This window comes from Ahaetulla prasina, chromosome 2, assembly GCF_028640845.1.
Source record: "Ahaetulla prasina isolate Xishuangbanna chromosome 2, ASM2864084v1, whole genome shotgun sequence".
Lineage (NCBI taxonomy): Eukaryota > Metazoa > Chordata > Lepidosauria > Squamata > Colubridae > Ahaetulla > Ahaetulla prasina.
Genome location: NC_080540.1, coordinates 181,790,664 through 181,862,752, shown reverse-complemented (window position 1 = coordinate 181,862,752; position 72,089 = coordinate 181,790,664). Strand labels below are relative to the sequence as shown.

General features: G+C 40.7%; 3 protein-coding genes across 11 annotated transcripts; 2 read left to right on the top strand and 1 right to left on the bottom strand.

The window, feature by feature from the left end:
* The first annotated feature begins 12,485 nt into the window (after positions 1-12,485).
* Positions 12,486-14,923, top strand: LOC131190646 (large ribosomal subunit protein mL64-like). Its single transcript, XM_058167995.1, is given in 3 exon segments — positions 12,486-13,078; positions 13,081-13,225; positions 14,842-14,923. Coding segments are annotated over 3 exon segments (402 nt in total). The 5' UTR covers positions 12,486-12,903.
* A 3,438-nt stretch (positions 14,924-18,361) lies between these two features.
* GADD45GIP1 (GADD45G interacting protein 1) lies at positions 18,362-20,818 on the top strand. Its single transcript, XM_058171956.1, has 2 exons — positions 18,362-18,745; positions 20,365-20,818. Exons 1-2 carry the CDS (start codon positions 18,423-18,425, stop codon positions 20,696-20,698), a joined length of 657 nt encoding a protein of 218 aa, XP_058027939.1. The 5' UTR covers positions 18,362-18,422; the 3' UTR covers positions 20,699-20,818.
* Positions 20,819-25,798: 4,980 nt separating this feature from the next.
* LOC131193570 (tetratricopeptide repeat protein 39A-like) lies at positions 25,799-68,613 on the bottom strand. Of its 9 annotated transcripts, XR_009153949.1 has the most exons (19): positions 64,223-64,879; positions 55,817-55,912; positions 53,003-53,134; positions 49,580-49,647; positions 48,413-48,480; positions 46,734-46,798; positions 43,656-43,755; positions 40,218-40,283; positions 39,413-39,521; positions 38,544-38,611; positions 37,443-37,502; positions 36,040-36,201; positions 34,519-34,610; positions 33,966-34,086; positions 32,138-32,249; positions 30,797-30,911; positions 30,497-30,613; positions 29,432-29,645; positions 25,799-26,412 (listed from the first exon to the last, which is right to left on the bottom strand). XR_009153949.1 is itself a non-coding variant. In XM_058173890.1 (18 exons), exons 2-18 carry the CDS (start codon positions 55,879-55,881, stop codon positions 29,528-29,530), a joined length of 1,638 nt encoding a protein of 545 aa, XP_058029873.1. In that variant the 5' UTR covers positions 55,882-55,912; positions 68,478-68,613; the 3' UTR covers positions 27,553-29,527. The 9 variants fall into 9 exon arrangements, 7 of the variants coding, with proteins under 7 accessions (XP_058029873.1, XP_058029869.1, XP_058029872.1 ...); XM_058173890.1 differs by lacking the exons at positions 25,799-26,412; positions 64,223-64,879 and adding an exon at positions 68,478-68,613 and having other exon boundaries at positions 27,553-29,645; XM_058173886.1 differs by lacking the exon at positions 25,799-26,412 and having other exon boundaries at positions 27,553-29,645.
* Between the last annotated feature and the right edge of the window lie 3,476 nt (positions 68,614-72,089).

Genomic DNA, 72,089 nt, shown 5'->3' with positions numbered 1-72,089 from the left:
CCATGAGAAAATTTTGGTGGTACGCAGAAAAATTATTTGCATTTTTTATATTGCACTAAATCAGGGGTCCTCAAACTATGCCCCCTGGGCTAAATACTGTACATGCAATGAACGTTTGTGTTGCTGCAGAAAGTCTCCCCCTTAGGGGTCTTTTTGTGCAGGTTGGAGGGGAGCAGAAATTCCAACTTGGGGTCTGCTTTGGCTTCCCTGGTGCAGGGCTTTGGGTGAAGGCTGGAGGAAAGAGCCACTGGTGGCGAAGAGCAGGAAGGCCTTGTTCCAGTGGGACTGCATCATGGCCTGGAACTGGCTGACCATCTCAGCACACTGAGCCTCCAGGCGCCGGTATCTGGCCTTGCACTCCCTCTGCTTGGAAAGCCTATGCTCGAAGTCCTAAGTGAGATGTTTCTGCTGAGCCTCCTTCTCGGTCAGATCCAATTTGAACTGAGCTGTTTTGCGAACTCTTTCTCGTGGTGGCTACTTAGCTCCAACAACTGCTTCCTGTTGTGGTCCTAAGGAGACTGGACGGGCAAGTGAGGAGTGGCTGGGAGGGGAGGGGTAAGTAGAGGCCGGTGAGGCACCCCTCAAAGTGAGGCACCAGCAAAGTAAAGCTGGTCATGCCCACCCAGTCACATGACCACCTAGCCACGCCCACCCAGCCAGTCATTAGGCAGATCATATTAGTGAGTCACGGGATTTAAAATTATGAATTTAGTGATCCCTGATTCCCAAAAGGTTGGGGACCCCTGATTTAACATACCTACTCTTTATAGATGAAACAGTGATTTATACTGTGTTAACCAAATAAGCTTTATTTAAAGTCCAATAAGGATGATTGTTTTGTTTTGTTTTTTATTTTTTTTAAAACAAACATACATAAAAACATAACATCTTCTTCAATTACAAATACAAACAGTGTGTCAGTTGATTACAAATCTTTTGTGCATTTTCACCATATTCATAGTTTGTAGTTCATCTAATTTCACGTTTTTATCAATCTGGTATATATCCAAATATTTTTGTCCTCATTAATCATTTAACTATGGGTATTTCTTCCCTCACTTCATATAAAACGTTCTAAATTTAAGTTAACTTATATTATACCAATCATTTCATCATCCTGAATCAATCCAATAATCATACATCTTTATGTTATATTTTGTATATTTCTACAATTCTTGTATTGTAAAGACATCTACCAAACTTCATTACCATATTTTTTATCTAACCATTGATAAAATAAGTCCCATATCTTATAATATTGTTTATCTTCCTGTTCTCTAATTTCAGATGTCAATTTGCTCATTTCAGCACATTCCATTATTTTCTTAATAACTTCATCTTGCGTTGGTATTTTCTCATTTTTTCAATTTTTAGCAAATACAATTCTAGCCGCTGTTACTATATTCATAATCAAATATGTCAATTCTCTGTTGTATGCTTCAGGTATGATCCCCAATTAAAAAAACCTCTGGTTTAAAGTCTATGTGTTTTTTTTATCATTTTTTCCAACCACGTGTGGATTTTAGTCCAATATCTTCTCACTTCTACGCACGTCCACCACATATGGTAATATGAGCCCGGTATCTGATGACATTTCCAACATTTTTTGGATTTATTCTTGAACATTCTGGCTATTCTCGTCAGAGGTAGATGCCACCTGTAAAACATACAGATTTTCTTTATATGCAGTTGACATTGTCATTTTATAATATTGCACCCACAATTTTTGCCATTTCTCTAAGTCAATCCCATGTCCAAAATTTTTCCATATCCATATAATTTTTTAATTACATTTTCATCAGTACCTGTTAAAATTTTATCTAAGTTAGTCAAAGTATCATAAAAATCTTCTGTCTTAAAATCTTTATTGTATCTAGAATGTATTTTTAATTTTTAATTGTATTTTACTGGGTATTTTATATGGTCAATTTGGACGGTTTTAATTTCGGCCTTTATGGAATAAGTTTTTTTAATTATTATTTTAGTGTGTATATAAATTGTTTTAATGCAGGCTGTACACCGCCCTGAGTCCTTCGGGAGAAGGGCGGTATAAAAGTTTAATTAAATAAATAAATAAATAATAAATAAAATAAATATTTGCAAGTAAGAAAACCAATTCATCTTTATACCTTTTATTTCTAATTCTTGAATAGATTTAAGTTCACCCTTCTCATTCAATAATTTACTATATCTAACAATTTGTTTCTTTCTAAATGTTATTGAATATGAGAATGCTTCAATAGTTGATAACCAGACTGGAATTTTTAAATAATGTAATCTCTTAATCTTCTCCCAATTTAATAACAAGGCCTCTCGTATAAAATGTCTTCTGAAATACCCTTGTTTTTGCTTCCTTGTACCATAAGAAGGCATGCCATCCCAACAACAAGTCATGTCCTTCTAAAGTCAATATTCTAGTATTTCTTAGCATTATCCATTCCTTGATCCACATCAAATTTGTTGCTTGGTAGTATAATTCCCAATTAAGCAATCCAAAACCTCCTCGTATTTTGGCATCTTGCAACAGTTTTAATTTTATCCTCACTTTTTTGCCCTGCCAAATATATTTCAACATTATTTTATTCAATTCTTCAAAATATCCTTTCCCCAACCTAATTGGAATTGTCTGGAACAAGTATAGAATTCTAGGCAATATATTCATCTTAATCATTGATATTCTCCCTATCAATGATAGTTGTAAATTCTCTCACTTTACCAAATCTATCAGGATGGTTGTTTCTTATGTTCTATAATCTAGGAACATTATGAACTTTAGAGAAAATATAAGCCATTATTATTATTACAACTATATTTACTATATTATTAAGCCACCTGTTTAACTTGGATTAGGACTATATTAGAATTGTGATTGGACAGCTATATTCATTGAAATAATAAAAAAATGGCTAGATAATTTCTGTGGATAGAACAAGACTCCCAAAAGGTTGGTGTAAGTATCTTTGATAAAAACAGAATAATCTATAAGAGATTATTCATTTATAAAAAAAACATACTATAAGTATGGGAAATACAGAAAAAGATTAAGACTAAATTATCATTCCTTGCTTCAATATTAAAAATCTGTTTTTATAGTGTACAAAAATTTGATCAATGGAAAAATAACAATTCATATAGCCCGCAAGACTATATTTACATATTTTATTGTTAAGGATTAAAACAAAGATGAAATCTCTGAAACAAAATCACTGAAATAAGCAGCTTAGTTAAAAAGAGATTACAAAACTAAAACTTAATATTTGGGTTTAAGCAAATTTGAAAAAAAAAGTTGTAATACAAAACTCAGAACATCAGCCTTATCCACAAGCTGTTACTGAAGTATGATTTCGAATCCAAATAAGTTAAAAACCGTATGATTGAATGGATGCAAAATCCAAACAGAACAATTTATATACCACAATGGGAATATCAATGGACAATAAATATTCAATTTACTGTTAATATTAGAGAAGACAAATACAGAACGTCTTGCTGTATATATTGTTTCATTGCTGTCAGCCTTACAGGTAGACAAGACCAAAAAACAGATGCCGTGCAGACCTAAAATTACTTTGATTCAGATTTACTGTAGTACAGAATCTTTTTTTTTTTATTGAAAAAGTTTTACAACAACAATTAATTTTTTTCCCTCCTCTCCCCCCTCCCCCACCTTCCCCCCTCCCTCCAAACCCCCCCCCCCGACTTCCCGGAGCAAACACAAGGTATAGTTCAATAAACAAACAGTCATACATTAAATTTTTAAAATCTAACACAATTATAATCCTTCTCTCTCACATAACCTAACTTCTTCCATTAAAATCAAAAACAACATCCTTCATTCAAAGGCAATCCGAAATTTCTTAATCTGATATCTATTTTGAATATAATCAATCCAGTTCTTCCATTCATTTAAATATTTCTCTTGAGTACTGTCTTTCAAGAAGGCTGAGATTTTAGCCATCTCAGCCAAATTGGAAACTTTCAATATCCATTCTTCTATTGTGGGTAATTCTTTTTTCTTCCAATATTGTCCAATCAACAGTCTTGCTGCTGTTATTAAGTTCAAAATCAACTTAGTCTCAATCACTGTACAGTCCGTTGTTATTCCCAAAAGGAAAAATTGCGGTAGGAACTTTATCTTCTTCTTCAGAACATTCTGCATAATCCACCAAATTCTTATCCAGAAAGACTTAATTTTCTTACAAGTCCACCATACATGAAAATATGTAGCATCATCACAATTACATCTCCAACATTTCGCTTGCATATCTGGATACATACATGATAATTTCTTAGGATCTAAATGCCATCTATAAAACATCTTATAAAAATTTTCCCTTAAATTCTGCGCTTGCGTAAATTTAACATTTCTAACCCAAATTTTTTCCCATGTTTCCAACATTATTGGTTCTTGAATATTCTGTGCCCATTTTATCATACAATCCTTTATTAAATCTCTTTCAGAATCTATTTCTATCAACACAGTATACAATCTCTTTATATGCCCCTGGGTTTGATTTCTAATTTGTTTAACCAAATTTTCTTCATTTTGAATAATACCAATTTTCTGATCATCTTTCCAACTAGCCTTTAACTGTCCATATTAAAACCAAGTATAATTCCTCCCTTCTTCTTTTAATGTATCCAAAGATTTTAGTTGTAGATTTCCCCTCTCATTATATAAAAGATCTTTATAAGTAATCATTTCTTGTTCCTGTTCTATATTTATATTCTCTACTGCGTGCCGAGGACTTGCCCATATAGGAATTTTATAATTTAACTTATAATAATATTTTTTCCAGACACGCAGAAGAGAAATTCTCAACACATGATTCTTAAAAGCTTTATCTACTTTCTTATCATACAATAAATATGCATGCCAACCATATAATAAATCATAACCTTCTATATTCAAAATCCTTTCCTCCATCAAATTAAACCAATCACTTATTACCGAAAGAACAACTGCTTCATAATACAGTTTTAAATTAGGCATTTTAATCCTCCTCTTTCCGTGTATCTTGCATTATTTTCATTTTGACTCTCGCTTTTTCCTTCCCATATAAATTTATTAATTCCAATCTGCCATTCTTCCAAATTTTGTCTTTCTTAATTATTGGTATCATCTGAAACAAGAACAAGAATTTAGGCAAAACATTCATTTTTATAGCTGCTATTCTCCCCAACAAAGATAATTGTAATTTTTTCCAAGTATTCATTTCCTTCTGAATTTTTTTCCATAACACATCATAATTATTCTTATACAATTTTACATTTGATGAAGTAAGAAAGACTCCTAAATATTTAACCTTTTTTACAATTTCAAATCCTGTTATTTCCTCTAGTTTTTCTTTCTGGTTCTTAATCATATTTTTGGTTAACACTTTTGTTTTATTTTGATTCACTTTAAACCCTGAGACCCTTCCATATTGATTAATTACTTCCAACAAATATACACTCGAATTTATAGGCTGAGTCAACATAACAACCAAATCATCTGCAAATGCTCTGACTTTATATTCATATCTTCTAATTCTAATACCCTCTATCTCCCTTAACTCTCTTATCTTATCCAATAAAGGTTCCAAAGACAAAATAAACAATAAAGGTGATAAAGGACACCCCTGCCTTGTTCCTTTCGCAATTTTAAAACTATCTGTCAAACTACCATTAATTATTATCTGAGCTGTTTGCTCTCCATAAATTGCCCTAAGTATTCGTATAAAACCATTTCCAAATTGCATTTTGTCTGTTAATTTAAATAAAAATTCCCAATGCAAACGATCAAAAGCTTTCTCTGCATCCAAGAATATAAACGCTGCCGGAATCTGATTTTTCTTTTCCAAATATTCCAATAAATTCACTATCTGCCTAACGTTGTTCCTCATTTGTCTCCCTTTTATAAAACCAGACTGGTCAGTGTGAATCCTTTGTTGTACAATTTCCATTAATCTATTTGCCATTATTTTTGCAAAAATCTTATAATCATTATTCAAGAGTGAAATCGGTCTATAATTCCCAGGCTTAGTACAATCCTGATCCTCTTTTGGTATCAATGAAATAAAAGTAGTCCTCCATGATGGTGGCACTCCTCCTCCCATCAGTATCTGATTAAATAACTCCATAAGTGGACCAACTATCTCATTCTGTAACTGTAGTACAGAATCTTAAGATCTGCATGTTTCCCCTTTCCTCTTTTATATATTATGTGAAGGGCCGCACGTGCCTGTCGAAGATGTTTGTAACCTTCCCCTCCCATCTGAGTTTAAGCTACATAAACATTGGTAACAAATCTTCCTCTCTCCATAAAAGTCACTCTCTGTATTTTCCACAACTTCTGATTGTCAAAATGGACAATTCATATTCCAGAAACTGCTGGAAACAGAATTAGTCCAGATCATTATTAAAGGTAAAGGTCCCCCTGCACATGCATGCTAGTCGTTTCCGGCTCTAGGGGGCGGTGCTCATCTGTTTCTAAACCAAGGAGCCAATGCTGTCCAAAGACATCTCCGTGATCATGTGGCCAGTATGACTAAACGCCGAACGCACACAGAGAACTGTTACCTTCCCACCAAAGTGGTCCTTATTTTTCTACTTGCATTTTTTTACGTGCTTTCAAACTGCTAAGTTGGCAGAAGCTGGGACTCACTCAGGAGCTCACTCTGTTACATGGCGTTAGGGATTCGAACCGCTGAACTACCAACCTAATCAACAAGCTCAGCATCTTAGCCACTGAGCCACCGCAGAAATAAGGAAGTTACTTATTTGAAAATTCAAATTTAATTTTGCATGTACCGTGTTTCCCCGAAAATAAGACCCTATCTTATGTTTTTTTTGAACCCTGAAATAAGGGCTTGGCCTTATTATTGGGGGGGGAGGAGTTGTTATTGTTTTGGGGGTCCAGGAGGCGCCAAGCATGGCCACCTCATGGCTGCTGCTGTATTGTGCTGCTGTGGCAGTGCAACACAGCCACTTGTCAGCTGTTCGCTGGGCCAACCAAAGATGGGAATCTCCCCGGCGTTCTTGGCACTCACCCGCCTCCCATCCATCCATCCCCCTCTCCTCCCGCCCCACTGCTGCCTCTCCGCCGGGTGACCCCCAGCAGCCCCAGATGCCCAAAGCCTGCACCCACCTGGCTCCCTTTTCCACAGCACCCAGCTCTTTATTGAGGGGGTGGCATGTGGGGCAGGGGAGAAACAAGACACACAGAGCCAGACAGGGCTCACTTCTCTTGCTGTCTCTTCTCCCCTCCTCACCAGGGGCCAGAGAGACATGAGATGCATATCTTACTTGCCGTGCAGCTCTGTTGCATGTCTCGCCGTTGTCTGCAGGCAAACATGTTGAAGTTCGAGAAGTTTGATTGAACTCGCAAGGTTTTTACCATACCTAAAGGGTATGTAGCAGCAGCTATCCACAATTTTTTAACCTGGTTTCATCCCTACCCATATAGCCCAGTATGGTCAGGATGAAACATGGGGTGCATCTCTTGGCCTCCTGCTGCAGAAGTGGCCACAATCCATGGCAAAAATAGCCATGCTTGCTGGAGGCACCGGCTGGAGCGGCACCCATGAGGCAGCTGTTCTGTGAACGGAACTGCCTGCTGTGACTGTCACCGTTAGGCAAGGAGAGTGTCAGGCGTGTGGGGTGTGTTGCTTGGCCTCCGGCTTCTTTTACAGCCACAATTGGCTGCAAAAGCAGCCGCGCTTTCTGGAGGTGGCAGCCTGAGTGGCATCCCCAAATCAGCTGTGAATGGCGGCCTGAGCCTAAGGGGCTAAAAAGCCCTGAGGTGACCAGGGAAGGGAAGGGCTGCTTTTCACCCTGTCACACCCACCCTGTCACTAGGGCTTATTTTCAGGGGAGGGCGTGTATTTATGCCCACCCCAAAAATCAGGCTTGGCCTTATTTTTGGGACATGTCCTATTTTCAGGGAAACACGGTATGTGTCTACATTTGTTTCAACTTGATTTTAAATATCAATTCCCAATTTGCTTTACTGAAATATAGGAATTTATTCTTTACCATTTTGCTGCCATAAAATGAACTTTTTTAACCATAAGAATATACATTGTGCAACACCCTCTCTGTTATTAGGCCTACCTTATTAATTATTTATTCTGACTGATAAGTCTTATTATTTATTTTATTAAATTTTATTTATTATATTATATATGTATAATTATATTTATTATATTGTCTTATGCTAATTACTAGACACTGACTTGATCAAGAATGTTTCTAAAATGCCAAACTGATTTGAAAAACTACCTGATAAGTAAAACGTTATCCCGAAATAAAAGAAAAACTAACTGGTAAAGAACTTAAAGAATAGAAACAAATGGCAAAAAACTAAGTAAGAATTTATTCAAAAGAAAGTTTTAAACAGATCGTGTATTTGGAATATTACAACTTTTGCTAAGATTTTTGTAGAATTGAGTAAAGAAAATAATTGTTCCACAGGAACATAAATTGTTTAGTCTATCAGGAAAGACATTACTGGCTGAAAGTTGAAAACAAAGCAACAAAGAAACTGAAACTTCCTGAATATAGAATTATGCCACTAGAGGGGACTCAAGTTCCAGGCAGGAAAAAGAAAAGCAAAATTTATAAAATAAGACATAAAAGTATGGCATTTCAAAGGTTTTTGAAGGATTGGGACAAGAAAATTATAACTAATCTGCCAACAATAATCTATGCACCTGTAAATGTATTTTTTTTAAAAAGATTATAAGAGATGAAAGATGTGACTGACAACAATGTGAAAAAATTTATGGACAAACAGGATGGTATCAAAGAATACCATAGACAGAAAACAACAAAAACAAACCTGAATAGATCCGTGATGGTGAATCTATGGCACGCTTGCTGGAAGTGGCACGCAAAGCCATCTCTCCAGGCATGCCAGCCATCGCCCATTGCTCTTCCAGGTTCCGGTGCGCATGCTGGTTGGCGTGCACGCGGGAGCGCAGGAAACCAAAATAGCAGCTCCCTGGTGGGCATGTGCGCTGAGCTTCCTGCCACCTGGTCTTCGTATGCATATGTGCCAGAAACTGGAAGACCAGGTGACTAGCGTGCATGTGCATGCGGGAAACCCTGCTTCCCAGCCCACGCATGCGCACCAGGGAACTGTCTTCTGGTTTCCAGAGCTCCTGCACATGCATGCCAGGGAGCTGCTCTTCCTGTTTCCGGCGCTCCCCCACACGTGTACAGTCCCATTTTGGCACTCGGTGCCGAAAAGGTTTGCCAACACTGAAATAGATCATCAAACAAATCAACCCAAAATCCTCACTTGAGACAGAAATGAACAGGCTCATGATATCATACCTCGGACACATTATACAAAGATCTCTAGCTCTCTAGGAAAGTCTATAATGATTGGAAAGGTGGAAAAAAACAGAAGAGGATGAGCAACAGTAAGGTAGATGGACTCAATTACAGTAGCAAGAAGTATACTATTTGAAGAGCTGAAGAACAAGGCTGGCAATAGAGAATGGAGAATGGAGAAAATATAGCTATGTCATCTAAGAGTCAAGACTGACTTGCTGGCACATAATCATATCCATCACTAACCTAATGTTCTTCTGAAAAAAATATTCAATTTTATATAGCATGTTTTTTAAGTTTTTCTGTCCTTTTTTTTACTTTTTTCTCTTATTATTTTTATAAGAATGTATTTCAAATATTTAATGAAAGAAAGAAAAAAAAAGAAAAAGGTGGGTTCTAAGCACTTAGAAAGGAACAGGAATTACTAGAAGATAAAAAAGTTTATACTAGACACCTTTTTTTGACAAATGACTAGAAGACCAAGGAACTTCTATTAATTAGATGTATGTAGTATACCTAGATTTCAGTGGAGGTGTTTAATAAATTTGACCACAGCCTCTTACTTGATAAAAGAGGACAATGATGAATGGATTCTGCTAATGGTCAGGTTTGCAGTTGATTTTAACAGTCATATCCACTGGCCCTTAATGCATCTAGGTGTGCATAGAGAGTGGGAGGGAGGAGGCACATACCTCAGGATATTGTTCTAGGTGAACTGCTCTCTTCAACATTTTCATAAATGATTTAGTGAGGGAAAAGAAAAAATGTTTAACAAAAATGCAGGTGATAATTGTGGATGCAGAATAGACTTAGCCTGTAATTCCAAAGACAACTAGATGTTGTTTTTCCTTGAAGACTTTTCACTTCTCATCCAAGCTTCTACAGTTCCGACTGAACAGTGGAAAATGGAAGAATTTATATTTCTTGAAGTCATCTGGTTGTTAGAACTCATTTCTGAGATTCATTGAGGCCACTTGGAGGTTTATCTGTGCCCTCAGGGTCTCCTGAAATAGTTCCACCCCACCCATTTGCACTATTTAGGTAACCCTAAGGGCATTTTCTGGATAGAAATTTAATTTACAACTGAAACTTCAGTTGTTGCTAAATTGAGTTTTAAAACTGTCCATTTCTCTAAGTCAGAAGACAGGGAAGGAAGTTTTAAAAGCAGGGGACACAATGTGTCAGAATACTGTTGATTTAAAGATTTCATCAAATTCCTCCCAAAGGGCCTCCTGTGTTTTTCACCTAACCGTTACTTTTTCTTTTAGAATAGAATAGAATAGAATAGAATTTTATTGGCCAAGTGTGATTGGACACACAAGGAATTTGTCTTGGTGCATATGCTCTCAGTGTACATAAAAGAAAAGATACGTTCATCAAGTATTTTAGTCCAGTAAGATGTAGGATGCTCAGAACTACTACCAAATTATTACTTGTTATATCCTAAAACTATTGATTACTTTTGTCCTAGAAGTGTACATTCATAGTCAGACTTATAGAAATGTACCTCACCATGGAGTTCTGGAATAAAATTGTAATCATACAGTAGTATCTTGGATACATGAAGTTAACGTATGGAAGTCATGGTCTATGATTGTGACTGAGCACTCATTAACAAATAGAATGATGCAATTGTGGGGCTTGACACAAATTATTTTTAATTTTTTCTTTTAATTAAAAGGTGGGAGTTTTTTTTACTTTATTCTCCTAGCCTTTTCCAGGTGATTGATAAAGGATACGATTTCTGATGGAGGATTAAATAATACATTTCATTAATGGAGATGATCAATATCAGAGAGATTATTGACATAAAAATACCAGAGATGTCAGAAAGTAACTGCCCATACCATTAGATATTCTTCACGGTAGTATCCTCCTATAAATGTACTGTATATACTTGTGTATAAAACTCATCTGTGGATGACTCTCAAATTTATAACCAAAATACCATAAAAATGCAATTAGCCGACATGCATTTTGCTAAATAATTTGAAGATTTACTTATACATGGATGGGCTTATATACAATTATATATATTCTATTATATGTGGGAAATATTTAAAAAATATTTAAAGAAACAATTATCACGATCCACTTTCTATTATTGTACTGTATTTTATTGTATTTCACTGTATACTGTATTTCGTTGTATTGTATTTCATTGTATTTATACTATATTTCATTGTCTTCATTTCTATGGCATCCTGCTTGTAATCCACAGCCCTACATTAACATTAAATTGTTAAATCTCCACGATGATGTTAAAAATGCTTTTGGTAACTTGCAATAAAATGGAACCACTTGTAACTTTAGGGACATTTAGGGAAAGCAGGATTGCAAACAAGGAAAGTCTGACGAAAAAACGTCTACAACAGATTGCACTGTTACGCTGCCCCATCCCATTTGCTAAATTTTTTTTTAAAAAAACACCCTCATCTGGTCCATTTCAAGACATTAGATTTTTTCATAGTGGTGGAATATATTACGCGCCAGTTCTCCCCAGAGGCCAAAATACCAGCATTACTCCAAGCTGCAGTTAAGGACAGAGCAGCCGTAAGAGGATAGAATAGAATAGAATAGAATTTTATTGGCCAAGTGTGATTGGACACACAAGGAATTTGTCTTGGTGCATATGCTCTCAGTGTACATAAAAGAAAAGATACCTTCATCAAGGTACAACATTTACAACACAATTGATGATCAATATATCAATATAAATCATAAGGATTGCCAGCAACAAGTTATAGTCATACAGTCATAAGTGGAAAGAGATTGGCGATGGGAATTATGAAACGATTACCCAAATATTTCACATCGAAAGCCAGATCTGGCCCTAGGTTCTGCCTCATCTTACTTTCCCAATGAGCAACGGAGTCGGAAGATCATTTAAAAGGAGTTTTATTAGGGTACCCTTATAAAATGGGATCTCTCTCTGACAAAGGAGGACATACCCCCCCGGGCCCACGTTTCACTTTTTATGGTTAACACAGCAAAGAAAATGCAGGATTTTACAAGAGAGAAAATAAATCTAATTAAAATACAAAGTAACTACGTTAGTTAACAAATTACAAAACCCATGTCATTTGCCTCTCACATGTATTAATTTCTCAGAGAAAAGCCCGTTTCCCAGACTTCAGTCGCCTTGCAATTGAGGAACCTTAGCAGGAGAGTCCAGAAAAATTACAGCTGTGCAAATTCCCATGTAAGCAAATCTCGTTCCTCTGAAGCCTTCCAAATCCTAAATTCGATTTAACGAAGCCATGTTGTGTCGGAAAGCACTTGCGTAAAGACGCACTGAAACTTTTAGGAACATAATGCAAAGGAAAAATATGACATCTGAATCAAGTTCAACTTTGTGTCACCACTTCACTGTTTCTATGATGAAATACCTTCACCGCCACCCACCAAACCTCCACGACCATTCGGAAAGCTCCAAAGATGGAGGCGCCCGAGGCGAAGAATAAACTTCAAAATGGCGGCCGCCATGCGCCGGCATCCAAGACGGCCCCGCCCACTGGAGGGGGAGGAGCTAATTCCAAGATGGCGCCCTCTATAGTTCCGGTCACCTGCTAAGTGCGTTGCAATATGGCGGCCCGCGGAAGCCGGCTGCTGCTGGGTGGCGTCCGGCTATATAACGCCAAGCCGCTTAAATTACAACTGAAGGGAATTTATCGGTCGGACCCTACCGATTCCAGCACTCCGGCCTGGCAGTTGACGCCCGAATATGAGGCCAAGCTGTTTGGGCGCCACGGGCAAGCCTCCGAGTGGACCTGAGCCGGTTGTGGCCGCCACTGGAGAAGCTGCAGGAAATGGAAGCTGAGGAGAGAGCGTGGTACCCCTCCTTGAAGGAGATGCAGCAGTTGCTGGATGCCAAAGAGCGCGAGGCCGAAGCCAAGCGGCGAGAGAAGTGAGGGAGGCAGAAGGAGGGAGGTTGCGGGTGGCAGCCACGGGGGGAAGCCTCTCCCTGGGCGAGCACCCTTCCAGCGTGGGCGGCCGCCGGGATGCAATTTCAGCCTTCGGGCTTTGCTGGGTCGTTTCAGAAGAGAAGAACTGTTCTTAACATAAATCTAATCCAGGATTTCTTAAATCTTTTGCTTCGGAAGCGCCTCAAAAGATCTTTTGCTTTTAAGGGTCATATTTCAACATAGGCTGGCAAATGATTTTGATTTGGTGGACCCCTGAGAAGGGCTTCAGGAACCTCCCAGACTCTGGAACCACACTTTAAGAAGCACTGGTCTAATCAAAGGAGCTGTGGAAGTGCTTGGTTCCAGGGGCTCATTTGCCACTGAGCCAACAAACCACACCACAAGGGAATGGCCCATGAGTTGGCCTTAGGCTTCTTCCTTGAGGCCCCATTGCCCACCCTTGGTTCGAAGCCCCATCAGAGGTTGTTGCAGAATAATGGGACTAAACAGAGGAAGGCTTCCTGCAGTAACACAAAGTGAAAAATATATACCTCTGATACTTTTGGTGTGGGAATAAGCATTTGTGAGTTGCAAAGGGTGGATTAGCAGATCTCCCACAGCAGAGCAGCATCCATAAATTCAGTGTCCATCTTTTGGGCAATTATTTCTGCACCAACAAATCCTTTTGTTTTGGTTTTTTCATTTTGCATGTTTAAATGAAGTTTGCTTTGTAGGTGTTTTTACTCTGGGTAATTTAAACAGTATTGAAGGATGCTGATTGAGCTATCCTCAGAAGCATTCTTTGGTGTACCATGAATGTACCCATTTGAAGCAAAACATCTAATAAAATTTTGAGCAAACAATCTTCATATTAATAAAAACTAAACAAAACTGAGATTGCCGTGCCATGGTTTAGTGTTGCTGCTCTTGCCTGGTAGATCAGTTCCAGAGCAATGTGCTGAGGATTGGTTTGCTCAGGCAACTTCTTTTCAGGTGCTGTCTGAGTTTTTATTCTTTCTTCCCTCTTATGAAGTGGTGGATGTGCCAAATGAATCAGGGCATAGTATAGTAATCTAGACAAAATGAAAGTACTATTGATAGATGACTTTTTTTGTAGAGCAGTGTTTCTCAACCTTAACAAACTTAAGTGTAGATTTTAAATCCCAGCTGACTAAGGACTTCTGAGACTTGAAATTCACACATCTTGTTGAAAGTTGATATGAAACTGCAGCTCTTTTAAGGAGCACATTTGCAATTCGAGTAACATGCTCATATTAGATGGCATTTATGTGAAGGTTCCACTGATTGTAACTTTGGGGTTTTTTTACATCACTTTGAGGACTCAATTGGCATAAAACGCAATTTGTAGATTATAAATTTAACAGGTTAAATTTAATGCCTCAACATTATAGATCAATGTCATGGTATCTCTATGAACATTATATAAAATGAATATTTTAAATTGTAATGCTATGGTAGACTTGGATGTTAGAATAACTATTTAGTATGAACCTATTCATCCATTAAAGTGAAAATGCTGAAAATAAACTGAAAACATACTTTCTATGTCTAGAGCTGTATAATGTTTTGTTTCATAGTTTTGTCTTTTGCTTTATAGAGAGGAGATAATTGCTGCCAAAATGGCCAAAATGCCACAGATGATAGAAAACTGGCAGATGGAAAAAAACAGAAGAGGATGAGCAACAGTAAGGTAGATGGACTCAATTACAGTAGCAAGAAGTATACTATTTGAAGAGCTGAAGAACAAGGCTGGCAATAGAGAATGGAGAATGGAGAAAATATAGCTATGTCATCTAAGAGTCAAGACTGACTTGCTGGCACATAATCATATCCATCACTAACCTAATGTTCTTCTGAAAAAAATATTCAATTTTATATAGCATGTTTTTTAAGTTTTTCTGTCCTTTTTTTTACTTTTTTCTGCTATTATTTTTATAAGAATGTATTTCAAATATTTAATGAAAGAAAGAAAAAGGTGGGTTCTAAGCACTTAGAAAGGAACAGGAATTACTAGAAGATAAAAAAGTTTATACTAGACACCTTTTTTTGACAAATGACTAGAAGACCAAGGAACTTCTATTAATTAGATGTATGTAGTATACCTAGATTTCAGTGGAGGTATTTAATAAATTTGACCACAGCCTCTTACTTGATAAAAGAGGACAATGATGAATGGATTCTGCTAATGGTCAGGTTTGCAGTTGATTTTAACAGTCATATCCACTGGCCCTTAATGCATCTAGGTGTGCATAGAGAGTGGGAGGGAGGAGGCACATACCTCAGGATATTGTTCTAGGTGAACTGCTCTCTTCAACATTTTCATAAATGATTTAGTGAGGGAAAAGAAAAAATGTTTAACAAAAATGCAGGTGATAATTGTGGATGCAGAATAGACTTAGCCTGTAATTCCAAAGACAACTAGATGTTGTTTTTCCTTAAAGACTTTTCACTTCTCATCCAAGCTTCTTCAGTTCCGACTGAACAGTGGAAAATGGAAGAATTTATATTTCTTGAAGTCATCTGGTTGTTAGAACTCATTTCTGAGATTCATTGAGGCCACTTGGAGGTTTATCTGTGCCCTCAGGGTCTCCTGAAATAGTTCCACCCCACCCATTTGCACTATTTAGGTAACCCTAAGGGCATTTTCTGGATAGAAATTTAATTTACAACTGAAACTTCAGTTGTTGCTAAATTGAGTTTTAAAACTGTCCATTTCTCTAAGTCAGAAGACAGGGAAGGAAGTTTTTAAAAAAGCAGGGGACACAATGTGTCAGAATACTGTTGATTTAAAGATTTCATCAAATTCCTCCCAAAGGGCCTCCTGTGTTTTTTCACCTAACCGTTACTTTTTCTTTTAGAATAGAATAGAATAGAATAGAATTTTATTGGCCAAGTGTGATTGGACACACAAGGAATTTGTCTTGGTGCATATGCTCTCAGTGTACATAAAAGAAAAGATACGTTCATCAAGTATTTTAGTCCAGTAAGATGTAGGATGCTCAGAACTACTACCAAATTATTACTTGTTATATCCTAAAACTATTGATTACTTTTGTCCTAGAAGTGTACATTCATAATCAGACTTATAGAAATGTACCTCACCATGGAGTTCTGGAATAAAATTGTAATCATACAGTAGTATCTTGGATACATGAAGTTAACGTATGGAAGTCATGGTCTATGATTGTGACTGAGCACTCATTAACAAATGGAATGATGCAATTGTGGGGCTTGACACAAATTATTTTTAATTTTTTCTTTTAATTAAAAGGTGGGAGTTTTTTTACTTTATTCTCCTAGCCTTTTCCAGGTGATTGATAAAGGATACGATTTCTGATGGAGGATTAAATAATACATTTCATTAATGGAGATGATCAATATCAGAGAGATTATTGACATAAAAATACCAGAGATGTCAGAAAGTAACTGCCCATACCATTAGATATTCTTCACGGTAGTATCCTCCTATAAATGTACTGTATATACTTGTGTATAAAACTCATCTGTGGATGACTCTCAAATTTATAACCAAAATACCATAAAAATGCAATTAGCCGACATGCATTTTGCTAAATAATTTGAAGATTTACTTATACATGGATGGGCTTATATACAATTATATATATTCTATTATATGTGGGAAATATTTAAAAAATATTTAAAGAAACAATTATCACGATCCACTTTCTATTATTGTACTGTATTTTATTGTATTTCACTGTATACTGTATTTCGTTGTATTGTATTTCATTGTATTTATACTGTATTTCATTGTCTTCATTTCTATGGCATCCTGCTTGTAATCCACAGCCCTACATTAACATTAAATTGTTAAATCTCCACGATGATGTTAAAAATGCTTTTGGTAACTTGCAATAAAATGGAACCACTTGTAACTTTAGGGACATTTAGGGAAAGCAGGATTGAAAACAAGGAAAGTCTGACGAAAAAACGTCTACAACAGATTGCACTGTTACGCTGCCCCATCCCATTTGCTAAAATTTTTTTTAAAAAAACACCCTCATCTGGTCCATTTCAAGACATTAGATTTTTTCATAGTGGCGGAATATATTACGCGCCAGTTCTCCCCAGAGGCCAAAATACCCGCATTACTCCAAGCTGCAGTTAAGGACAGAACAGCCGTAAGAGGATAGAATAGAATAGAATAGAATTTTTATTGGCCAAGTGTGATTGGACACACAAGGAATTTGTCTTGGTGCATATGCTCTCAGTGTACATAAAAGAAAAGATACGTTCATCAAGGTACAACATTTACAACACAATTGATGGTCAATATATCAATATAAATCATAAGGATTGCCAGCAACAAGTTATAGTCATACAGTCATAAGTGGAAAGAGATTGGTGATGGGAACTATGAAACGATTACCCAAATATTTCACATCGAAAGCCAGATCTGGCCCTAGGTTCTGCCTCATCTTACTTTCCCAATGAGCAACGGAGTCGGAAGATCATTTAAAAGGAGTTTTATTAGGGTACCCTTATAAAATGGGATCTCTCTCTGACAAAGGAGGACATACCCCCCCCCGGGCCCACATTTCACTTTTTATGGTTAACACAGCAAAGAAAATGCAGGATTTTACAAGAGAGAAAATAAATCTAATTAAAATACAAAGTAACTACGTTAGTTAACAAATTACAAAACCCATGTCATTTGCCTCTCACATGTATTAATTTCTCAGAGAAAAGCCCGTTTCCCAGACTTCAGTCGCCTTGCAATTGAGGAACCTTAGCAGGAGAGTCCAGAAAAATTACAGCTGTGCAAATTCCCATGTAAGCAAATCTCGTTCCTCTGAAGCCTTCCAAATCCTAAATTCGATTTAACGAAGCCATGTTGTGTCGGAAAGCACTTGCGTAAAGACGCACTGAAACTTTTAAGAACATAATGCAAAGGAAAAAATATGACATCTGAATCAAGTTCAACTTTGTGTCACCACTTCACTGTTTCTATGATGAAATACCTTCACCGCCACCCACCAAACCTCCACGACCATTCGGAAAGCTCCAAAGATGGAGGCGCCCGAGGCGAAGAATAAACTTCAAAATGGCGGCCGCCATGCGCCGGCATCCAAGACGGCCCCGCCCACTGGAGGGGGAGGAGCTAATTCCAAGATGGCGCCCTCTATAGTTCCGGTCACCTGCTAAGTGCGTTGCAATATGGCGGCCCGCGGAAGCCGGCTGCTGCTGGGTGGCGTCCGGCTATATAACGCCAAGCCGCTTAAATTACAACTGAAGGGAATTTATCGGTCGGACCCTACCGATTCCAGCACTCCGGCCTGGCAGTTGACGCCCGAATATGAGGCCAAGCTGTTTGGGCGCCACGGGCAAGCCTCCGGAGTGGACCCGAGCCGGTTGTGGCCGTCACTGGAGAAGCTGCAGGAAATGGAAGCTGAGGAGAGAGCGTGGTACCCCTCCTTGAAGGAGATGCAGCAGTTGCTGGATGCCAAAGAGCGCGAGGCCGAAGCCAAGCGGCGAGAGAAGTGAGGGAGGCAGAAGGAGGGAGGTTGCGGGTGGCAGCCACGGGGGGAAGCCTCTCCCTGGGCGAGCACCCTTCCAGCGTGGGCGGCCGCCGGGATGCAATTTCAGCCTTCGGGCTTTGCTGGGTCGTTTCAGAAGAGAAGAACTGTTCTTAACATAAATCTAATCCAGGATTTCTTAAATCTTTTGCTTCGGAAGCGCCTCAAAAGATCTTTTGCTTTTAAGGGTCATATTTCAACATAGGCTGGCAAATGATTTTGATTTGGTGGACCCCTGAGAAGGGCTTCAGGAACCTCCCAGACTCTGGAACCACACTTTAAGAAGCACTGGTCTAATCAAAGGAGCTGTGGAAGTGCTTGGTTCCAGGGGCTCATTTGCCACTGAGCCAACAAACCACACCACAAGGGAATGGCCCATGAGTTGGCCTTAGGCTTCTTCCTTGAGGCCCCATTGCCCACCCTTGGTTCCGAAGCCCCATCAGAGAGGTTGTTGCAGAATAATGGGACTAAACAGAGGAAGGCTTCCTGCAGTAACACAAAGTGAAAAATATATACCTCTGATACTTTTGGTGTGGGAATAAGCATTTGTGAGTTGCAAAGGGTGGATTAGCAGATCTCCCACAGCAGAGCAGCATCCATAAATTCAGTGTCCATCTTTTGGGCAATTATTTCTGCACCAACAAATCCTTTTGTTTTGGTTTTTTCATTTTGCATGTTTAAATGAAGTTTGCTTTGTAGGTGTTTTTACTCTGGGTAATTTAAACAGTATTGAAGGATGCTGATTGAGCTATCCTCAGAAGCATTCTTTGGTGTACCATGAATGTACCCATTTGAAGCAAAACATCTAATAAAATTTTGAGCAAACAATCTTCATATTAATAAAAACTAAACAAAACTGAGATTGCCGTGCCATGGTTTAGTGTTGCTGCTCTTGCCTGGTAGATCAGTTCCAGAGCAATGTGCTGAGGATTGGTTTGCTCAGGCAACTTCTTTTCAGGTGCTGTCTGAGTTTTTATTCTTTCTTCCCTCTTATGAAGTGGTGGATGTGCCAAATGAATCAGGGCATAGTATAGTAATCTAGACAAAATGAAAGTACTATTGATAGATGACTTTTTTTGTAGAGCAGTGTTTCTCAACCTTAACAAACTTAAGTGTAGATTTTAAATCCCAGCTGACTAAGGACTTCTGAGACTTGAAATTCACACATCTTGTTGAAAGTTGATATGAAACTGCAGCTCTTTTAAGGAGCACATTTGCAATTCGAGTAACATGCTCATATTAGATGGCATTTATGTGAAGGTTCCACTGATTGTAACTTTGGGGTTTTTTTACATCACTTTGAGGACTCAATTGGCATAAAACGCAAATTGTAGATTATAAATTTAACAGGTTAAATTTAATGCCTCAACATTATAGATCAATGTCATGGTATCTCTATGAACATTATATAAAATGAATATTTTAAATTGTAATGCTATGGTAGACTTGGATGTTAGAATAACTATTTAGTATGAACCTATTCATCCATTAAAGTGAAAATGCTGAAAATAAACTGAAAACATACTTTCTATGTCTAGAGCTGTATAATGTTTTGTTTCATAGTTTTGTCTTTTGCTTTATAGAGAGGAGATAATTGCTGCCAAAATGGCCAAAATGCCACAGATGATAGAAAACTGGCAGATGGAAAAACAGAAACGCAAGCTCAAAGAAAAAGAAGAAAAAGAACGACGGCGGTTGTTACTGGCTGAGGCCCGGGAGCAATATGGCTATCACCTGGATCATCACAGTCCTGAATTCCAAGAGATGGTGGTAGAAAGAGAGAAGATTAAACGGATGGAACAGAAGGAGGAGAAAAAACGTATGAGAGGGCTTCTGGTTAGAAAAGCAATGGAAAGCAAACTTCTTGCCTCAACTCCAGATAACAAGAAGGAGATGGCTGAACAAAAGGATACCTAAAATACTGTATTATCAGTCTTTGAAATAAATCTGCCTACAAATTGTAACATGTAATTCTCAGAGGCCCAATCAATTTACTGCACTTCTCATCATGCATTAAAGGCCAACTTAGAATTCTTATGGAATGTGGAATGCTTCACTGTACACAACAATCTAAAGTCCTTTCTCTGCTCTGCCATAACTATTTGGAACTTCAACAATGGATTTTTTAATAGCAAATGCATTCTTTGAATTTCTCTTCTCTCTCAAAAGAGCAAACTCTGTTGCATCATGTAGCTCAAGGGTCCCCAGCCGACGGCCACTATTGGGCCGTTACCTATTCAGAACTGGGCCATGAAGTCACTTACTCCCAATGCTCCAAAAACGGAACAGTGGGAGCAGAGTGGGACGTATATGCCCTTCTCAGCTTTGCTGACTCACCAAGGTTGCCTGCGCAGGACACCCAATCTGCTTTTCAAGTATTGGACAGCCTCCATGAGTCTGAAGGAGCATAAGACTGCACTCCCAAAGGCTTCTGTTCTCTTCGCCAAAAGCTTTTGCAAAGGGATGAAACACTTTGGGAGAGCAATCTCGTGCTGTTTCAGGCCTTCTGTCCCTTTGCAAGATTTTGGCATGGAGAAGCCTGAAGGAAATGGTGCCCCAAAGGCTTCTTTTCTCTCTTGTGTGAGTGGAGCTATGTGTGTGCATGCCAGAGCACCACTTCCGCAGCCCGGTTCCCCTCTCCCCTCCCCCACCCCCAGCCAGACTGCAAAGTTTGGGGACTACTGAGCTATCTGACTGCCATATTCAATTTGTTGAATAAATATAGCTGGCGTTTTAAGTAAAAAAAAATATTTACTTGTAATCAAATGGCAGGATGTGGTTAAATATATTTAGGCTTCTAAAAATAAGACAGAGGTTGTGTAAAGGTAAAGGAGTCCCCTGACTATATGGAGTGGCACTCCTCTCCATTTCAAGGTCATTGAGCCTGCACTGTCCAAAGACATTTCCATCGTCATGTGACCAGCATGACATTATGGAGTGCTATTACCATCCTACCACAGTGGTACCTATTTACTTGCATTTGTATGCTTTCAAACTGCTAGCTTGGCAGGAGCTAGGACAAGGATGGGAGCCGCCTCGCACAATGCTCAAGTGTCAGAACTGGGCTGTTGGCTTTCCAGCTGACAGACCCAGTGTCTTAATCACTGAGTCCTAGCATCACCTTAAGGTTATATCCTAGATGATTATTGCCTAGAATTTTGGCTGGATGTTGTTCGGTACATTTATTAATGGTAACATTACTAAATTTAACTTGAAACATTGTCATCAGTAATGGCTTCGAAGTAGGAATGTCCCTGACATTATTCCTTCAGCCTCTTATTAAAAGTAAAAGAATGTAAAGTATTGAATCTATTATAGTTGTATATGGCGATAAAAATATCAGATGAATGGGCCACGCAATAAACTTGACATTTTTTCTCATTCCTTGACCAAGTTCCCTCTTCTCTGTGTGTATAGGATTCACACTAAGGATATACGTAAATAGACATGGACTTGTGCTATGAAAGTCTGCTCTGAATTTTGGCCTATTTGCCCTGCTCCGTTCACAATTCTATACCAGCCTTTTAGCACTATACCTTTATTTGATTGAATTCATGTTGAGAATCTGGATTGAATGTCATTACGCTTCCTGCAGCATTCCATACAGCTGGGATAATTGAGCCCACCAAATAAGATGGATTTGCTGCATCCAAGCAAAAAATTATTTTGGCTTGATGCCTCCATCTTTTACAGATGTTCATCTCTTTTAAATTTTTCCTTACAATTATGATGAAAGGGACAATCCACCAAAACTGCAAAAAAAAGGGGGGGGGATTTATCCACTGAACATTTTTTGCACTAAATAGCTAAGCCTGAACAGAGGAATTTTGAAAACATTGTATACATAACCCATTCAGCCTTAACTCCCCTATACACACTGTAGCTGAAGGAGAGGCTGATGCTTAGTGTGGCATTGTATAAAAAGCAGATGGTAGGCTGCCTTCACTACAATCTGCTTAGCTGAAAAGGTTTTTAGTCCAGGTACACAGTGGCAGATTCAGAAAGATTTGTATCAGTACCTGAAATTTAATACTCTGGTTCCCTCTACTGGTAAAATTAGCGCAGACTCGTTCAATCTCTGCCCAGCTTTTATTTTGATAGTGCTCCTAATGAATGTATTAAAAGTAGATCAAAGTTCTTGCCATCTAACAATATTTTAAATAAAAGGTTTATTTGTGTGTGTGTGTGATTAATTCGGTCCTCAAAATGGCATATACCTGCGGAATTGTTTAAAGGTCTCTTGGCAGTCCTTATTTTCGACAGGATGGTGACACTAGTTCAAGTCTAAATGACATATCTAAATGACATATCACTAGTTCAAGTCTAAATGACATATCTCTATGCTGATCACGTACCTGGCTCCTTGCTGCGTGACAGCTGCCCTGCCCGAGCTCCTGGAGGTGCTGGCTGGGGTGGCAGTTGAGACCCCCAGACTTTTAGTCATGGGGGACTTTAACTTGCCATCTTCCGGCTCGTCATCGACGGCAGCTCGGGAGTTCACGGCTTCCATGACGGCCTTGGACCTGATCCAAGTAGTTGATGGCCCTACTCACATTGGGGGTGGCACTCTGGACCTGATCTTTGTCTCTGGTCAGTGGTCGAGAGATCTGGACTTGAAGGAAATAGTCACTGAACCTTTGTCATGGTCAGATCACTCTCTTCTTCGCCTGGACTTTCTGACCGCCATTCACCACCGCAGGGAGACGGAGCCGACACGTTGGTTCCGTCCCAGGCGCCTGATGGACCCGGAGGGGTTCCGGACGGAGCTTGGGCCATTTCCTGAGGGTCTGGCTCACGGCTCGGCTGAGGAACTTGTTGCGGCCTGGGAACGGGCCACGGCGAAGGCCTTAGACCGTGTCGTGCCTTTGCGGCCTCTGACCCGGCGCAGGTCCCAACCAGCTCCTTGGTTCTCCGAGGAGCTGAGAGGGATGAAGCGCCGGAGAAGACGCCTAGAGAGTTCCTGGAGGTCTAGCCGTTCGGAAGCTGATCGGACACTAGTGAAGTCCTATACTAGGGCTTACCTAGTGGCATTGAGGGAAGCGAGGCGTAGCTACGCCTCCTCCCTCATTGCATCGGCAGATAACCACCCAGCCGCCCTGTTTCGGGTGACTCGCTCCCTCCTACACCAGGGGGAGCGGGATGACCCGTTGCAGGGACGTGCTGAGGAGTTTAACGGTTATCTATACGATAAAATCGTTCCGCTTCGGGATGGTATGGACCAAAATTGCGGTGACGCGGGTGAGACGGCTGAGGGTGGTCTTGGTGACATTTTATGGGATGAGTTTGACCCTGTGGCTCCCGAGGACATGGACAGGTTGTTGGGTAGGTTGAATGCCACCACGTGTTTACTGGACCCGTGCCCCTCCTGGTTGGTGCTGGCCACTCAGGAGGTGACACGAGGCTGGCTCCAGGCAATTACGAGCGCCTCCTTGGTGGAGGGAGTCTTCCCGGCCGCCTTGAAAGAGGCGGTGGTGAGACCCCTCCTCAAGAAGCCTTCCCTGGACCCGGCTGTTTTAGGTAATTATCGTCCGGTCTCCAACCTTCGCTTTGCAGCGAAGGTTGTAGAGAGTATGGTGGCATATCAGCTTCCCTTACACCTGGATGAAACTGTCTATCTAGACCCGTTCCAGTCCGGCTTCCGGCCCGGTTACAGCACTGAGACGGCTTTGGTCGCGTTGGTGGATGATCTCTGGAGGGCCAGGGATGAGGTTGTTCCTCTGCCCTGGTCCTATTAGACCTCTCAGCGGCTTTCGATACCATCGATCATGGTATCCTGCTGCGCCGGTTGGGGGGATTGGGAGTGGGAGGCACCGTTTATCGGTGGTTCTCCTCCTATCTCTCCGATCGGTCGCAGACGGTGTTGACGGGGGCAAAGGTCGGCTCCGAGGCGCCTCACTTGTGGGGTGCCGCAGGGGTCGATCCTCTCGCCCCTTCTGTTCAACATCTACATGAAGCCGCTGGGTGAGATCATCAGTGGCTTCGGTGTGAGGTACCAGCTGTACGCTGATGACACCCAGCTGTACTTTTCCACACCGGGCCACCCCAACGAAGCTATCGAAGTGTTGTCCCGGTGCTTGGAGGCCGTACGGGTCTGGATGGGGAGAAACAGGCCCAAGCCCAACCCCCCCAAGACAGAGTGGCTGTGGATGCCGGCATCCCGGTACAGTCAGCTGAGTCCTCGGCTGACTGTTGGGGGCGAGTCATTGGCCCCGATGGAAGGGGTGCGCAACTTGGGCGTCCTCCTGGATGAACGGCTGTCTTTTGAAGATCATTTGACGGCCGTCTCCAGGAGAGCTTTCTACCAGGTTCGCCTGGTGCGCCAGTTGCGCCTTTCTGAACCGGGATGCCCTATGCACGGTCACTCACGCCCTCGTGACGTCTCGCCTGGACTACTGCAATGCTCTCTACATGGGGCTTCCCTTGAAGGGCATCCGGAGGCTGCAGTTAGTTCAGAATGCGGCTGCGCGGGTTATAGAGGGAGCCCCTCGTGGCTCCCGTATGACACCAATCCTGCGCAGGCTGCACTGGCTACCTGTGGCCTTCCGGGTGCGCTTCAAGGTTTTGGTAACCACCTTCAAAGCGCTCCATGGCATAGGGCCGGGTTATTTACGGGACCGCCTACTGCTACCGAATACCTCTCACCGACCCGTGCGCTCTCACAGAGAGGGACTCCTCAGGGTGCCGTCAGCTAGGCAGTGTCGTCTGGCGACGCCCAGGGGAAGGGCCTTCTCTGTGGGGGCTCCCACCCTCTGGAACGAACTCCCCCCAGGACTCCGTCAACTTCCGGACCTCCGAACCTTCCGTCGCGAGCTCAAGACACATTTATTCATCTGTGCAGGACTGGCTTAGATTTTAAATTTATAGGGGTTTTAAATTGGTTTTAATATTTATATTTCTATTTTTAATAATTGGGCATTAGAATAAGTTTTTTAATGATTATTTTAATTTGTATATAAATGTTTTATATGCCTGTGAACCGCCCTGAGCCCTTCGGGAGATAGGGCGGTATACAAATATGAATAATAAATAAATTAAATAAATAAATATATTCTCCAACCTTCTGTTGCTATTTCCTTTGGAAGAACTATTGATACAATGCATATGAACAATTATTTAGAGGAAGCTTGTTTTGTGTATTTATAAATGATCATTTCTGTTTTAAAGGAAATATTAAAAATGGAAGGTAGTGAATTAACTCCTAGCTTTCATTAAGCACGAAGCAAAATTTCTTATGGAAATTACTATTTTACAAATGTATTTATCAGTACTAGAACCAAGATTCTTATTATTAAATTATATAATTCATTTTTCAAATTATTCAAAAATATTTTTGAGCTATGAATTTTCACATGCTATTTCTTATTTTGATGGAAGCAATATTTTGTGTGCCTCTGCTTTCTTACATGGTGTGTTGTCATTTTTAGGCTTCTTACTATTACGATACATCATGGGAGATAGTAATTTACAGTAATTTTTAACCAGCTTGCACTGATTAACGAGCACTGTTCCTCGTGACAACTGGATTGAGATGTCTGTACAAATACTGTATATGTAAATGGTGCGGCATCATCCTGAAGATAAGGATTTACTGGGATCCCCAGGGCTTCATCTTTGGCTTGTGCTATTTCAACCTACAGGATGAAAAAGGTAATCAGATTTACAGATGAAAGAAGCTGGAAGAATGGCTAATACTTTGTAGCAATCTTAGCTACTTTAAGATATCTGGACATCTTAAAGACACCAAGGCTGAGAAACGCTGCTTTAGGATGAAAATCACACATCAAACTGACTGACAGGTTTGTGTGTGGGACAATGCCAGCAGAGTGATATTGGGCAATGACAAATACACAGCCTTGTATTGGAGTAGGAAAATTCATATAGTAGGTACAGGAATAATGACTGGGGGGAATAATTAGATATACTACTGTGCCATCAACTGAACCCGAGTAAGCAATGTGAGGCAGCATCCAAAAGGGCAAATGGAATCTTCAGCTACATTAATAGAAACATCCAGATCACAGGACATAATCATTTCATTGTAGTCTCTGCTGGCCAGACCATGGGTATTTTGTCCTTTTGGGGATCTACTTTGAGATGTTGATTTAAGGTTAGACAAAAACTATCAAGATGTTAACGGATCTGGAAACCAAGCACTTCATGCAATGTCTGGGCATGTTTTGTTCGCAAAGGAGAAAAATAAGGATACAATAATCAACCAATCCAAAAAACTGTTGCGCAAGAGTGGGTCAATGTGTTCTCTGATGAAGTGAGAGCAACAAGAGTCAGTAAATTAAAAAGAAAAACAAAAAAGAAATTGAATATTAGAAGTGATTTCACAATGTCCAGTGCTATTAAGCAATGCTTAATTCTCCCTTGCTGGAAGTTTTCAAATGAGGATTGGATTGTCACTTGTCAGAGCAGTTTAGTGGATTTCAGGACTAGAGCCAATCCCTGGACTGGATGATCTTTGAATTAATCTTGACTCCTGGCAACTTCATGGACAGGTCCATGCAGTTTTCTTGGCAACATTAAAGAAGTGGTTGATCATTGCTGCCTTCTAGGGTATTTTAACTTCCCAGTCTAGAACTGAGAGTCATTGACTCAAGATCATCCAGCTAGTTTCTATGCCTAAGGGGGACTAGAACCTGGGTCTTACTGCTATTTGTCTAGCACGCTAAACACTGGGTCACCTTGGTTTTCAAGGTGGCTTATAAGATCCCATGCACTCATACTTCCTATGATTTTTATTATTCCTTTAGGAGCATAATGATGAAACACGACAAAGAACCAACATCAAACAAAGGATAACTCAAGTAACAGTAAAGTAGATGTTTTAGCAATAAATCTACAACACAACAGAAGTAGAACTGATTTCATTTATATTCAGTCATTGAAGAATAGGCCAAACTCTATATTTACATACTTTCAAATGTGCTTTTCTGTGCCTGGTTATGTTAATATGCTCACATTATATGATATAATATTATCTAGTTGAAGTTTGCTCTTAGATTGGACAAGAATTAATATGATCCACATTGGGCAAACAAATCTTATGGGTTTAATGTCTTTGGAAGTAATCATGCAAGTCAGGGTTTTACCAAAGGTGCTTTTCTAAAAGGCAACTGGACTTTCTTGGTTTTTGGAAAACATTTTGCTTCTCATCCAAGAAGCTTCTTCAGTTCTGTAGTTCAGAAAAACCAAGAAAGGCCAGTTGCTTTTTGGAAAAGCACATTTGGGACAAATCTTATGCTATAATGTTTCAGGAACACAAGGTATGAAATGTATTGGTCAGTGGGATTAACCCACTTCCTATCATTCTTCAGAATGTCATTTGATTCTGTTTTAGCTAATAAATGAACTGTTCACTGTTTCTGTTGCTAGGTGTAAGTGCTACTGTAGCAAGAACTGACAATTTAAATACCATTTAACATAATAGATTTTACTCACTCTATGAAAATTGTTCTTAGGAGGAGGAATACTAACAACAAAAATAAGGGAAGCCAGAAGAGCAAGTAAAAACAATGAAAGATAGCATGTTCAAATGTCATGACTACACAAAAGAAGATATGCCAAAATGTCCCCTTTTTGCCTTTCCATCATTGTTAATGCTAATTACACCAAATGTAATTTTAAAATAAGGAATGCAAACAAGTACAACAAAAACCACATTGGCTTATTGGCTTAGTTATATAATAAGCAAGTCCTGAGTAACAGTATGGCAAGAAGTGTCCTGGGTAGATGAGACAACCAACAAAGGCATTGAAACTGCTTTTTAAAAAGAAAATAAAACCATATTTCAATAGCCCAGTGAATCTGTGGAACCAATCTTAGTTTTTAATACAATAAACAGATTGAAAACTGATAAGATCCATCAGCTGTTTTTGACAAACTGATCAGCAAAGAAAATACTGGGGCGAGTATTGACGTGAACAGAATTCTGGAAGTAGTCATAAGCTTTTGAAAATGTCTTAAGTCCAGTTACTATTCATCATTCTGCAATATAAACCGCTTCCTGATTTAAGGGATTTTGGCCAGATTGTTTGCACCCATCCCCAATGCTTTTAAATCACTTTCCAACATTTAGAAATGTTCTTAAATAGAGATTGAGCTGATTAAGTTTCGTAAAAAAACAACAACAACATTCTCTGTTCTTTTGAAAAAGAGAAGGCCACTGCAGAGAGTTGAGGTTCTATGATGTTTCCAGCCAAAACTGGAAATCTTTGCTGAATTAATTGCACTATTAAGCTCATTCCCAATGTGACAGGAAGGACCATCTGATGTGCCTTGCTGGTTAAGGAGCACAGACTGAGAAAGAAAGTGGGTGAGGATTTCTCATAAAATTAAAAAGAAAAAAAAGAAACATTAGGATGTTGGAATATCCATGTTATTTCAAAGTTATGATAAGATTGAACAAAATAGGACAAACGTAGCCCTCATTTGGGTTGACTGACAGAATATATCATGGAATATTGAAGATTGGCTGCTCCTGTCAGCTCCATTAATTAAAAAGCAGCATTTTCATAGCTACTCTCTGGTTTTGGAAACTGAAGTTCAGTTAGGTAAGACCCATCCATGCTCATCATAAGACATCAAACACTAGGCCAGAAGCCCAGTGGTACAATTACAATACACTTCTTCAAATAGGCCCACCCGAGGAGGAAGACGGCATCCCAAGCCCTCGTGTTTTGGCAGTTCTTTCTTTGGTCCAAGCACCCCTAACAACAGTTTGTGAGGAAACCTGTTGCCTTAGGAAGGACTGGTTCCATCTGCATCATTTTCTTCCTGGTTGGCCTTAAGTTTGGACAATACAGCATGGATCCGGAACAGTGTTCGTGACTCCATTGAATAATTTTTGTAGTTGTTCCTGGTGGGAAAACATTCAACAATTGTTATATCCCTTATATCAAACCTGTATGTATTCTGTACACCAAAAATTATTTCAGGAATCCAGTATTATTTTACAGGATAATATTTGGTATTTTGTAAATGAGTCCTAAGGTAGATGTCCAAAGGACAGCTAAGCATCCTACCAGGTCAGATAGGGTGGACACACTCCTAGTTCCTTCCCCAAATGTCCTCTGTTGGGATCTAGGAATTGTGCCTTTTCCCTAGCAGCCCCTGTCCTATGGAATACTTACCTTTTGAGGTTTGGTAGGACTCCATTTTTTTAGCTTTCTCAAAGGCTTTGAAGACCTGGCTTTTCTCCCAAGGATCGGGAGAAGATTAGATGATGGTACATTAGCATAGATGGCTGCAGATTTTTGTTATTTCTAATGTTTTATGTTTTAATTGGTTGAGGTTTAAAATCAGTTTTTAAAATGATTTTATATGAGGGTTTTTTTTTCATGTTTGATTGGGGTCTACCCAGAGATGATTGAAAAATGGGCAGCTATGTAAATTTTTAAATAAATGTCTAGATCAGATGAATGTGATCCAATAAAAAGAAATGCAATGAGCAAGACTGGGAAATACACATTTGCTTATTAAATTACTAATCAAGTGGTTTGATTCAGAGTAACTGAGCTGAGAACTTGCTAGTTCTTAGTCCTACTTAAACTTACTAAGAACTTGGGGAACAGAGGAAAAGGTAGCTAACAAGCACTTTTGGGCCCTTCTCTCCATGAGATTATAAAACTGTCTCAAATGCTGTTAAGCTATGAAGTAACTATATCTTCCAGGGAAAAATATTATGAGATATGCTGAGTGTTTACTTACTTGGCTCTGCGGAGCAACTGCACAGCCTCTTCATTTTGGCCTTGTGCCACATACAGCAGACTCAATTCCAATAGTGCATTAGGTACCAAGTAATGATCATACCTGATCTTCTTCTCACTGTAAGCAGATAGAAAGCTGGAAGCTTTTCAGGGTTTGCTGTAGTGCAGCTTTCCCTGATCTAAGCCCTCCAGATAGGTTGGAATTAAGTTCCCAGAACAGTCAACAATGCCTCACACTCCCCATTCCTAATTTTTCCCCCAATTTTTCAATTTTTTTTTATCAAAGAGACCTGCATCATACCTGTTATGGATAGCACTGAAGCACGCTTCAGCCTCGGTCAAACTGTGCAAATGCTTGAAGACAAGACCTTTGAGAAGTAACACGAGACACTGGTCATCTACCTGGTACTCACTGGCTGAGAAAATTGTGGAAAAAGAAATGGAAAGAGCAGAAGAAAAGTTAACCAGGCTAAACAGTTACTTCATATTCTACTTTGCAGAAAGGTTAATTGGCAATATTTCCATTCATATTATTCATGTAGCAAGCAGGTTACTCACTCTGCTTGTACAGGTAAAAATGGAGCCCATACATCTCCCTGCACATCTATAACAGCTTGGTTGTGATGCCAAAGAGCTAAACTACAAAAACAGATTCCCCTTCCAAAATGTACAAGGAGATGTTTATTATTTTTAAAAATCAGAGGAATATTCCACTTTTCCTCCAGGACTTTAGATTCATACCTAAAACAGAATTATAGAGCTGGATGGGCCCATAAACATTATCTAGTTGATTCTTTTGTACAATGCAGGAAAATCCAATTTTTCCCTATAACAGTCCAGTGGAATAGGCTGATCTGAGAGACTGATTGACCGAAAGTCACCCAAGCTAATTCAACCTTATTTTCAAGGACAAAGTATCTGCTAAACTACGTCTTACCAAAAGCACCATAATTTAGTGTTAGGGTAAACAAGAATGCCCAGCAAAGAGGAAGGGATTCTAGATGGCAGGGATTCACAAAAAGTATTCCCAAAGCCTGTGGGCAGTTTCTACCAAAAAACTGAAAAAAAGTTGGGGAGGGGAGAGTTGCTATGAAAAATAGCTCCCTGACTTTAACATAGATTTTTGTCCCTGCTGTTTGATTTAATATACATATTTCTCCCTAATTCTCCATTTCTCCCAAAATATCCTGAAGACTTCAATATGCATGATTTCCTTTTTGAGTTGATAGACTTATTTAAAATGTTAAAATCATGTTTGATGCTCATGCGAAATGGATGCTGGGGAGGGGAGCTTTCCTATTCATTAAAAAAAAGTCACGAAGAGGGACAAAACCAGTTAAAACACTTATTGATCAGAATACAACCCATCACTTATTCCAGGTGTTTTTTATAGAACGATTCTTTTCCTAAACATGGGTTTTGGTTGTTTACCATTTCTTATTTTCTGAGAAAGCATGGCTGTAAACCAGAGTCATTTTTGGAAATAAAGATTATGCCAATGTTTTTGCAGCCTGCTGATTCCTGTATTTAAATTGAAAGATGAGGTGGGTCAAGGAGCCTGATGATGTCTCTGTTGCTAAGCTGGGGAACTTCTGTCTGTTGACACCAAATTTGCTCTACGTGTAAAAAGCCAGCGTGCTACCTGGTGCTTCTTGTAGCTGCTTCTCAGCCTGTATCAGAGTGTCTAAAGTTCCTTCCAACAACTCTTGCTGCTTGCCTAGCACTGTAAATCCATTCCACATGTACATCATTTCCTGAAAAAAAGACAAAACCAACACAGAAAGTGAAAAGAAGTGAAAAGAAAGGATAAGATCAAAAGGATTAGGGATAACATGGTAATAGTGTTCCAATATTTGAGGGGCTGCCACAAAGAAGAGGGGGTTCATCCTATTTTCCAAAGCAGCAGAAGGCAAGACAAAAAACAATGGTTGGAATCTAGGAAAGAAGCAATGTAGAACTAAGGAGACATTTCCTAACAGAACAATTAATCAGTGGAACATCTTGCCTTCAGAGATTATGGATGCTCCATCACTGGGGACTTTTAAGAAGAGCCTGAACTTGTTTGGAATGATAAGGGGTCTCCTGCTTGAGTGGAGGTCAACTAGAAGACCTCCAAGGTCCTTTCTAGCTCTATTATTCTTTTACTCAGGATTGTGGCAGCAGCCGTATAAATGGAGGAGGCATATTTTGTCACTCTGCATCAGGAAAGAACCAGTTTGGAATAGTGGTGAAGGCACCAGGCTAGAAACCAGGAGACTATGAGTTCTAGTTCTATCATAGATATGAAACCAACTAAGTGACCTTGGGCCAGTCATTCTATCTCATCCTTAGGAAGGAGGCAATGGAAATATTGCCAAGAAAATTGCAGGGACTTGACCAGGTAGTCACAGGAGTCAACATTGATTTGAAGGCATACTAGGGAACCAAAAATGTCATTCCTGAGCTCCCCAACATGTGAACCAAACTACACTGTATGCTTACACATTGCTTACACATTGTTTTACTAATTTTATTTTGAAGGGATCAGTTGGTGGAGGATCCACAAACAAGGCCTCATAACAGTCCCCTACTAATTTCCACTTTAACTACTATCTGCCTTCAAAAGATGGTGACTGCACTCCCCTGCAAATTCACAGCCAGTTATGGATACTTATAGCAGGAAACAAACCTAGTTCCTTCTTTTAAATGTGTTCTTAGTTTTAAGCTGACCTGGATCTCTTAACTTCTAAGCCAGAAATCCAAGTTCCATGATATTCAATGCATTAGTTTTAAAGTAGAACTTTTTTCCCTTACTGATTCTGAAGATCTCTTAGGATGCAGTTATACAATTCAGATACAGGTTTGAAATTAAGCTCTGTGCATACAAAAGGCAGAGAACTCAATCTAGTGTGGCAAATGTGCATTACTCCTGTAATTTTGTACTTTTAAAAAAATCATATTATAATTTTATTGAGATTAGTTCTTCACCTATAGATACAATGCTATATGGAAAAAAGTAAGAAGTTAGTTTCTGTTCTGTAAAAATCCTGTCATTTGGAGCATGCATATCCATTGTTGGCAGGCACTTCTCTGACAAATCTCAATTAAGTAGAATCACAATAGATCTTAGCATCTTGTTTCTTGTTATATTACAGTCTTGCAAGGCAAAAATATGAAAAAAGCCCATTACTTTTGTATATATGCATCTGGTACATGAAATACACACACGTATATATGGTATGTACATAAACACATAAATATGAATGGGACAATGTGGCCTATTCATATATGTTTCTCAGTTGTGTATATATACAGTATGCAAACAGGCTTGCCAGATGATTTAGGAAGAACATCCATTCCAGTTTTCACTTTTGATCTGCAGTTCATGGATCGAATATAAAGACTGTCAGTTTGGCATAACTGTGAAGAAACCTTCTGCTGCTTTGAGACTCTGTGCTGTGAAATAGTAGAGATCAACTTTCTCTCCTTACCAGGGCTGGCACAGGTAAGGGAACCAGGTCACGCGATTTGTAGCGCCTTGCCTTCCGAATGGCAAATTTCTCTGTGGGTGGTGATTTCCCAGCAATTCTCTGTTTGAAAGAGGAAACCTGCCTGTAGGGTAAAAGCATGGAAATTACTGAAGTTTCACAAAGGCAGGTATGTGGAAATTAAAAATCCTAAGAAAATTTAGAAAGAGTTTAGTCCAGTTCTGCCACATCAGACTTCAAATCACAGTTTTCAGTCCTTTACATGTAGTCCTTTAAGTAAGACATTGATTATCCTTCTGCTTTTTAACAACATTCCTTCACAAGGACTTCATTCATTCACTGTACAAAAATGTCTGTGGCAAAGTAAATCTGCAGATTCCTAACCTGGAGAATTTGTGGTCAGTTTTACCATTGGAACAAGAGAAAACTCTTTAAATCTGCCTGGGGAATTTTGGGAGTTAAAGTTAAAGTCCACACATCTTAAAGTTCCTGAGGCTGAGAAACAATGTTTTAGAACATTCATCTTTAATTGCCCCCAACTTCCAAAAACTCTTACCTAAAAAGTTCAACCTCTACTTCACCAAAGGGCCGTGGCTCATTTGCAGGCAGCATGCTAAGGAAGGCAGCTTTCATATATACATACATTGCCTGCAACAAAGTAGAACATTACAGGATTCTGACAGGGGCCAACTTTACTTATTTACTTACTTAAAACATTTATGCAGCTGCCCATCTTATGCCAAACTCTGGGCAGCTCCCAAGAATTAAAACAACATAAAAACCTGTGCCCATCTTATCTGGCGTTCTTTTTTCCCAGCGGCCAGCATTGTAATCTTGACAAGATAGACCAGGCTAAGAAACCAATGCCAAGAAGATGGACTATTTTTATTGTAATAGTCATAGTAATGGAATGTTGCAAGTCCGAATGTACTTCCCCCTTCCTCTCTTTATCTTCATGTGAACTAGGAAGAACGTGTCTGAGACATTTGCTGAAATTAGTTTCTTGGCCTGGGCTCAAACCCTGTTTATCTGACTGTCTTGGTAGCAGCTCTTCCTCCTATCCTTCAAAGCCATTATCTATGTCCTCTATAAGCATGGAAAGAGGCACAATCATCCTCTTCCATTACAGCTCCCCAGGCAGCTATTAATTGTTAAAATATGATGACTGATATGCAAGATAGTAAACAAGGAATAATCACAGATAATACTGAATTGTTCAGCCCCATTTTAAAACTATTTAAATTAATGGTCATTGGCATTGCCTCATCTCATGGAAGCACATAGCATAATTTAAGAATATGTTGTATAATGAAATACTATCTTTTTTCAGCCCTGAGTCTCTTTTCACTTCAATGAGTAATCCAAATTTCTGATTTGTAAGGTAGGGGAATTCTGCCATATTTTCTATCTCAAGGCAATTTAATAATATTCTTCATGCTTACTTTTACCCACTTCCACTTAAAAAATCCTAAATATTCCCCTTGCTGGAGAGGTACTCTAATCCTCTAAATATTATGGTTGCTCTTTAAAAAAAATTTTTTACAATACTCTCTTTAAGGTATGGTAACTATACATCATGTTCAAAGTATAATCTTACCATATGTCATAATGGCATAGTTACATTGACAGTTTTATATTTAATTCTCTTCCAATGAATCAAGCACAGAATTTGTGCATTCTCTCTTTTTATAACAGTTGTACTGAGCGATGCACTATGACCCCACAGCACCATTCGTGATTAGATGATGCTACCTCTATCCCATTAATAGATAAATGTAGTATGAGACCTCAGCACCAAGGTACATCACTTCTGAAAATGTGAACACACACTTGACTTTGATAATCCAGCTCCATATTCTTTCTCAAATGCCAGGCTTCAAAACTGGAAGAATTGGTGCTGAGTGATTAAAGATGGAATCAACAGGAATGGAAACTCCCAAGGTTTCAATAGCCTTGATGTACTTTGCCTTTTTTTTTTTAAGGAAGAGATTTTCAGTTTCCATAATTTGGTATAATGTTTGAATATTTTGCTCAAATACACCTGGGTTGCTCTTTAATTGCTGTACACCTTTCTAACCTTAGACCAGCGGTTCTCCTTGCTCAGCAGATCTGCATAGAAGTATGCCATCTTCCACATTCCTTTGTAGGCAAAGCACCACATCAGTTCCCAGTAGCACATGTGATGAAACTGCTTCCAAGCTTGCTGTGCTGAGCAGCCTTCTTCAAATTTCTTGATGGCCTGGCCAGGGAGGGAAAATTCCAAAATGAAAAGCATGAAGGGTTTAGAAAAGTTAACATTTTTACTGGCAAGGAGGAAATAGGGTTCATATAATACTAGAGGTAAGTTTCTTCTTGAATTCAACTTCCTAAAAAAAATCATAGCTTCCTTTTTAAAAATACGTAATCACAAAGCAATGAGGGCTAGACATTTGTTAAAATAGATTTGAAAATTGGGATATTAAGATAATTCAGAAGCACAGCAATACCTGGTGATTGTCTATGTGCCATTGCTTTATTCTGAACTATGTATGTTGCTACCTTCATCTGCCATCCCAGCAAGTAGTAGGTCTGGGAACAGGAGGTGCTAAGATGACGATTGTTATCATGGAAGGCAGAAGGTTAAAATTTTGGACATAGTAATATATCAGACCTAAAAATAATTTGTAGGATGATTCAGGCATACTGTCAGAACTGCCATCTTCAGCTTAGTGTTTTGCTTGCAACTGCTATGAATTGTTAGGGGATGGGGGAAAGAGGAATAGACAACTGGCATAGAAGGTAGAGATGAGTCAAAGGGAAGGTGGGTTGACAGAAACCAGAGATGTGAGAACCAGCCTTTTCCAGTCTTCAAGGCCACAGAGCCTGGGAAAGGAATGCAATTTGCACCAAGTGGTACAAAACATCTGAGTGGTTCCCAAAACACCTATGCAGCATGCCACTAGATGAAGCCAAAGCAGCCAAAGGGGGTGGGCTGGGGAGAAGGGGAAAGTTTTGTTTTGTTTTGTTTTTTAATTTATATCCCGCCCTTCTCCGAAGACTCAGGGTGGCTTACACAGTGTTAAGCAATAGTCTTCATCCATTTGTATATTATATACAAAGTCAACTTTTATTGCCCCCAACAATCTGGGTCCTCATTTTACCTACCTTATAAAGGATGGAAGGCTGAGTCTGGGCCTGGTGGGGCTTGGTGGGACTTGAACTTGCAGTAATTGCAAGCAGCTGTGTTAATAACAGACAGACTTAGTCTGCTGAGCCACCAGAGGCCTCTAATAAAGTAACTTTTTGTGTGGGAACTTTAGTTCTAGCCTGCTTCTACTGCAACTACGAATCCTTAGTAAAAGAACCTATCACTTCAACCAAATGGAGTTGATGGTTTTTCTTTCCTAGGGACTTAGTTGGGGCATGCCTGAAACATACCCTCCATGATGTTGAAATATATATTAGCTGGTTTCCTGTTCTGATCCTACTAAAGCACCTCACCTCATTGATGTTCCCTTTGATTTCCTCTATCCTCCCAGCAAAGAACAAGAAAATGGCACTCTGTAAAATTAAAGAAAATGATGCTCCGGTAAACAGCTATAAGCAATATGACAAACTCTATGTTGATAAATATTGATCCACTCTATCCCTCCACATTATCCATCCAAAGCCATCTTTACTGGGATAAGAAACCTTATCAAAGGTGATAGCAAAATAACTAGCTTGAGGTTCAGAGTCCTCATGGAACATATATCTCATAGTGGGGAAAGATAATCTCAAATATTTCTATACCACTTTGGATAGATTAGTCCTACTTTTATCTGCCCCCCCCCCATCCTTTAGAACCTTCTGAAGCTTTTAGTGCATGGGTGTCAAATTTGTGGTGTCACGTTGCTGTCATGTGACATTTTGTGATTTTTTTTTTCCTTCAAGGAGCTGTGGTGGGTGTGGCCTGCACATAATGCATCTGGCCTGCAGCCACCAATTTGACACCAATGTATCAATCAGTGTTTAACCAAACTAACTGCCATATCAAATTAACAGATTTTGCCCAGCAAACCTTTTAAACGTTACTACACAGAAAGTAAGCATTTGAGTTTACATGTACCGCATTTTTTTTACTGAAGCTCTAAATGTACTGTACGTTAAAAAAAGGACATCATTTTCAAAAACAAAACCAAGAGTGAAGGAACTGAAATACTCAGCGCCTTTCAGAAATCTAAGGGAGCCTAAGATACTTTCAGCTTTTGATGCCCTTTACTATAAGAAAAATTTAAAAACCTGGAAACAAAGTAAAGCATCAAAAGAGAGAAATGTTATTCAATTATCTTTAGCAAAAGAAAATAAATATGAATCTAAATCTGTTTCCCTTTGGGCTCAAGGCTTAGGTTAAAAATCCCAAACTCCTCTCCCACCCCATTGGCCTCTTAGATGCAAAATGTAAAACATCATGCCTTCCCCCACATCTAGCTCTGAACCCAAACATTTCCTTACAACTCTGAGTAGGGAAAGAAAAATCTAACTGATCCTTTAGTTAGACACAAACACAGGCAAAAAGTGAGTGACCTGAAGGACAGGGCAGTCATTTGGATACCATTTTACCTGTGGATAGCGGGAGAGGTATGGCTTCAGTAGGGCCTCAGCCTCTGTGAAATCATCTTCACCAATTCCTGAGGACAACACAGAGAGATAAAGGTGCATAGCATGAATAAGGATAAGACAATCATAAGTGTCCCCCAGGCAGACCTTGAAATATCCAGTTAGAGACTGAAGATATTCTTAAGTAAACCATACTTTATGGTTATCCCTGAGAATATTGCTTTCTTGGGTTGCTTGAGTTCCCAGCTGGTCAGGTAGCCAATCCTGAAGATTTCTGCTACAAGTCCCTAAAATTGTAGTGTTTCGGTCCCATTTCCTAGCTTTCTCTCAACCTCTTAAGTAATCAGCCAGAGAAACAACACAGATTGTCACTGTTTGCACTGAAACCCTCTTGACATTGAACTGCAGAAGATAGCCCTCTTTTCTGAACTGAGTAATTTATACATTTATAAACACACATTTCATGAGTTTGCTGAATTCCAATTATCTCACTAAGCCTTAATGTGAATCATACCAGATAGGGAAATATAATTATAGTACTGTATATGCAAAAGCAAAACCTACTTGCTTTCTTGCAGAAATCCATCTCACTATGACTGAAGGAGTACTGAGCAAACTTGTTATACCTATTAAGTTAGACCAGCTTTCTTCTTCTTTTTAGTTCAGCCATAGGTATGCTGATGCCTCCCATTAGAATTTATTTTAGTTAATTGCATCAAAAGATGTATATATCCCCATTAATTGACCTTAATCAAAATAAGAAAGCCACCCCCCTCCCAAAGCAGCCATCTGTTGGGGAAAAGAGACCCAGTTCCTTGATCATGCTGCTGCCACATCCCCAATGCTTCTCTCTGGTGGAAGGATTCACTTACCTAAGATGAAGGTAAGGAAAGTATAGTAGCAGAGAAGCAACATTGTACAAAGCAGAGCCCGCAGGTTGGCTGTCGTGGCTCCCTGATGTAGTTTTTGCAAACCATAATCCTGAATGGAAATCAGAAATAATATTCAGAAAACTGAGAGAACCCGTGGAAAGAAATAGAAGAAATGTTGCAAATAAATTCAGCAAAGGTGAGAAAAAAACAAGTTCCCCAGATACAGAAAAGTATTCTGGATAGGTGCACTGGTTTTAGTGAACTTTATGGGATTTCAAATTGACTGTATGGAGGAACCCAGTAGTGCCCTCATCCACTAATGCATTTCTGTGTTCATTTCTGAGTTCATACATAATATAAAGTACTCTGGCTTTGTTTTGGATTAGCATAGAATTCATACTCATCCAATTTAATTATATTACAAATTACATCTCACTATTGGTTCAATGAACCATAAGTTTAAAATTTCCAAGCTAAGGGTTACATATTACCATAGCTATTGATTGCTTCATTACTATCTCTAAAAATATTGCAATCATTTGGATTGTTTCAGCCCAGGTAGGTTAATTGCTTTTAATCTGTTGCTCTCTAGCATTCTATTGATCATGGTGGTGGGAGAACTGGAAATTATTGTCTAATGCATTGGGAGCACCCCGTACTAGGGAAACCCAGAGAAATAAGTTTTCGAGGGTTTTAATTACTGAACTAAGTGTACCAGTGTCCTCTCACAAAGCAGTTACATGTCACCAGATACATTCTGCAATCCCAAATAATGTATTCAGAGCCTTCAAACTGGCACTTGTACCTTGTCCCCTGAAAACCCAGCAAATTCCAGAAGTCTCAAAATCCGGGGTGGGAAGAGGGAGAGAGTCTGTGGAAAACACATAACATAAAAGATAACAGAGACACCTGTAAGGAGTTCGTCCTCTTCCCAAATCTTCAATGTGTCCTTCCAAAGTGGAAGATCTTTTTTCAATATGGATCAACTCTGAACCATTTGTTGAGATTGTCCTCTACAAAGCCCTCCACATCCTCTTCCCCACAGTTTTCTTCCATTAGCATCATCTTTTTCCAGGAAGGGATTCAATTCTGGCTTGCTTCTCTCTTAATAGTAAACACCCATCCTGTATTACTTCAGATTTCGGCGCTGTGCTACTCAGAACCTATACAAATAAATGTTCCTCCACAGCAACGTTTGATTCTATTAAAAAAGGCTCTGCCTAAAGAAAAGTAGAATCATAACAAAAGTTTTGAACCTATGTTTACCCTTCTCATAATACTTTTTCTTCTAATGGAATGACATTTCAACATATGTGTCTCCAAGTGAATTACTTCCCTAGGAACAGTCTGAATTATGGGAAAGTCTGAGTTGCTGATCACATTTTGTCCACCGGACTCAAATCATTCTATAACAGAGAAACATTACATCTGGAAATGTACTAGCTGATCCCAAATAAGCACAAGAAGAAGGTGTTAGAAGTAAAATTGGGATTAGAGGCATTTTAATTTATTCTGAACCCAGAACAAATCATAGCATTCCAGACATTTTACTATGCTTCAAAACCAAATGTATGTTTGGTTCAGGCACAGACTACTTGGAAACAGGTGCATGCAATAGTTTATGCACAGTGTTTGGCACACGCATAATTGGGATGTATACAGTAGTCAGAGCAATGATGCTGTAGATGAAGTTAGTTCCTTGGCTTAATGGCACTCCTTCAACTGTAGACTACATGGGTACATCCATAGTGCTTCATTTTTACAGTTCTTAAATTCCTAATGTATTAAAGCAAAAAAGTCAAAATAAGAATTCCAAGTTCTAATAAGGAAGAAAAGTGCTGGAATGTGAGCAATTCCACATTTTAAATTAATTTAGTCATACCATCATATTGGCCTCAGAAATATAATAGAGCTTGCTTTTGCTACCAAATACATTTACTTCAAAATAAACACCATTTTATTGTAGCTATCAAGTAGAAGTTATATAACAAACATTTCTATCCACATAGACCTCTCCTTGATTGAATAGCAATAATACTTGATCAAGTATTGTACAAAATCACATTGTATTAAACTGTATGCAAAATGCAAATCAAATTGGCCCAAATTTTGCTTCTATGTTGCTTTCTATAAAAATAGTGTAAGATGGGGAGGTGGGCAGAACAAGAAATGAAGCCAGAAGAGCCCTCCCTAAATCACAGCCCTGTGTTCCCTGGGCAAAGGAAAGAAGTCTCATGAAGACCCCTGCTTGAGTTATGCCCATGTCCACACAGAATGTAATGCAGCCCCTACAGCTGACTTCTTGGCGCCTTTGGGGAGAAAAGTTGCTGGGCAAGCTTAGCTTTCTTCTTAGCAATTAAGAGTATCAATCTTGTGGAAGGCTACATTTAGTCTTTCATGGATATATTTCTCTGATAGATGAAGCAAAAGAAGAAAAGTACAGCAGTAACAATTATGCAAGAGAGGCCCAGTCTTTCCGGAAATCACAGCACAAATGGCTATGGAGACCCAGAATCCAGCAGCCAGACTGGAGTAGGAGTCCTGCAGTGCCAGCCAAACTTTGAGATCCCTCCTCTATGCAACCTCTGACATTTCTTCTTTATGCAAGCTAAAATGTCAGCTTGCCTTGAACGAGCTTCAAAGAGAGTTCTCTTGTAAGGATATGGCTTCAGCAAATAAGGAGGGGGAGGAGCATCTTCACACCTTTGCCTATGGATTCCTCTTCCCCATTCTTGGAGTACTTCCTTGTTGAGCACAATTTTCTTTTTACATAAATATTTGTAATTTACTGACCAACTAAATAATTTCTCAGCCACACTATTCTTGGTCAATCAATCTATATAATAAAATCTCAGTTTTCTGTATTGGTAGGCTAGCTGCTCTCCCTCTATACAAATCCATCAAATCAAATTTTTGGACGTGACTATGGTCAGCATAGATATTATGCTTGAAGAAAAATATATATTTCTAATAACTTTTCATCACTCATTTCTGATATGACATCCCAAACTTTAGACAGAAAACAAGGAATGAATTTAGCACAATTCATTCTTAAGCCACAAGAAAAGATCTGACATTTTGGTTGGCAAGCCTCAATGGAGTAGGGTTGGCCAATGAGGATAGTTATACTATGGCGTAGCTCCATCAATTTTCCATCACTCCAGAAAACCTTTTAGTTTTGGAGTAATTTATTTTTCTCAAATCTCTCTAATCCCTTTTTAAAGCTATCTAAATTTGTGAATTTTACCCCATTGTATGAAGTGAATATCTCAGATCACCTAAATGCTCTATGAAATATTGTCCCATTATCATTGGATAATCCATCATTTGTTTGTATTTTAGTTTTAGTTTTATAAGAGATGGAGAAGAACTTCTCTATTTTTAGGAGTTAAACTGAGAGCCAGATTTTCTCAGAGCAGAAAGATCAGATCTATCAACAAGCAACAGCTACACACTTTCAAAACTAAAAAGCAAAAGGCAAAAGTCTGATTAAATCATGGGAAAAGAATTAAAAAGAAGTGCAGGAATTAAACTACAATAAGACAGGTTAAAAACAGGCAACCCCAATCAACTGTAGTAAATGGCTACTATACGTCCTAGTATGCAATACTGTAAAGATTCTTCACTACATCATCATGTGTTATAGTTTGAGCTGAAGAGTATAGTCCACCAATGCCAACTCAAGAACTATTGTCATTCTTATAGAGAGCCTGATGGTGTTTAACTTTTTTACACAATGCATAATTTTATGAACTTCTATGACATCCTGCTTTTTCTCAGTTAAAATACCCCATGCAATGTAACCTTTACTCATAGGAGAGTTTTTTCAGCCCTTTGAGGTTTTCTTCCTGCCAGCCCTGTTGGCTAAGGCTCTCTGATATATGATAGCACAGATAAATACCTGCTGTGAAAAAGAAATTAGAACCAATTATCCCAAACACAGGAATAAAGAAAAAGGAAATAACCTGGGGTGCTGATCTTCAAAGCTTGCAAGCAATTTTAGCTGGCAATATCTTAATACACTACCTACTTAATACCCACAATAAGTGCTGTTCTCTCTCCATATTTGTATTTCTTTCTCAATTTGTACATTTGCAACTACAGAACTGCGTCATAATGCCCAAGTGAAAACTAAGTGGGTTACTTCTGAAAAAATTAATGGATTGTCTCTTGGAGCTCAGTTTTTGTCATAAACATAACTTTCTATGCCCCTTAAGAAGCTGTGGAAGCATACTCAACTCACCAAATTGAAGGCACCAATGCCAAGAGCAATTCCCCCCTCCAGATGGATACGAACAGAGTTTGCAGGCAAGCAACTAGGTTGGATGAAAGCGTTCAGCTCTCTGTGAATATAAAAAAGGTTACAGAATTCCATTGCCAATTTATCTGCCTGAAATTACCATAAAAAAAGGGTGGTTCTATTTCATAGACCTTTTTCACTCTAAACCTGGCTTTTAGTCATACAGGGAATTCAATTTATTCCCTAAGACACTCTATCGATGTCCAGATTTAAACCTCTAATCCAGAACAGGATAATGCTTGTCTGGAAGATAAACATATATAGATCAATAAAGATAGAATTGATACCTACCAGTATTCCAGCTTTTCAATTACTTAATTATTGTGCACTGTTTGCATGAATTTGAAATATATATATATGCCTAGACTCAAAAGATAATGCAAAGGATAGTAGCTGACATTCTTTTGTACTACTATATCTCCATTCATTTTAGAAAGAATCACTAAAAGCCCCCCAAAAAATTTTTTTAGTCAGTTTATATATTTTACAGAAGGACGTAGGCACTACAATAATAAAAAAAATAAAATAAAATATCCAAAGGAGAATACTTAAAAATTTGGCTATGTTAATTTTAAAGTTATATATACTTTTTCATTTTGGAATTCAGCAGGTAGCCCGAGCCACATTGCTATTCCCACAGTTAAATAATACAAGCTGAGACTAATTCAAATCCCTACTCTTCCATGAAATTCATTGAGTAATTTTGGACTCATCGACCCCACATGCACACCACTAGGATAAAATGGCCCAAGGAAAATCAAAGCTATCATTTCAAACTCAACAGAACAAAAGCAAGATCTAAAGAAAAACTAGGAATATATACATATGAGTTGATTTGGCAATATGTGGAAATGTGACTGTCATGCTTTATGTCAATAGTTTGATGGTTCTGCCAGTTATGTGTGGAACCATCCCCTCTATCTCAGTTCCTCTTCTCTGTCCCTCAATCCCCTTTTGGCTAGGATGGGGATTGGACGAAAGAGTATTCACAGCCTTTTCCCTTGTTGATTAGGCAGTTATTCAATCAACATGCAAGAACAAGCACATAACTAAAAACAAACTTAACCAAGGCGTTCCTGATTATAGAACACTATGGAAAACACAACTGAAAAACTCAGTTCTTTGGGTTGCTGATTGTTCTTGTTTCTTTGTTGTTCACTGTGCAGTTGACCTGTTGACCTAATAAATGTGCTAGCAAATAGCTAAGATATATATAAACAATGCTGCCATCTAGTGGTCCAATGGTCCAATTATCCATTGAAGGATCAAGAGGTAGCAAAATACTGAAACTGATTAACTCATTTTAGATTTAAGGCATGTAAATAAAAGGATTCAACTCTTGTACTTCTGTAGCCTATCAGATGAGACATTCCTTGGCAGTGGTTGATGTTCCCAGGGAGTTCTGGGTCATTTCTTTTTGTTATCTTGTTTTACAACTTCCTCATTGATTCCCAGAGCTAAGCCTCTTTCACAAACTCCACCTATTCAAAAACATGACAACCAGACAACCATCATGGTCACATTGGTCCAGATAACCAGCAGAGAAAAGCCAAGAATGACTGCATAAACAATATAACTCTTTGTTGCCACTTAGTGGTTGAAAGGTTGTATAGTCAATCCATAGTTTTTAAAAAATCAGATGTTGATGGAAAAAAACAAAGGAAACAGTTGCAACATACAGAGGAACTAGGGCAGTGAGGGCTAACCTTTTTGCTGTCGCATGCCAATAGCAGGGGGAGCGCAGGGGGGTCGTGTGTGCGCGTGCCCACGCCCATAATTCAATGCCCCCATGCCCCGCCCCCCGGTGCATGTGTGCACCCCCTCCCCCTGCTTTTGGCACGTGACGGCAAAAAGGTTACCAGTGGATCCAGGAGGCCCATTTTTCGCCCTCCCCAGGCTCCAGAGGCTTTCTTGGAGTCTAGGGAAGGTGAAAACGGCCTTCCCCACCCCCCGGAGGCCCTCCAGAGGCTGGAAACAGCCCGTTTCCCGACTTCCGGTAGGCCCGGAAGGCCCGAAAATCAGCTGGTTGGCACGCGCATGTGCGCTGGAGCTGAGCTAGGGCAACGCGCGCGTGCCCACAGATATGGCTCCGTGTGCCACCTGTGGCACACATGCCATAGGTTCCATCACGGAACCTATGGAACCTATGGCATGTGATGGAACCTAGTTCCATCACGGAACTAGGGTATTGTACATGATAAGTGGCTTTTAATATGAACAATGATGTTGGATGGGGCTAGAATTTTAGTTGATGGGTCACCAATTTTTGCCATAGGAATGTTGTGCTTAACATGTATGGACGGACAGCAGCAGAGCGTGGATCCCTTCTGGATGCATTGTAAGGGTTACACGGTGAAGGCACCAAGAGTGAAGGCAGCATTTTCCTTCAGCTTTAGGATGGGAAACATCTTTGTTGCTATAGCCCAGGGGTCAGCAACCTTAAACCCTCAAAGAGCCACAAAAGGCCCCCCGTTCAATTCTGGAGCCAACCGGAAGTTCCGGTTCCCCCACCATAGAATCTCCTCCAAGTAAGGTGTCCTTTTTCCTCTACCTGTCCTAACCAAAAGCCGTATCAATTGTGGAGCCGACCAGAAAACCTGCCCCTTGCAATAGAGCCTCCTCCTGGCACACCATGCTCCCCACCCTCCAGTAACCAGAAGCTCGTCTCAAAATTGTGGTGCTGACCAGCGACAGGGAGCCGCAGCAGAGGGATGAAAGAGCCACCTGCAGTTCCAGAGCCGCGGGTTGCTGACCCCTGCTATAGCCTATGTCTCATCAATCTACAGAGTTTAAATGGAGGGTAAGATTTAAACATTGTAATGCTTCCTCTTTACAGAGCAGTCTTGTACCTTTGGTCACCACCTAAATAAGCCTGTCGGTGACAAGTGGACCAAAGACTTTCCCATTCCAAAATGTGGCACGTGGAGCTTGTTTTTGTCTCATACTCCTCACTAATACTCTTTCTCATTCCTACCTGTGACTTTACCCCTTCATTTACCCAGACCTGCCTTTCCAACTCACCTGTAGATGAGGTAGCTGTTACGCACCTTGATTCCTCCTTTTAAGAAATTAACCATGTTTTCATCCTGTAAGAAGCATAAAGTCTCCATGAATAAAACAACTTCCATTTGCTGGGATGATGTATATCTAGCCAATGCCACTCCTAGTCACACAGCGCTTCATCAAAGGCATTCATCACACTTAGCCACCAGCAGGATGATGCTGAAGTGTTGAGGCTTCATCCCCCCCAGCTTGCTTTCACTAAAAGAAATTAATCTTTAGATAAGTGGGGAAACTGAATCTCTAGACAGTTATCTATATCTGACTCCCTTGCCTGATTTGTTTCATAGAACAGTATTTCTCAAGCATTTTGCACTCCGGTTCTGTTTTCCACCAGGCAAGCTAATGCAGTTCTCATACATGGGTGCCAGCTGTGTCTGTTCTGTCCTCCTCCGCCTCCGTCGGAATGATGACTTAATTAGCCAGCACTATCAGCTCTGGTGGCAAAAGAGCCAGCGTCTGCCAAGAGCCCTCGTTATCTTCCACAACGCTGGTGAGTCACAAACTTCAGCTCTAGTCAATCAGCGGATTTGTCTGTTACAAAGAGACACAGCAGCTCTGGCTGCCTTTTATATCCTGTGGGGTGTGGCTCCATGACTCAGCACTTCCTAGGCCTGCCCCACCCTTGTTCTGCTGTTCCCTCCTCTCCTGCCTACGAAACCAAGCCTGATTGCCATCAGCTGGGTCTGCAGGTGTGGCCTGGGGGTGGGAAGAGTCAGGGGATGGAGGCCTCGTTATCTCTTCCACCTGGCCTGTTTCTGGCTCCTGGAGCGGAGCAGGGAAGCCGGTGCTCCCGAGGTAAGTCCTGACGGCCCTTCCCCCACACTGTCCAAGTCACTTTCTGGCAGCAGGCCCGGCTCGGGGGGCACAGACACAACAGTGTCTGTGGAGGTGTCAAAGATGGCAGGAGTGCAGCTCCACTCCTTTTAAAGATTCAGGTGACACTGATACCTGTACAAAAGGAGCTTGCATTGTGGGCATTGCATTGTGATACTCATCAACCATCTTGCTGATTTTGATATATTCACATTGACATCACTGAGCTACAGCCTTCAAGTGAATAATACTTTCAGTGTTAGAAGTTCCTAACACTGAAATTACAAGGACTACAAGGAAAATTGGAAAGTCAAAAGAGCAGCAGTTAGGAAAAAAGAGTGCTTTTGCTCCACTTGTCCTGCAATTTCCATAGTTAGCACAGATATTTGGTTAACTGAGACTGAAACTTTCCACAGAGCCAATCTGGTGTAGTGGTGAAGGTGCTGGCCTAGAAAACAGGAGACTGCGAGTTCTAGTTCCCCATTAGACATGAAGGTCAAGTGGGCGACTTTGAGCCAGTCACTCTCTCTCAACATACCTAACAGGGTTGTTTTTGTGGGGGGGAAGAGGAGGAGAAAGGAGGATTATGAATATTCGACATCTTGAGTTATTTATAAAATAATAAAGGTAAACTAAAATTCTGATAAACAAACTCAATGCACAAGCTCTAATACAGGAAGAAAAATGCTGAAATATATTTCTTGGATTCTGTTTTCCAGGTTTCTTGCACCTCTCTATCATAGAATTCTCTCTCAGAGTTGGGAACTACTGTAATAATGGGATAGAATTTGTGATTAAGTTTGAAGGGAGAAGAATTTTCTTACCTGGAGGAAGATGAGGGCTGCCCGGTGCAATAAGCATTCTGCATAACATACTTCAGCATGCAGTTCCTCTGTAACAGGGAAATATGGATTTAGGGAGTATGTGCAGTATTTCAAATATTGTCTTTAATTATTCACCATAGTAACTCATACTTTTGTTATGTCCTACTTGAACTATCACAATATTTTCTCAGAAGCTTCAATTGGTCCAAAGTGCAACGAACTGTCAGTGGGAGCAGATTACACACTAGTCAACATGTATGGATCATAATTGGGACCAGAAACTTTGTTGCTAAGTGCTATAGCACATATGGGTTGTTCGGTGGAAAGAGGCAGGAGTCCCAAGTAAGGAACTCAGGGCAGCATGGGAGAGGTGAGCAGGTGCCATAAGGGGTGAGGAACTGCCAAGGGCAACTGCCAGGGAGGATGGGCAGGTTGCCATGGGATCCAGAAAGGCCAGTAGAAGGTGCAGGCAGATCAAAAGAGGCCTTGGGTGGGCTGGCAGAGATCGCAGGAAAGTTAAGGGAGTGCTGCAGGTGGGCACACACTGCAGAAGGTAAGAGGCCCAGGAATGCCACAGAAGATCCTTGGGAATACTCCATAATGGGCTTCTCAGGAGAAAAACAGCAGGAGTGACTTACTGGGATGACTTATAGCCTCCCTCCAAAGTTGCCCATTGACTTTGGTTGTGGGAAGCCAGAGGGAATATCACAAATTGTGATCACCTGATGAGATTCTCTGTGACATTGTAATCATGAGCTGGGCACCCAAATGCTATAAGTTATCTAAAACACCAGATTAAGAGATGGCCTTTTATGGGATGGAGTGGACAATATCTTTCTTGCAATTAGATGTTGACATCCACCCATATTTAGGAAACTATCTCTCCCTCATCAGTTACTTAAAGGAACCAAGAAAGACAAACATCTAGTCCACAGGCAGCAGAAGATACCCTAAAGAGGCCCCATTTCCTCAGAGGACACAAGAATCCCAGGTAATGCAGTAGCACCTTTCACTAGATCCTGCTTGTCTGGAATCAAGCAAGACCTGAGTGGATTTATGTAATTTTACACCTACTCCCTCTTATCCTCCAGCTTTTCCTACATTAAGACAAATAAAATATTCTCTTGATTCTCAGGACTTTGAATTTTAGCTCTTCTCAGTTCTCACCTTCCGTACAAGCATCTCCACCTTGCCGACTAGAGAAGGTACCAGTCACAGTGGTTTTCCTCCGAAATCTGTCAGGGGAACCAAAAGCAACTGAATTACTAGGTTCTTCATCCACCTTCTCCAACCCCTCACCCTAGGACAGGGGTGTCAAACTCAAGGCCCGCCAGACAGATCTGGCCCACGATGAGGCTGAATCCAGCCCGTGTGGCCATCCAGGAAAATGTAAGGGTATGACCCACGTCACTTCGGCCTGGCCCCCACCATCCCAGTGGGCAGGCGTGCGCACACACAGGCCCAGTTCTCTGTCGCCCGTGCAAAGCAACTAAAGTAGTTTGTGGGACTACAGTAAAAAAATAGTTCAGACCTTCCAACCTCGCCTTTTTTTTTTCGTGAGAAGTTGGAAGGTCTGAACTATTTTTTTTACCATAGTCCCACAGACTATTTTAGTTGCTCTGCACGTGGCAGCAACAAAAGGAGCTGGAAAGGTTAGTGAAGGGATGTGGCTGACCTGGGTGGCAGGGTGTGTGTGTGTCAGGGTTTGGCCTGGCTGGCCTGGCTGAAGGGCTCTCAGGTAAGCCGGGACAGGATGAGTGGGGCAGCTCTGCACCCCCTGCCTTGCTTCGTCCTCCACCCTGTCCCCTTGCTTCATACTTTGCCACTTCTTCTCCTTGCTCGCCACCATAACCTAGCAGGAGGCTGACCAATACATTGATGTGACAGCCACAAAGCAAGGCGGGGTGGGTGGGTGTGGAGCTCCCCCCACACGCCTCACCCCACCAGCCAGATACTGAAGCACCGCAACTGCCACTGCAGCGAGACAGAGAGGGTGGGCTCTTCAAACTGTGTGTGTGTGTGTGTGTTTGTGAGACAGAGAGAGAAAGAGATCCCTGCTTTAGTTGGGACATTCAAGCTGCTGGCAGCAGTGCGGGAGGGGAAAGAGCTAACTGAGCAGCTGTTTTTCTCCTCATCCTCCCCACTCAAGCAGCGCAGGCTCTGGGGACAGCAGGACCTCACATTTGGAGAACTGTGAACTCCAGCTTCAGTCAGGGCATTTAAGCTGTTGGCAGTGGCAGCAGCCACCTAATGATTGCCCTCTCCCCAACCAGCCAGCCTGCACCGCCTGACCTGCTCCTTGCCTGGCCAGCTGGCACAAAACCTCACCATGCTCCTCCTCCTCCCTGCCCAAGCAGCAACAGGCTCCACGGGACAGAGTCTCATCCCTACCCCGGGGCAGCAAACTCTGGCAGGCTGGACGTGGGTGTGAAGGGCCTAGCCCCGCAGTGCTTCCTGGCTCAGTTGAAGGCTTTGTTCAGCCTTCAAACAGTAAGGCTGGCCGTGGAATCTGAATCGGCTGGGTGCAGGAACCAAAGTTGTCCTTGGCCCTGGTGCGCTGCTCACTTACTTGGGCCAGCCTTACTGTTTGAAGGCTGAACGAAGCCTGCAACTGAGCCAGGAAGCACTGCGGGGCTAGGCCCTTCACACCCACATCCAGCCCGCCAGAGTTTGCTGTTGGGGAGCCCACTGCCGCTTGGGCAGGGAGGAGGAGGAGGAGGAGGAGGAGAAGAATGGCAAGGCTTTGCAATGGCTGGCCAGGCAGAGAGCAGGTCAGGTGGTGCAGGCTGGCTGGTTGGGGAGGGGGCAATCATTAGGTGGCTACTGCTGCCTCCGCCAGCAGCTTAAATGCCCTGACTGAAGCTGGAGTTTGCCACACCAGGGGAGAAATGAGAGGCCCTGCTGTCCTGCAGAGCCTGCGCTGCTTGAGTGGGGAGGATGAGGAGAAAAATGGCTGCTCAGTTGGCTCTCCCCCCCCCCCACTGCTAGCAGCTTGAATACCACAACTAAAGCAGGGATCGCTCCCTCTCTCCCCTCACACACACACTGAGTTTGGCGAGCCGCCCCACCCCCCCGTCTTGCTGCAGTGGCAGTTCTGGTGCTTCAGTGCCTGGCTGACATGGGGTTCAGATAAGCCAGTGCAGGGCGAGGGGGGCAGCTCCGCACCTCCCCTGCCTTGTTCCATACTCCACCACCACCCCAACTTGCTGCTCAGGTGGCTCCTGTTGCCCGTGACACTGCCAGCAGCTTGAGTGCCTTGTATGGCTCTCTCTCTCATACACACACACACAATTGGGTTCCTGACTCTGCAAAAGAGGATGGGTGCCTGAATCTGTGCGATATTATAGCACCCAGGAGCATCCATTCTCGGCACGAAAAGCATTTCCCAGCCAACTCTCCTCTCCCCTCCTCAAATCAAAGGCAAAGAAACAGAGAAACAAAGAGAGGAGATAGATATTTGCAAGGTAACTGAGTTCTTGTGACAGGAAGGGAGGGAGAAGCATCAGGTATCTTAGTGGGTCAGGGAGGCCTTGAGGGTCTGTTCTATCACTAGTCCCCCCCCCACTTAGCCTTCCCCACCCTGAGATACCTCATGTGCACATTGGTATTCTTGAATTGTGAGCTCTTAGGAAAGTATCCCCTCCTTGTATGTTGCAAACAGCTATTTCCAGTGGGGAAAACAGGATAAGGAAAGAGGGGAAGAAAGCAAGGAAGGAAAAAGGATAGAAGAAAGAAAGAATGAAGAGGGAAGGAAAAAGAAGGAAGGGGCAGGGAGGGAGGGTGGGAGGGAGGGAGGGAAGGAAGGAAGGAAGGAAGGAAGGAAGGAAGGAAGGAAGGAAGGAAGGAAGGAAGGAAGGAAGGAAGGAAGGAAGATTATAATGAGAGAGAATGAGGGTAAATCCTGCCTTAGCACTTGGCCACCAGCAGCCCTGCTGCCTTTTGCCATCCCCTTGTCTCCTCCTGACCTCTCCTGGTGGTCTCCCATCCTAGCACTGAGGATGCTTTGGTTACAAAGCCAGGTCTCCTCATAAGAAGATAGAGTGGGCCTCCCTCTGACCCACACATTTTGCCCCTCCCCCGCACACACCATGAACAACCTTGTCAGGAAGGGTGAGCACAGCAGCAGTGGGAGCTGGCCATGCCCCCCCTCCCACCACCCCAAAGTCAACCACAATCCTGATGTGGCCCTCAATGAAATTGAGTTTGACACCCTTGCCCTAGGAGATCACTTTCCACCAGAAGCCATTAAGCATTGTACTCCAGCAGCACCTTTAAGCAGTCCTCTACTATTTCTCTAGGTTTCATTCATCCCCCAATCATTTGTCCTTGTCCACCCACTTTTTCATCCCATTTTTAAACTGAGAAGGGAATAAGCATTTAGAATTGCAGATCCCCTGCCTTGTTCAAGGAAGAATTAAATATCCACCAACTAATGCAGCAATCAAGTCAGACTTTGGGGAAATACTGGTTATTTAGAAGCAGCATTCATGAGTTGAACAACTTGTCATCCCCTCTGCAGCAATCCCAGACCGTTGCTGCAGAAACAAATCTTCCTATGCTCCATTTCAATGGGGTGTGTGAACTACACACCTCTGACAGATCTCCTGGGCTTCTTTCATGGTGTGCCCTGCATGGACAATATCTTCATGTTCAAAAGTCATCATGGCTTGCATCTCCAGGATGGTGGCATAAATTAAGGCATGGTACATGCTTTCTCCAGTCCTGCCAAAAGGGGTCAACAACGAAAGACAAAAGATATGGTTCAAGGCAATACAAGGCTTTACTGATTATGCTGATATACATGATACACACACACACACACACACACACGGCATAAGGCATTATTAACAAAGGAGGAGGATTAATATTTGGAACATAGAACATTATCAGAGTTGGAAGGGACCTTGGAGGTCTTCTAGTCAAGCCCCTGCTCAAGCAGGAGACCCTATACCATTTCAGATAAATGGCTGTCTCTTTTTAAAAGCCTCCAGTGTTGGAGCATTCACAACTTCTGAAGGCAAGCTGTTTCACTGGTTGATTGTTCTCACTATCAGAAAATTTCTCCTTCGTTCTAGGTTGTTTCTCTCCTTGATTAGTTTCCATCCATTGTTTCTTGTCCTGCCCTTTGGTGATTTGGAGAGTAATTTGACCTCCTCTTCTTTGTGACAGTTCCTCATATATTGGAACACTGCTATCATGTCATCCCCAGTCCATCTTTCTACTAAACTGGCTATGCTCAATTCCTGCAACCATTCTTCGTATGTTTTAACCTCCAGGCCACTTTTGTTGCTCTTTTCTGCACTCTTTCCAGAGTCTCAACATCTTTTTTATACTGTGGTGACCAAACTGAATGCAGTATTCCAAGTGTGGCTTTAGCAAGGTATTACAAAGTGGTACTAACACTTCATGTGGTCTTGATTTTATCCCTCTGTTAATGCAGCCTAGAATTGCATTGGCTTTTCTGGTGGTTGCAGCATGCAGCAGGCTCATATGTAAATGATTGTCTATTAGGAATTCCAGGTTCCTCTCCCAGTTACTGCTATTGAACCAAGTTTCACCTAATCTGTACTTGTATATTTGGGATTTTTTGCCTAAGTGTAAACCTTGCTTTTCTCTACAATGAATTTCATTTTATTACATAGGATGCAAGTTAAAGTCTGTCGAGAAGTTTGTGAATATTCAGTCAAACTAAAACTATTCCATTGAACCCTACAAAGTCCAATTACCAATTAAATTCAATCTGGGAATCAAATCAATCTGGGAATCAAATCAATGCAGTTTTATCAATACCATCACAGAAATCTACAGATGTAGCTTTTTTAGTGTAGTAAAGTGATCCAACAAAAGTCATTTTTGAATTGTGCATGGATTTCAACTATTTCTCCTAATGTTTTTTCCATTCTCCCTGCCCATCTGCCCCAGTGCTTTTGCAATTGGTACCCCGTTATGTACTTGCATAGTTGATTTATCTGTGGATTATTGTATTTTGGGTAATCTAGCCATGGTCTATTAACATACTGCGTTAACAGGCTAATCCACAATATGACTTGTCTGATGTAACTTGGGTTTAGGGTTTAGCATTCATTAAATGAATGCCATCAGCTTTTGCTAATGAAGAGGAAAGAGTTACTGCTTACAAGGGTGGCTTCAGATTTCATCAGAATCAGTTTTGTAACACAGACTTAAACTAGAATGGACGGCAAAAATCAAACTCTTAATGTGCATTCTAGTTAAGGCATTTGTATATATGTTACTTTTTCTAAGCTCAAAATTTAGAAAAAAATAAAGAACATTTATTAAAATACAGTAAAAATTATTTTTATTTTAACAAAATGTATTTTGTTAAATATACAAAATACAAAATGTATTTTGTTAAATGCATTAAAAATTCAGTCAACATAACAATTAAAATTATCCGATATGACCACTGTATTCATTTTACCTTCTAAACCTAAAGACCATCTGAGATACATATTTTTAGCAATCCTTTCAGAATACATAACAGTAAAAAGGCATGCTTCCATAAATGTTTCACTTCATAGAATGACAGCTGCAGTAAAACAATTTGCACTCTGATTTCCCTAACATTATTTTAATTCATAGGAGTCATAAACACTGTGTTTCTAAACTGCATCACTGCACAATCTTTACATACTTCGGGCTTGAATAAGACCTATTGCTAAATAAATACCTCTTCCTTCTTTTCCCGACATGCAGGATGTATAACTTCCTCCATCCATACAAAGAGCAGCCAAAGAAATGCCATGGGGGTGCTGAAGATCATACAGCAAAGAACTGCTCTTACTAGTCTAACAGCTCTCACTAGAAGCCATGTGACCTTCAATAACATTTAATTCTAGATTTTGCCACCCGACCTACCAGCACAAACCTGGTCTCTCTGTAATAAGCCTTTTAAAACACCAACTTCCAATATATTTTTAGAATACTGAAGCATATATCCTGCTACCTTCCTCACAAGCTACATGAAATACTATGAGCTGAGTCCCTCACAGGGGAACTAGACAGCTGCTTGCATATCAGCATTATGGAACACTAAGCACTGACTTTTCTGGAGAATCTAGAGGAACACAGTTTGTCTTTCAGACTTCAAAAAAGACTCTAGAAAACCAGGCTAAGTTCCCCCCCCCAATCCCCTTCCCGACTTGAGTTTATTCAAATTCAGTGTCTGGGAAGCAATTCTCCTTCCATTGCATCCCACAGATTTGTTTCATCCCTATAGCTGTGAGCACTGTAATTGGGATTCTCTAGTTGGAAAGTGCTGGAGGAGGATTTAATTCAACAGAACAGCTGGAAACCCTGGTAATAGTGGGGTGGGGGGAGGAAGCTGATATCTCTCACTTGTCCTGTGTGCAGGATGAATCAGCTTGAGCACTTCTGATTTACCTGGGCCGCAGCATTTCCAAGCTCTTACTGAACTGGTTGTGCAGGAAACAATTCAGTGCCTCCATGCACTCGGCTAAGGCAGTCTCCAGGGAAGTGCTGCAAGTAAGAAAAGAGGGCTAGTTATCACAGATGTTCTTCTAAGATTTGGAATTGCACACATTTTCTTGTAGCTCCTGTCCATTTAATTATTAGTTTTTAGCCATTTGTAATGGGACTTTCCCTTAAATTGAACATTTGATTTGGATGAGAAAATATTAAGGCAAAAGCACAGATAAAAAATCTTTTGTGGACTTCTAAGTTTTAACTATTACTGAAAAATGTGGTGTAAGCCATCAAAAGAGGCATTGATTTACCTGTATGGGAGAAGCAGCTCTATGAGTTTTAAGAGCAAACTGCAGTATTTAATTCTAGCGATACCCCCCCAACCCCCGAAACAGTTCCGTACCATTAAAGATGTTATATTTCAATAGAAACAAATAATATCCTCGTTTAATTAGCCTCACATGAGCTGCAGAAGGTGCCCAAATAGATAGGAAAGCAATAACTTTCTCACTGACTGATAAAAATAAGTGTAAATGTGTCCTGCTTCTTTTCTAAAGCTATAAGAGAAATTCCCCAGATCTGAGGGCTTCCCTCCCTCCTATAGGGATCAGGAAATGCCCTTCCTCTGGGGTTTTTGAAGGAAGTGGTTGGCTACTTGTCACACTTGTTTAGCTTAGGTGTCCTCCCAAAGACAGAATTCTTACCTCTGACAACACTAAGCAAACACGGTCTTTGCCAGCATAGTTACCCCACCTTACTCAAACAGGACTGGCCTTTCAACAAACTCTCCAACTGTTAAACTAGCAATAGCAATAAGACTTATATACCGCTTCACAGTGCTTGTACAGCCCTCTCTAAGCAGTTTACAGAGTCAGTGTATTGCCCCCAACAATCTGGGCCCTCATTTTACCAACCTTGGAAGGATGGAAGGCTGAGTCGGCCTTGAGCCTGGTGAGATTTGAACTGCTGAACTGCAGGCAACCAGCAGTCAGCAGAAGTAGCCTGCAGTACTACACTCTAACCACTGCGCCAAACCTCTTAAACTAGGTTTTAGGCTACCACCCCCAGGAAATTTTAGACAACTTTTCCTGCCAATGTAGCAACACAGAGCTTTATATTGGTGCTGACTTGGTTTACGTGATAATTTATCTAGCTTAGTTTCCTCTGCATTAACCCATTGTAACTCTTCAAGATTCAAGAAAAGGATTTTCCTCAAATGTAGCTAAATATGTCAGGAATTCAATGTGCAATTCTTCTTAAAAAGAAGACACCAGAAATACAATCACACACCATTTCAATTTTAAAAAATGAGGAAGCACTTAGGAAACTACAGTAGATTTATTTTGACTGAGCTCAAAATTATAAAGGGTCATGAGTAGGAAATAGGAGATAATTATAATTATCAAGAAAGTGCACCAGCAAATAGCTAATATATATAGAAAGTCACTAGGGTGAACAGAATGTAAACTGGCAAAGGAAGCAAAAAGCAACAAGGCCCATGTTTGTGGATATGAGAACCTGTTTGTTCTAGTGGTTAAAGCACCAGGGTAGAAACTATGAGATTGTGACTTCTAATTCCACTTTAGGCATGAAAGCCAACTGGGTGATTTTGGATCAGTCACTCTCTCTCAGCCCACAACATCATAGAATGGAGGAGTCACCAGGACTCTGACATGACGCTCTGTGGCCTTTCCCACAAAGATGCACTGGGGGACGTTTTCCTGGAATGTTTTTCCCAGCCTATTTTTTAACCTGATCTTTCTTTTCCAGTTTCTCTCCCATACCGTATTTGGTTCTGCTCTGTTCCAGTTTTGGAGAATTATTCTGCTGACAGAGAGATGTAGCCTCCCCACCCCACCACCCCAGTCCTTTGGATAATTTCTTCCAACATTCTATTGGGTTGAAGGGAATAAAAAGGTGTTTTTGACTCTGCTGAAAAAACAAAGGATTACACAGTATCATCTTTGCTTTGTTCTTCTCCCCAAAAAGGAATGATGTCCAAAAGAAGCTAAGTAGAACAAACTGACACCAAGAGAGAATGGCAACTCAAGATACGGGAAGACATAGCAAATTTGGCTATCAAGAATACATTTAAATGCTCTTACTGTATGCATGGAAACATTAAAGTGCTGCTTTTTAAGACTGGCTAAAAATGATGCCAGTTGCAGGAACAGCTGGCTGCATTTTTAGCCCTTGTTCTATCTCAGCAGTGAAGCAGAACAGAGGTTCTGATGGCAGCAGAACTGAGAAAGGGAGAAACCATGATAGAAAATGCTTTCTTTATGCCAATTATTGGCAGGAGTCTGAGCACTGGAGAGCAGCAAAACATTGGTTGTCCTTTGGGAAGAGAAATCAGGAAAATAGGTTCTCAACTGCCATTCCATGGGAGAAGTAGGTATTTTGAGTGCCAGGAAAATTCATCCCCCAAAGACTTGCTCCCCATCCTTCCCTCTTCCCCCACTGTTCCTATTACCCAAGCCACATTCCTGCAGAAAAGCTGCCCATGAGTGCCAGCTGAAGAGTTATGTGGAGCCAAGAGCCCACCAGAGAAGCAGCCCCATCCATATCTGTCCAAGACTACAGGACATGTCACCTGGATATATAGCAGCAGCACACAGATGGCACACCTTGAAACAACCATTGCAGGCTCTTATTCACACTGGCCAAAAGTCCATTTCTGACAAATGCAAAGTCATATATTTCTAGTTGTCTATTAATTCAGTATTGGACACCTGGTCGACAGTTCCACAGTTTAGGCTCTGCGGCATAAAGGGTGATGGCCAGCCATATCTCGGGGAAATGGCTTTACAGATGGTATTCCTGTGGTACAGTGGATTTTCCATACAGGATTGTGGGATATTTGAATGTCAGAAGAACTTGTACTCAAAAGATTTGCTTCTCCTCCTTGTCTCACCAGAGCAGTGTGAGAGATGGCTTTTACTATAGAGGAACATTATCCCATTGCCAAAAAGCTCTAAACGTTAGAGATGGGACATACCTTATGTGCTTAGTAGGAAATAGGACTGGCCTCCAACTCTAAATTAATTTTAGAACAACCTGCTGCAGATTAAACCATGAACACAGTTTACAATGGAAGAACTGGAAAAATACAGTTTGCAGCAGAGCAAGAAAGTATGAAAGGAAATTTCTTTTGCAGGGATGGGATGAATGGCTGTCTTCACACTGGGGCCAGAAGGACACATAAATGAGCCCATAGGCCCCAGAACCAAATTATCTGAAATCCTAAAGAAGTTTGTGAAGTTTATCATCTTGGAGCAACTTTTTATGGTGTTTGAGAAAGTATAGCGTATGGGCCTAGTGCTAAAAAACTGGAGAATGGGAAATCCTTAACAGGAGGAAAAAAGAAGATCTAGACTAGTCAGCTTAATGTCAATTATCCAACAAAACTCTGAAACAGATAATTAAGCATCTGATCATTGAGTATTTGGAGAAGAATGTATTGTTGGCAAGAGGTTAACAATAGGATGTTAAGACTACAAGACTACGTCATGCCAGACCAACATTTCTTTTTTGGGACAGAGTTTAGTTTATTGTTAGAGTGAGTAAGCATAATGTATCTTCATTTTAGCAAAATATTTAACAGTCTTTTATGAGACCCCAGTAAGGGAGATGACAAACAGTGAACTAGAAAATGTTACCATTAGATTAGTACAGAATCAAGAAAATAATTATACCCGACAACGTAAATGACTGGCTCTGCATCAAGCTGAAGACATTGTTGAAAGCATATTTCAGAGATCCAGTCTAATACTTATTCTCTTCAACATATTTATAAAAATTAATGGTAAGTCAAGAACTACCTGTACAACCATAGCACCAGTCTCAAGATGATAAGGGATTTGGAAGATAAACTTACAAGGGATGCTTGGAGGCACTATTCATGTTTTGCCTGGTCAAGAGGAGACTGGCATAAGCTGTAAATTAGACCACAACAAGATTCTGCCAGTTAAATGGCAGAGCAAGTTGCCCATGTGCCCAGAGATGGCTTCACAAGCAAGTGGGGAGGTGGTATCTTTGTATCTTGCCTTTAAAGAAATCCAATGAATTCCACAATGTAAGAATTCCTCAATATTTCAAAGGATTCTAAAATAGCCTTGCTCTTAGGTAACAAAACTGAGAGCTTAAGAAACATTCTGTCCATCACACTACCAGCCACAATAATCAATATCAGTTTAATGGACTTTGCAGTTTCTCATGACTATAATGTTAGGTACTAATATTAGGACTTATGGTGATCAATAACCAATTAATGACAATTCCACCTCTGTCTAGGAACTTATTTTGTAATGTGGTAACTGCAGCAGAGTTCTGTATCGATATCAATTTGACTTATTCAAGAAAAATGAATGCCACTAAATTAGAATAGAATAGAATAGAATTTTTTTATTGGCCAAGTGTGATTGGACACACAAGGAATTTGTCTTGGTGCATATGCTCTCAGTGTACATAAAAGAAAAGATACGTTCATCAAGGTACAACATTTACAATACAATTGATGGTCAATATATCAATATAAATCATAAGAGGTAGTTATCTATCATATCTGCTTCATGGATAGTGTACCTACTTGTGAGAAACACAGAAGAATATAAACAACTTTGTGTTTTTATATACAATAGCAGGTCTAAATTGAGAATGTACCAACTCAGTGAATGGGGTGGTTTATCAGTTACTAGTAAACAATGGCAGCAAACATCAGGAACAAAATAGGACTACCACTAGCACCGAGTCATGACAAAAATGGAGGTGATCATTAGATGGAAGAGATACAAAGAGATACAAAAAGGTTACCATGTATAATTTCTGCAGCCCAGATATAGTAGTACTCCCACTAAAAGGTGGTCACCATCCCAGTAATGAGCAAAATGCAGCATGTACAAAGTCAGGCCATGCTTCAGCCCACACATACACAGGGCATAATCCAGTTCTTTCTGGAGGTGTCTGTGCAAGAACCAATACTTTAGAAAACTTTTATCTCTCTGCCACTTTAAAAATCTCGTGTTTTCATTTCATTTTCATCAGCAGGTTTGAATGCATTTGTACCTTCATTAGATATATTTGTAGGTATTAGGCAGTGGTGGAATTCAAATTTTTTTACTACCGGTTCTGTTGGCATGGCTTGGTCGGCATAGTGTGGCTTAGTGAGTAAGGATAATGCAAAATCCCCATTTCCTCCCCACTCCTGGGGGAAGAATATTGCAAAACCTCCATTCCCACCCTACTCTGGGGCCAGCCAGAGGTGGTATTTGCCGGTTCTCCGAACTACTCAAAATTTCCGCTACCGGTTCTCCAGAACCTGTCAGAACCTGCTGAATAGCATCCCTGGTATTAGGGGACCAGAAGAAGTGCTAAAATGTATAATCTATAATTTAATTAACCAAGTATATGATGCACAACAAATTCAGTTTGAAAGCTATAAAAATTGTCTGTTAAAAACAAAAATGTATGCTATATCTCTTCCGTGTAAAGGTTAAGCCTGGAAAACCCTGATATAAATTCATTCTCACCAATAAAAGTTGATCAGGTGAACTTTTGTTCAGTTACTCTATCTCTCAGTCTAACCTACTTCACAGAGGAATTATTAATTGGTTTTAAATAACTATAGAATCAGTAAGATTCAAGGCAGGTAATTGTGAGATAAAAGTGGAGGAGAAAAAGAAGTGTGCACACTGATTTGTGTTCCTGGAGGAAAGTTGGCACATAAATCTAAGTAGCAGCAACTAGCTTTACAAGGATAGTAATTTTAAGATAGTAATTTTAAAAAGTAGGATTTCAATTTCCTTGATTCCCCCAACAAATATTGTAGAAATTGTAGTCCTAAAGAATTAAGGATACCGGGTTTTCTAAACAAGGGTTAACTGATTTATTTGTTTTGCTTTAATTTAATTCTGCACACCAGAACAACTAGACACAAGAACAGTTTTCCCCCGAAGGCCATCACTCTGCTAAACAAATAATTCCCTCAACACTGTCAAACTATTTACTAAATCTGCACCACTATTAATCTTCTCATCGTTCCCATCACCAATCTCTTTCCACTTATGACTGTATGACTGTAACTTTCTTGCTGGCAATCCTTATGATTTATATTGATATATTGACCATCAATTGTGTTGTAAATGTTGTACCTTGATGAACGTATCTTTTCTTTTATGTACACTGAGAGCATTTTTTTATATATATATTAAATTTCTATACCGCCCTTCTCCCGAAGGACTCAGGGCGGTGTACAGCCAAAATAAAACACAGAATATATACAATTAAAATATGCACCAAGACAAATTCCTTGTGTGTCCAATCACACTTGGCCAATAAAATTCTATTCTATTCTATTCTATTCTATTCTATTCTATTCTATTCTGGGAAGTTAAAATTAGTAACAGTAGAATGCTAGCTGCAATAGAATAACAGAATTGCCATGCCCCATCCTGCATCTCTGTGATCAATTATTTATCCAGATGAATTTAGTAACAAGTTATTATAGCAGTAGTATCATAAATCCACCTAATCAACATTTATTCAGTGAAGCTAAATTAATGTCAATCACTTCCTTATTCAGAGGCTGAGCACTATTAATCACAGCTCCAGAAGAAGGAGCTCACTCCAAACTTGGGTGGTACCTTATTTCTTGATTTTTTTCCCCTGCAGGTTAATTTTTTAATTCTATTAAAAAGCAATTTAAATTGGGATGGGGAACCATCTGAGAAGATTTTGCCCCGAGAGTTCTACTTACAGTCCTGCACTGGCACAATCGACTTGGGCAGTTGCTGGGACATCTGGATGACTGTGATTAGAACTAGAATGCTAATTTAAATAGGTCTCTGGCACACTCCATGTAAGAGCTGCTGTTCTAGTTCAGAAGGGTGACACTACCTGTGTATCACAGGCAGGGGAAATGGGTCTGCCTCTAACAATTTCTACTATGCTGATGCCAATGTGGCAGAGTGGATAAAGGGTTGGGTTAGAGTTAAAAAAACTTACGCTCACAGCTATTGACTTTGATAGATTTTGGGCCAGTTACTCTTCTTTAGCTCAATTGCCTCTCAAATTGTTATTGTGGGGATAAATGGAAGGAAATAACTAAATACAAAATTCAACTTACAAAATTCAATTTTAGATTTCAGCAGGCAGATTTTCAATTCCAAGTATCTGTTGTTTAAATTGAACTTCTACTGGGGATGCAGATATGACAAGATAGTCCCTTCGATTATATGATTAAGAATTTTCAGAATGGAAAGCTTATAGGTAAATAATTATTTGCAAACTCCTCAGGAGCATAACCGAAGCAGTTCACTTGGGTTTGGAAAAAGTTAGAAATAAGCTCAATATGTAACTGCTCAAACGACTTTTTGTCTGGAGTGGTTAAATCCCGATTGCAGTTCCCACCACCCAGCCTTGGAACGGGATAGAGAGGGAAAGGAAAGAAACCGAGAAACTAGCAAGTGGGCTTCCCTGGCGGCCCCGGACAGCGCTGATCTTCTTCCAGCGTCCCTTCCCAAGGACCCCCTACATCTCTCCCAGCCTTCTCCCGCCCCGATCCTACCATCCCCGGAGGTTAGGGATCCTACACTTAGTCAACTGCCAGCTGTTAGGAATGGGGTAGCGCCCATTTTGGAAACTTTCTATCGGCTTAATAAATCATTCTCTCTGTATGGATGTCAGACTTTTGTTTCTCTCGCGGGGAACGTGGCTGTGTTTCTTTTCCGAAGAGCGGGCGCTGGTAGGGGAGAGGAGCGGCACTTGTGGGCTGCTCTGTCTTCGGGGCTAGCCGGGGTTTGGGAAGTGGGGGGTCTCCCCCTCGAGGGAGAGGGGCCGGGGCAGGATGCTTCGTCGCCTCAGGCTGCCCAGCGCCTCGAGCCGGAGCCATCTTCGCAAGACTGGCCTGGCTCAGCGGGAGGGGCCCGGAAATCCCCACCTCATCCCCTCCGTCCTCGGCCGCTTAAAGCCACGTTCGTGCCTCCGGTGGGAGAGCGCGCTTTCCCCGGGTTCCTTGCTCTCGTCACCCGCCCACCCGAGAGTGACTGCATTGCGGATACCTGAAGCGGGCGAAGCAAAGTGCTCCCCTCGCCAGGAGGAAGAAAAAGAAGCGGAGGACGGAAGAAGAGACGGAGCCGACGGCTTTCTGCACCCGCGGCCGGCGCTGCAGGCCAGCCGCTTCGCCCACCGCCTTACCTCGTCCTCCTGTGGTTGCTTTCCAGAGCCATGCTGGAGGCATAAACGAACGAACCCAGTCAAGAAGCGAGACTCGCGACTGTCGCTCCGAAGCCTGTGAGACGACACGCAGGCGAAGCGGCCGGTCCGGCCTGAGCAGACTCCGCCCCGCAGGTGCCTCGCTGCCCCTACCTGAGCCGCGCTGCGTAGGTGACACCGCTGCTCTGCCACCGGCTCTTTTTTCGCCCCATCGCGGAGTTTCCTTTCAAGTTTGGTGGAAGGTGAAAGCCGACAGCGCCACAATCGCTCTTGTCCTTTCCTATTCCTCTTTCCCAGCGATTGCTACTTTCTGTATTTGTTTTTCCTGCGGGGGCTCTTAAAACCGCTTCCCTGTAGGAAAGATTTTGCCTGCCCTCTATCTTGATCCCATCAACTCTTAAGAAGGGGGTACGAAGCACTTGCAGCCCTTACAACTACTCTACTGAATTAAGCGGGTCAATATTACTACATACAAGATGCAAGTGGCAAGGCTGAAATCGAAAGATTACAGCTGGTCCTCCTTTAACAACAGTTGGGATCTCCGTGGCTTGCTAAATGAAACCACAACTGTGGTTATGATCTCACTTCAGCTTTTCTTTGCTTTACAAATCTGCAAAGAACATAAATGCAAGATTTTGTCATAAAAGTTACCTTTTCACCACTGTCAGAATAAGAGTTGCAGATCTCAGGGAACTTTGGACAAAGTTTGGACCCAGATTGTTGGGGGGGCAATAAGTTGACTTTGTAAATATACAAGTAGAATGAGACTATTGCCTTACACACTGTAAGCCGCCCTGAGTCTTCGGAGAAGGGCGGGATATAAATGTAAATAAATAAATAAATAAATAAATAAATAAATAAATAAATAAATAAATAAATAAATAAATAAATAAATAAATAAATAAATAAATAAATAAATAAAGTCAAGAGGAAGACAGATTCACCTTATGACCATGTGATTTAATTGCTATGGTAAAAAAAACCATAACATTGGGCATGACTCACTCAACTGCATCACTTAGTTCTGGTCCCAGTTGTGGCTATAAATCAAGGACTACCTGTATAGTAGAACTCTTGTTTCAAATCAAGGATGTTTTACTATATTAACTGATGTTGTCAAGTTAGTTAGACCAACTTACAAAACAGAAACTACCTCTTCCTTAAGTCAGAGCACTGAGATCATCCTTTCACAAGTGATTCAATAATTAAACCTGAATACTCTGACCCAATTTAAGACCCTTTGATGACATTCAACTAAAGTTTCTGTGCATATTGTAAAAGTATCCAGGCAGAGCTATGGATAGAACAAAGCTAAACTAATTTCTCTCTTTACTGGGTTTATCCCACATTCTAGGGCGGCAGACTAACTTAAAAGGTGTAGACAAGCCGTATAATCTACTCTCTGCTGACTTCCAGCTTCATCACTCGGACAGGCTGTTGTTTCCAACCCCAAAGATATAGCTATTATTGAACCAACAGCCATCATAGCAATTCTTTTCATGGGGAGAACCCAGGGCTCATTGGACTAGCATATAGAAAATGATTAAAATAAATGAAAAAAATCAAAACTACTATGCATCTAGTGACCATGATTCCAAAATAGATAGCATTAGACAATCTATTTCTGATTCTCATTTTTCTATTTATGTTCCCCTTGTAACCCTAATCATAGTAAATACAAAGCAAGAGAAAAGCTACATGTTAATGGCTTATTTATAATGTGGCTTCTTAAAATAATACAACTTCCATTTTCTTTCAGGTTTTTATTTCTCTTATAAGGAAAAAATAAGCATCATTAGGAGTGGCGGGGTGAGGGTGGGCAGTGAAAACATCATGAGTTGGCCCAGCTGTTCCCTCTGCTATCAATTTTATTAAAGGCCATATAGTGGGCAACAGGATACCATGGAGTGAAATGAAAATATCACTTGGCTACCAAAAGAAATGCCATTCTCAGCTGCTTCCCTGAAATGTGTTTCACAAACAGTAAGAGCCTTTTCATGTATATCTCCTGTAAGAAACAAGGTAGTTTCACTATCTCATTGATCTGTTCAATTCATAATGTAGTCAAACCTGCTTTTTTTAAGAAAAAGAAGTGTTGGTGAAAGGGGAGATGGTATGAGGAAGTCCAAAGGAGAAATACTTTAAACAGCTGGTTATCTGTTTAATAGCAAAGGATTACATAATTTTTCATATAGTTCAAGAACTATGTTTTGTATAATCAGATTTATGTGCACAAATAAGATAGAATCCTACATTCTGAAATAAAGATGCAGCTCAGCTCCCAGTAAGTTAAATTAAGAATGCAAATTCTTCATAATTTTTGAAAATGGAAAGGGAATATAGGTTGTTTGCTCTGTGAACATTGTGCGTGGAAAAAGTCATTCCTATGTACCCTTTATGAATGTTCAGGAAAAAAATATACAGTATTTTATTCTCCAAGGACTTCTCAAATTTTTATCAGATACTTAATTATTTAACATCCAATGTTGTTTGGTGTCTGAAACAAATTTTGCTGCATTTGATAATTGTCATGTGATGTTTTTCTGGTGTAGTACAAAGAGGCTTATGGTTTTAAATTTCCAGGGAAAAAAATCAAGTCAGTGGTTGCGCATTGCAAAAGATTTATGGCAAGTTCTACTATCATACTTCTAATTGACATGAGTTAGTGTTGGTCAATATAACTGACAATGCATTTACTAAGCATACTGTACACTCATTATAGAACAAGTGTACATAGCAATATCAGTAGCAATAGCAAAACTTCCTATAAAATCCAGATAAATGTTTCAAAGAAGCCGTAGATTTTCAGATTTGGAAGCTATGGATAAACCATATTGTTCATTTTATTAATGCCTTTGAGTCAATGTTGACTCTTGACAACTGCCTGGACTAGTCCGGGGAGTTTTCATTGCAAGAGTTTGGAAGTGGTTTCCCCTTGCCTACTTCTTAGGGCTGAGGGACTGACTAGCCCAAAATCTCCAAGCTGGCTATGTACCTAACGCAGGACTGGAGCTCATAATCTCCCAGTTTCTAGCATAGTGCCTTAACTACTACATCAAATGGGCTCTCTATATTGTTTATTACAGAGGTATATATTTTACACCAAATTGGTTAGACAGCACATTCTTTTAAAAAACAGAACTTCATACATAAAATGTACAATAATTAGTAGAAATCTAATATGTTATTTGAAGCTGTAAAATAAAAAAATGGCAGTCTTTAAAAAATTTAAAGTTTAACTTTAATCAGACATTCTCATAAATAGTTGATTTGGAAAACTCATTGACATTTTGTGTTCACACCTACGCTTTTCTTTTGTGGTCAGTTTTTTTAAAAAAAATTAGATCTAGAGTTCAGAAACAAATGCACCTCAGCCAATAATTGTAGAAATTATGGTCCTGGAGCTTCTAAATCATATTCCACTATAATAGACATATTTCAAATAGCTGCCTTTTTCCCCCTGATCATTCACATCCAGATCTCATTTACTCCCCAAATCTTCAAGTACAGTCAGCTATTAATGGAAAATTTAAAAAAAAAACACAATGGTTCCCCAAAAATGAAGGAAGATCCGGATAATTTAAAAGAGATGGCTATCAGAAAAAGAGATTTCATTCCAACGGTAGGATTGCAAAATGTAACCAGTCCACCTCACGGGATACAGCAAAACTTCTTCCATGGCACTTCCACAAAAACCAAGGGCTGTTGTTTCATCTCATAACAGCAATCTGGCCTTTCCACTGCCAGCCCAGTGGTGCCTCAAGAGGAAGTTCCTTAGCAACTGCAATGCAAAGCCCCAGCAACAATATTCCAGAGCCCTGTCTTCTGCCATCCACCCCTGGGGAAACTGGCAAGTCACTCTCCTTTGTCACTATCTAGTGACTTGCCAACAAAGCTTTAAGCCCTGAGGGGAAATGGACAGCCTAAACTGGGATTGGGAAGGAACAAAATAGATTCAGAAAAACAATATCCTTCTGTGAAAAGGGCTATCTCTGACACAAGAAAAAAACATTGGGACACAGCTAATTTGGATCAAGCCAAGAGCTACCTGAGTTGTTGCAAGCAGATTCCACAAGGGCAGGAAAATTCTGATCCTTTTCAGAAGGCTTCAGTTCAACCTTGAGACTCTCTACAGCTGATCTTAGGAAAATTCCTTTTTCAAGTAGTTTAGGCACTTAAAAATGCTAAGCAGACTTTCCAGTTCAAGGCAATTCAATTTTATTTCTGCAATTTACTTTGCTCAATCACTTTACACATTTACAAAGAGCAGCCTAGAGGTTTTGAGTCACCATTTCTTGAAGAACCCCATATCCTTTTACACTTTTCTCAGGCTGAACCCAGAAATCATCATGCTTCTTTATTTTACATGTCCTCCACTTTAAATTCAAGAGAATTTCATTATTATTACCTCAATGATAATTTAGGGCTTCATGCCCTAAATCAGCTTTCCCCAATTTGAAATGCTGTGGTTGTGTAGTTAGCTGCGCAACTCCCAAATCATCAGCATCAAATCTATCCATAGCACACCAAACAGGGCAAGGGATCCTACAGGTAAAGAATGATATTAGTGCAAGGTGACACATGCCACTAATGTACCTCACTCTCAGTAGGCAATGTGTTTAAATTAATTTTGTGGCATCAGGGAGTCTTAATGTGATTGTGTTTCAGGTCATTTCTTTAAATTATAGCTATGCTAATTTCACATGGAAAGAAAAAGGAATGTTTTAGGACAGGGGTGTCAAACTCATGTCATCATCACGTGATACATCGGGACTTTTTTCCCCTTCGCTAAACCAGGCGTGGGTGTGGCCTGCATGTGACACATCCGGCCCATGAGCCGGGAGTTTGACAGCCATTTTAAGACATCTGCTGATTTCATCATGCCCATCAACTTTGCCTGTGAGGGTTTTTTTATATTCTACATCAAACAGCTTATCATCAGCAAATATGATTTTAAAATATGTTCTAATCTTATGACTTGAGTAATGGATTAAATCTAAACCCTGTATATTGTCCATCTTCTAACAAGTTATCCCTAACCATGTAACCATTTTTCAAAAGCATTTCATATGAATTTCTTCAACTTTCACCTTTGGATCATTCCTACATAGAATTTACTGGGGAGAAAACCTCTCCATAACAGGCAAAGCAGTAAAACAGGGAAGATTGAAGAAGCTATCAGAGACAAAAATAGTCAAGTATTATAGTAGCTTCATTAAGTGCTATAGCCATTTTCTGGTTTACAACTTTAAAAACCAACAGCACTTTTTAAATATATACCATATATACATTCCTACATTATATCCTTTCCCATAAACAGCTCCTTCCATTTGAATCTCTTTTCAGTAAAGTTCCACACCTTTGTCTCTCTATGTAGATGGTACTCTTATTCCTATACCTTAAAGCTATAGCCAGGGTCAAATTAAACAGAATCCAGACATTGGCAAATAATAACAGGCCTCATACAGGAGAGCAGATGGTGCTAGAAGAGAGGGAACTGCTGTTTCCGAGTGTTAATCTCATGTAATTAGCCAATTTGGGAAGAGGCAGCCAAAAGACAGCTGATAAATTTGTGTGTTTGCCCATACAAATGCAAACATGCTTCCTCCCTTTGTTACAGTCAGCAGGCACTGAGCAAAAAACGAGCAAGTCAGATCTGAATTACTATTCAGAGGACACCTGCCATTAATCATAATCTTGCTTGGACAGGTCACCCAATTTGAGAATCCAGCTCCCAGCCAAAATTATCTGGGCATTGAGAGCACCCATTTTACTGAGCCAGTTCCACACATGAGATACTCAGGACATCAAACGCCTGTAAGAAGAGAGAGGCATCCAGCCTGACAAGAGCAATCTTTGTATAGTTGAGCAAAGGCCCCAGGTGGTACTGACCAAAAGAGACCATTATGCAGCAAATAACCACCAATGTGATTGAAAATTGCCTCCAATCAGGGAACATTATATCAGATGAGCCAGGCTCTTTCTTCCTGTCTGTAGAGAATAAGAGATGGGTATTTTATAGTTCTGGATATGCAGAATTGTCAGCTACTAAAAATTGGACACAAACTGAATCCTTAATTTTACTATACAGGTAGTCCCCAATTTACAACCATTTGAAGTGACAACACTGATGTGACTTATGACTGGTCCTCCCACATTACCATCACAACATCCCTGCAGTCACCTGATCAAAATACAACAACTAGCATGCATGTATGGTTACAACACTGCAGGGTCGTGTGATCACCATTTGGAAACTTCCCAAGGGGCTTTTGACAAGCAAAGTCAATGGGGGAATTAGATTTATTTAACATGATTCACTTAATGACCACAGCAGAAAAGGTAAGAAAATTGAGCACAACTCACTTAATGACCACATCACTTATTGACAGGAATTCTGGTCCATGTTCTGCTCATAAGTCAAGAACTATCTGTATGACTCAAGGCAATATATGTATCTGGGATCAGACATCAAATTAAGCCATAATTGAGTTGGCTAGCTTTGGATTAAGATATTAAGTGAATCCATCTATTGTGTGTGTAAACTGTGGCTCATGGTTTAGAGCAGGGGTCCTCAAACTACAGCCCCCGGGCCGGATACAGCCCACCGAAGTAATTTATCCGGCCCATGTCATTCAGAACCATGGGGGGGCGGGCACACATGCAAGGCTGGCCATCTTATAGGCCCAGCTCTCAGCTTCCACACGGCCTTCAGGTGGGAGGCCTGAGAAAAAGCGCCTGGTCCAGGCACACAGCCCTCCAGGAACCTTTTTTGGGTTCCTTCTTCTCATGTTCGGGAGCAGCTTTGTGGTCGATCTGAGTGAAGGAAAAAGAAGATGGGCAGACTGATGGTGGCCTGCTGAAGTCAGTGGGAAAGTCATTTCCATATTCTAGAGTTCTAGTCACAGGACTGGCCCATTGGTCATGCGGGAGCAGCTCCTCACCCGGGTGCACCTGCCTGCTGGGGAATGGCTGGGCAGCTCGTGGGGGGGGGGGCTAGAAATCTCTGCCATAGAGGGTGGTACAAGAAGTGGTGAAAGTAGTGCAGCCCATGCCAGCCGGAGTGAGGTAATGGCACTGTTGCAGCAAGGTGGAGCGACGCAGGTGGGCTGAAGTGGCAGTGGTGAAGGCTGGAACCTTAGTGCGGGAACGAAGCAACCCTGTACTTGCCTTTGCACAGCAACAGCTTTCTGCCTTCATCGCAGTACATTTGCACTCAAGACAGCCCTTGCCTCCCCCCCGCTTTTGGGCTCGGAGCTGTAAGCCATGTCCAGGAAGCACTGCAGCAGAGAGAAGTGGCCGGGGATGATTCTCCGGCGCCTCATCTCTTTCCTCGGTCTGATGGGCACTTCTTCTGGTCCTTGTTGGTGCTGGGTGTGCCTTGGGGAGACGCGCAATGCAATGCCCCAAGACATTGGCCTGACCTGGTCGTGGCTGATGCCGCTGCTGTTGCCACCTCCATGGCCTGCATGCTACTCCTGCAGCATCTTGCACAGCACCGTGAAACTTAGCACGCTTCACAATGGGGGAGATGGGATCCTCTCCTCCTCCTGGAGTCCATTACAACATGAAGCCACAATGCAACCCTGCCCCACTGGCAACAGCAGCAGCGTCAGCTGCAGCACAGGTCAAGACAGTGTCTCGGGGCAGAGAGCAGGTCACATGCCTCCCTGAGCGACCAAGGTACGTCCAGCACCAGCAAAGGCTGGAAGTAGTCGCCCGCTGTTTCCTGCTGCAGTGTGTCAGGCAGCAAGGCCCAGCTAGAGATGAGGTGCCAGAGAATCAGAATCAGAGGGATAAGCGAGAGATACACAGAGAGAAAGAGACAGTTAGATGGACACACAGAACAGAGATAGAAAAAGGGAAAGAAAAATAGACAGAGAGACGGAGGAGGGAGGGAGGGACGGAGGGGAGAGAGGGGGGGGGGAGAGAGAGAGAGAGATACAAAGAGACCAGAGGGGGGGAATTATATTATTGTTTCATGTTTTTTTTGCACTACAAATAAGGTTTGTGCAGTGTG

Bases quoted from the DNA above. Each gene is read 5' to 3' on its own strand.
- LOC131193570 (XM_058173886.1), bottom strand. From the start codon at position 64,281: ATGGGGCGAAAAAAGAGCCGGTGGCAGAGCAGCGGTGTCACCTACGCA. The intron at 34,611-36,039 runs GTTAGAAAGGTG...ACTTTGTTGCAG, and splicing joins AGGAGAACCGCTGGTCTAAG to GCAATGTATGTATATATGAA. The intron at 29,646-30,496 runs GTAAGTAAACAC...TTTTCCCACCAG, and splicing joins CAGTTGCTCCGCAGAGCCAA to GAACAACTACAAAAATTATT.
- GADD45GIP1 (XM_058171956.1), top strand. From the start codon at position 18,423: ATGGCGGCCCGCGGAAGCCGGCTGCTGCTGGGTGGCGTCCGGCTATAT. The intron at 18,746-20,364 runs GTGAGGGAGGCA...TTTGCTTTATAG, and splicing joins GAAGCCAAGCGGCGAGAGAA to AGAGGAGATAATTGCTGCCA.